Source organism: Pogona vitticeps, chromosome 5 (genome assembly GCF_051106095.1).
Source record: "Pogona vitticeps strain Pit_001003342236 chromosome 5, PviZW2.1, whole genome shotgun sequence".
NCBI classification, from domain to species: domain Eukaryota; kingdom Metazoa; phylum Chordata; class Lepidosauria; order Squamata; family Agamidae; genus Pogona; species Pogona vitticeps.
In genome coordinates, this window is record NC_135787.1 from 8,411,816 (window position 1) to 8,473,885 (window position 62,070).

Consider the following 62,070-nt stretch of genomic DNA (forward strand, 5'->3'; position numbering starts at 1 on the left):
GAAGAAAACTTTTGGTTTTTTAAAAAAATGTACACAGCAAAATAGCATAATTGAAAATTTATACCCTTGTCTAGAGAAGAAATTGTTGCAAAGTTTAAAATTTCTGAAAATTCCTCTCACTGTGCAGCAGAAGTTCAGGGATTCACAGAGCTGAACTAGCTTCAAGGTTCCCCAGAGTAGTCTTTTTCTTATCAGCTGGCACTTACAATCTGAATGACTCATTCTAAGGCATTGGTAAGAGAAAGAATAAAAGCATCATTACTTACAATTGAACAAATCAAACACCAAGGTAAAACATGACTGCTTTCCAGCAGCAGGCATCAACAGACTGCCTGCCATCAACAGACAAAAGAGACGGAATAAATGAAGAGCAGAGAAGTTTGGTTCTCTTTGAATCAGAGGCAAGGAAGGAACAATTGGTTAGTGCTGTTAATGATTGACAGTCACCCCAGCCAGCCCAGAAACGTCCCTCCCATCCACACCTACTAGAGGCAGCATGCGAAGTTGCAAAAACTCCAACAGAAATCACAGGATATTTTGAGGTGGAGTAGAGAACACATTAGCAAAGTTACAAGAAACCAAGAAACACTGAATAGCCAAAATGACTCAACCTCCTGTTTTGGTGAGGAACCTGAATATATTACAGCAGAGCCCCAAATAGTGAAAACATGTATTTTTGATTGTTTGAAAGGTGAAATACTGTCTTTACCATCCTTCTTTATAGTAGGTTGTGGTGGAAGCTGACACTCTCTTAACAGGGATATAAACAGATGTTCTACAGTGGCATTAGCCAAGTGCGGAGTGTTCTAAATTTCATTTCCAGTATTTGCCACAGAGACATCTCAATGATTATGATGAAATGATGTTTGAGAACCTGAGGTCTCTGAGTTATCTTTAGCACTGGCATTCAAGAGAAAGCAGGATTTTGTGGTATTTGTCTCAGGGATGAGGGGAAAAAATGTCATTTTCCGTGTTGTGTGAACTTCTTGAAAGATTGTCATGCAGAGGAAAGTCAGGATCATCCCAGAGTCTAGGACATGTACTAATGGGCTCCAGCTACTGGAAGCCAGATTTAGGCTGAATATCGGGGGAAACTTCCTAACTGTTAGAGCAGTACAGCAATGGAACCCACAGCCTTGGGAGGTGGTGAGTGCTCCAACATTGGAGGCATTCCAGAGATAATTGGACAGCTTTCAGATCCAGCATTGAGCAGGAGGTTGGACACGATGGCCTTACAGGCTCCTCCCAACTCCATTATTCTCTGATTCTATTTTGTTTTTCAGTACAAACCAGGAACCATCGATCAGATCTGAGTTTAAAAGAAGGGTTCAGAAGACAAGAAAATTGAATGAAAGATAACACCATAACATATACTGGGCCTTTAGTTTTGTTTTCAGTACCAAAACTACTCAGTGTCCTTCCACACCAAAAAAAAAAAACCAACAAAACCTTCCAAGCTATCATGCGGCTGTCTTTGTGGGAAACTCCTGCCTGAAGGTTATCGCTGCGATTATTTTAAGTGACCTGCATACACTCCTGGCAGGATACGGCAGCAGCCAGCAGGCGGAGTAACCCCTTCTTCTGCCCTTCCACTTAGAGCATAAGATCAAAGGGTTATTTTAGCCAATTATAGTGAATTTTTAGGTAACCTCTAACCTATCTGTTTTTCTCATAACATACTATGTATGAGTAATCACTCTAAGTCAGTAAAAAGAGCCCTCAGGGCGTTGCCATTAGGACCCGCTGGCTCCAACAACTGCTGTCAACTCCTTTGTTCTCTCTCTCCAAGGCAATTAGTCTTTCCTTTGTTCCGTGATAATCACAGTCTTCATTCTAGTAGTATAATCCATGACAAGAAGAAACGATTATTTTTGCTTGTCTTTCTTTGTTTTGTTGTTGATGTTACTTGGGGGGGTTCACGGGCATGAGTTCACACATCTGTATTTGCAAAATATAAAAATTAAGTCAAATTATTAAGTAACAACAACAAAATTACCCTGAGTTACTTCTATCAGTAATTTAATTCTGTGATAATCAACTGTGAAACTAATATGAGAAATGCATTACCCATGCATCAGCCCATAACAACAACCCTATCAATAAATATCTACAGAGGTGAGAGCATATCCACAGGACCTTTTTCAAATGGAAAGTAACTATCTGTTGAGTTTGGCCAATATTTGATGTTTAAGAAGGTTGATTTCGTTTTGATGAAAAGACAATGAGCCACATGGTGCAGTGGTTAAACTGCAGTGTTGCAGTCAAATCTCTGTTCATGACCTAAGTTGGATCCCAAATGGTTAGAGTAGATAGCTCAAGGTTGACTCAGCCCTCCATCCTTCCAAGGTCAGCTTGCCAAGGGAAAGGGGGGGGCAAAAGTGTTTTTTGCCTAATTATATTATAAACTTCCCAGAGAGTGTTCCAAGCACTATGGGACAATATATGTTAAAGCTATGAATGATAAAGCTATGCATTTATTTTTTTATTTATTTTATTTATTTCATTTCTATCCCGCCTATCTGGTCTTATTTGACCACTCTAGGAGCTTACAAACCGACAACAGTAAATTCTAAAAACATTACAAGTAAACAAAGATAAAGATCAAAAGAATATAGGAAGAAAAAAGATGAATGAATGAATGAATAGCTAAAAAGATAAATAGATAAATAAAGAAATAAATAAATAAAAGTTGCCAACATTCACAAATCCAATAGAAAGGACTTTATATGGGATAAGCAAGTTGAAATTCTGATCCCTAGATGATGGAAAGTTCAATAGATATATTACAGCTCTCTTGAATCTGAATGGACCTCTCTCTCTCTCTCTCTCTCTCTCTCTCTCTCTTTCTCTCTCTCGCTCTCTCTCCAAGTTTACTTTCATTGGTAATTTTCATATCTTTGTTCCATCACGATTGAACAGGTACTCAGGTAATACTGTGGAACAGATTATTTCTTTAAAGCTTGGTTTAGCACACTGTCAGAAAAGTCATTGCAAAATAACTTTCAAGCAGACGCAAACAGATGTGTCAGTTCTAGTGAATAGTTTTGCTGTCTGATGAGCTTCTCTCCCTGCTTCCTTTAGACAGCAAGACGGGTACGAATCTTCTAAGTCAATACCTGGAACTGTGATAGAATTCATGCAACAAAGCAGAATGAAATTCACCAGACAAAGACACAACTTTGAAAAATGTGCTTAGACACACTCTGGTCAATGAACGAATTCACAGACCAAATATGTACATATTTCCATACCAGGGAGAGGTGAGAGCATTAAGGTAAAGGTTGCCCTTGACATTTAGTCCAGTCATGTCTGACTCTAGGGCGTGCTGGTCATCCCCGTCTCCAAGCCGTAGAGCCAGCATTTGTCCATAGACAGTTTCCGTGGTCACATGGCCAGCACAACTAGACACAGAACACCATTAACTTCCCACTGAGGTGGTACCTATTTATCTACTCGCCTTTGCATGCTTTCAGACTGCTAGGTTGGCAGGAGCTGGGACAAGTGACAGGAGCTCCCTCCGTCGCATAGATTCGATCCTATGATGGTTGGTCTTCTGACCTTGCAGCACAGAGGATTCTGCAGTTTAACCCGCAGCGCCACCACATCTCTTGTGAGAGCATTTAACCTAAAACAAAACTCATGGAAGACAATCGACTCCATTTCCAGGCCTTGAGTCTTGTCAAAAATGCTTGATGGGGGCTATTTAGTAGTTGACATGTTTTTCCTTTTGGTTGGTCACTTGTCTTTGTTGATCATGTGGTTTTTATGTTAATAAAGTCACAATTGTCATAACGTAAGGCTGGAAGGTACCCCGAGAGTCAGCAAGTGCAACCCAGTGTAGAAGCATGAAATCTACAGCTAAGGCATTCCTCACAGATTGTCATCAAATAAGTCTTTAAAAGCCTCCCATGATGGAAATCCCACCACCTTCTCAAGTCATCCATCCCATTGTTAAGCAGCTCTAATTTTCAGGGCGTTCTTCCTGAAAAGGTTTGCAATGAAATGGAGAAGAAGGGTGTGTTCAAGGGTCTGCTTCCACATCACTCCTTGTGCAGTGAGAAACAGGACAATAAAGACTGCCTCTTTATTTTCATATACAGTAGCTCCAGGTGGTTCCCATTCTATGAGGGACAGAGGAAGAAAAGATACTGGGGGAAATGGTTCCAGAGGACTCAGAGTTTGGAAAGAACTGTTTGCAAGTTAAACAAAGTTACTGCAACAATGTGCAATATATTTAGCAGTGTCTGAATATTTATCTTTTCCCTGGTCTTTAGTTTGTTAATTATATGACTTGTTAATTATATGTTGTAAGCTGCCTAAAGGGAGGATATACATTCACATGTAGATATGCATCTCTTGTTAAGAAGAGTGCTACTAATGTACATGTCAAAAGTCATGTAGAGAGTAATTGAATGTTAGTTTTTGTGTGGTAAATGACTGGTTGAAGAATAACATTTCCACAGGGATCCAGGAGGGGAGGGGGAATTGTTCCAGTTAGACTTTAGATGTTGCTCAATTGTTACTTCATCATTGGTAGCTCAGTGGTTTAGGTCTCTGGCTGCAGAACAAGAGGCTGGGAATTTGATTCCCTGTTGTGCCTTCTTGACAAGGGGTGATCCACAGGGTCTCTTCCAGGTCTGCAGTTCTGAGGCTTAGGCATCCTTCCGTCTCGAGAGACTATGGTACTGTAACATGCTTTGAATAGAGGTCTAGGAACAGCGTCTACTGTGGCTGAGAAGGCCAATTTGAGAGTGATAGTCCTTTCCACACTGGAGACAAAAACAATCTCTCCCCTGTCCAGCTCCCTGATTTTGCTGGTTTCGGGTCTGCCTCTTTGCCTCGGCCTGCTGGACAAGGGTCTCTTCAAATTGGGAGAGGCCGTGATGCACCGCCTGCCTCCAGGCTGAACGTTCAGATGCCAAAGTTTCCCATCTGTCGAGGTCCATTCCTAAGGCCTTCAGATCCCGCTTGCAGATCTCCTTGTATCGCAGCTGTGGTCTCCCTCTGGGGTGCTTTCCCTGCACTCATTCTCCATACAGGATATCTTCTGGAATCCGACCCTCAGCCATTCTCACGACATGTCCGAGCCAACGTAGACGTCAATGTTTCAGTAATGTATACATGCTAAAAATTCCAGCTCGTTCTAGGACTCCTCTATTTGGAACTTTGTCCTGTCAGGTGATACCAAAAATGCATCAGAGACAACGCATATGGAAGGTGTTCAGCTTCCTCTCCTGCCGTGCACAGAGGGTCCAGGACTCACTGCAGTACAGGAGTGTGCTCAGGACACAGGCTCTATAGACCTAAATCTTGGTATGTTCCATCAGCTTCTTATTGAGCCATACTCTCTTTGAGAGTCTAGAGAACATGGTAGCTGCTTTGCCAATGCACTTATCCAGCTCGACATTTAGGGAGACAGTGTCAGAGATCGTTGAGCCAAGGTACACAAAGTGATGAACAACCTCCGATTCTTGTGTGGAGATATTAATAGAGGGAGGTGAGTCCACACCCTGGCCCATGACTCGTGTTTTCTTCAGGCTGATTGTTAAACCAAAGTCTTGGCAGGCCTTGCTAAAATGATTCATGTGTTGTTGGAGGTCTTCAGCAAAGTAGGCAACAATGGCTGCATCATCAGTGAAGAGGAAGTCCTGCCTGGATTTCAGCTGGACTTTGGTCTTCGCTCTCAATCTAGAGAGATTGTTCTAAAATAAAATATTGTATGTAGAATTGTTTGGTGAATTGGCCATTGTTATTAGTTCTCCTGGTGGTTTTACTGCTTACGTGATGAAGAAGTTTTCAACACATCGATGAGTGTCTTCGAATAGAAGAGCAGCATATAAATGAAAATCATGAATAATAAACAATCAGGATGCGTAGATGCCATTGCAAAACAGGTGGTCCTGTTTTGTTTCCAAACGAATGGGTACTCAACCACCTACATTTCGCCGTCAGAGAGAAATGACAGGCAAACATTGGTCTTGTTGAGATGTGCCTTCAGGAACACCTACTGAGGCACACAGATGGGAAGAAGCTATTTATAAGGATTTTCTCAGTTACTCTTAGAAATAGTGAGGAAGGAGAGGAGGAGAAGGACTCTGGGTTTGCAGTTGATGCCCATGCCAAGCCCCTCCACCTTGTGTATGCATGTGTGTGTTTGGCATGGGGCTGTTTTTCACCTCTTGGGTGGGTTTCTTGGAACTCTAGATTTTAATTGTATGCACCCACTTTGCAAGGTTACTAGTTCTCATGGCGTGAGTGCAAGCTTGAGGGTTTTAGCACTCTTCTTCCCTATGCTTCATCATAGAATCATAGATTCACAGAGTTGGAAGAGACCGTAGGGGCCATCGAGTACAACCCCCTGCCATGCAGGACCTCCATCAAAGCACTCCTGACAGAAGGCCATTCAGCCTCTGCTTAAAAACCTCCAAAGAAGGAGGGTCACCACACTCCGAGGCAGCCTGTTCCACTGCTGGACAGCTCTGACTGTCAGGAAGTTCTTCCTGAAATTCAGGTGGAATCTCTTTTCCTGTAGTTTGAAAGCATTGCTTCTTGTCCTAGTGTCTGGAGCCATGGAAAACAAACCTGTCCCTTCCTTGACATGACATCCCTTCAAATATTTAAACGTGGCTTTCATGTCTCCTCTTAACCTTTTTTTTGTAAGGCTAAACGTTCCCAGCTCCCTAAGCCACTCCTCATAGGTCATTGCTTCCAGACTTTTGCCCATTTTGGTCTCCCTCCTCCGGACACGTTTCAGGTTGTCAACATCCTTCTTGAACTGAGGTGCCCAGAATGGAACACAATACTCCAGGTGAGGTCTGACCAAAGCAGAATAGAGTGGTTAATCCGTGCAGCAAAAATTGCTGCAAAGCGATTTCGTCACTATGCGATTTTAAAAAGCCCATAGGAATGCATTGAAACCCTTTCAATGTGTTCCTATGGGCTTAAAACTCACCTTAAAGAGAAAATCCTCCATACGGCGGCCATTTTTGCTGCCCGGTAAGCGAAGAATCTGTCCCTAAACATAGCGGGCGGCCGTTTTTTTTACTCAGCGGCCATTTTGGAACCGCCGATCAGCTGTTGGAAAATCATCGTTATGCAATGATCGGTAAGCGAAACAGCGAACCGATCATTGCAAAGCGATTTTTCCCCATGGGGAACATCGCAATGCGATCGCTTTTGCGATCACAAAATCTTCATCGCTATGTGGTTTTGTCATTAAACGGGGCGTCCGTTAAGCAAGGCACCACTGTACTCCTATTGATGCAGCCAAGAATTGCACTGACTTTCTTGGCAGCCGCATCACACTGCTGACTCCAGTTTGTGGTCTACCAAGACTCCTAGATCCCTTTCACAGATGTTTAATAGCACAGGGCCCAGAACAGAACCCTGAGACACCCTACTAGTTACCTCTCTCCATGGGGTCACAAAGAGTTGGGCACAACTTAATGACTAAACAACAACAAGAGTAAAAGAAAAACTAAGCAGAAAGTTGTTCTTGTGTCTGGAGACAAGAATCGCCCAGACAGGGAAATATTTTGGCAAGACTTGTGAGCTTGGGAGTAGCCAAGACGAGCTGCTTGGGAAAGAGCAACCTAATTATAAGGAAAGTCACTTGAAAGAGAGGTCCGTTTGGCTCTTGTGAGGAAAAAAGCCAGTCTAGTTTAATAAAGAATTGTGTTGTTTATGCTGCCCAAACGAAGTAAAAAGTCAGTTATGGAGGCGGTTGAGCCCCAGGGTGCTGAGGGAAATGGGAACCCTCAAATCCAAAGTGAAGAAGAAACTGAGAGCTCAGTAATCATTGCCTCAGAGGGAGAAAATATCCAACGCTCCCAAGATTTTGAAAAATGGAAGCTAGAACAGGGATACAAACTGAGGGAGTTAAGTATGAAAAACCAGTTAGAACTGGAAAAAGAAACCAGACAAAGGGAATTTGAGCAAGAAAACAGACGAGGAGAAATGCAGTTCCAAATAGAGATGAAGAAATTGGAATTAGCTGCTCAGAATAATAAGATCCACTCTGGATCCACAGCCAGCGCCAGCTGCTCCAGATCCTGACCCGCCGTCTGTCAGGGCGCTAGCACCATGGCTTACAGCCGCCTCTTCGGGTTCAGCTGCAGGGAGGGCAGCGATCCGGTGACTTATGGCTCACCTGCCCACAGAGAGGGATCTGCGTGCCAGCTGTGGCACGCGTGCCATAGGTTTGCCATCCCTGGCCTAGGAGGACTTCATGGAGTGAGTAGATGACCTTGGGAAAAGATATTCTGACAGGTAAGATGTCCCTTTTTCTGCTCCATGCTTCACTGTCCTCGTTCCATGGGTTCTGGAAGGTGGAAGAGATTCCAGAGGACCTTCTGGAACTTTCAAGGTAGAATCAGACATGTTTTGTTTCTGAAAAATTGCCACAATTGAAGACATCATCTGGCCTTGTACGGCATAACTGACAGAACAGGATTTCAGACAGCATGTTCATGACAATGAATTAACTGTGCAGCTACAGCAACAACAATTGAATAGCTCAGTCATGGACACATCTGGCTACAGAGCCAGAGGTAGGGAGTTTGATTCCCCACTGGGCCTCCTTAACAGGGGCTGGACACAATGATCTATATGGTCCCTTCCAACTCTGCAGTTGGGGGAGGATGATGGAGGATGATGATAATTACAACAACGACACAAATAGCCAGTAGTAAGGAGAAACACAATGTGTCTGAGTGCCACTTTCTCCAGCAGCAGAAGATCTGGGAAGGCCACCTCCTTCTCCACCAGCCCCATCAACCCATCTCTGGATCTTCTGTAGTCTTTGCAGCTGGAGCTTGTAAAAAGCACCTTGAGGGCTCTCTAGTCTCTAGCAATTAACGGTTATTATGTACAATTAGCAAGGTGTTGATATCATTCCCTGCTTTTAATAAACAGAATCCCCACTGCCTTCTTTGTAATGACCTAGTTGCTATTGAACTAAACATTCTACAGTAAATGCTGGTGCTGGCTAATTAAAATGGAAGTGGATCTGTTTACACATAATATGCTTCATTTGTAAAAAGGAAGCATTTCTCTTCCAGTGAAATTGTTTCTAAATCATTCCTGAGAATTGTGTTTAATATACATAGGAAAGTCCCAATTAATAAAACGAGACTCCTGATAAGGATGTTTATCCTCCACATTTCAGGGTTCCACCTTATATGGATAAACAGCCGTAGCAGAAAACACAGGAGTCAAACTGAAGTCACTTGCATCAGCTTAGAAGAACTGTCTGTTTCTTCCCTCAATTTGATCTTGTTTTTGAACTGCATTTGGCTTGTTTGCTGTACATTAGGACCTCTGTATCCACAGGGCATCTGTTTCATGACCAACCGTGGATGTCTGAAACCGTGGATATGATGGAACCCTATATACAATACACATTGGGAGTGGGACAGAGGCCACAGGAGTGTGGCCTTGCATGTTGTGTATAGGGCTTCAGCAAACTATGAAGCTGCATATACTGATCTCACAGATACGGGGCTCCTAATGTATTATTATTTATTATTTATTTTATTTATATCCCGCCTATCTGGTCATGTCAATATGGCATGAGCAATAGATGTCCTGCCTATAAGTCAGTGAATGCACAGGTGATCTCCAGAATTGACTATTGTAACACTCTTTATGTGGAGCTTCCCTTGAGGTTGACCAGGTAACTTGCTATAGGTCCAGAATATAGCTGCCAGGCTGGTGGTGGGTGTGAGTAAATCTGATCACATCTTCCCAGTCCTGGCTCACCTGCATGGGTTGCTGTTTGCATCTTGGGTCCAGATGTTGAGGCTTACCTACAACGTCCTTTATGGTTTTGGAACCGTATTACCTGTCTCTCCCCAAGATCATATCTTCTTGCACATAGGTGTTCGACGTCTATGACGCTCACTGCATGCCTTACAACCTTCTTCCTCACCCTTGCAACACCCAGCTCTGCAATATACACTCCCCATCGAGCTACACGACCAGCATTTCCAGCTGTTGCCCAAACAGGCTTGTTAAAGCACCATGTCATGCTTTCAGCATCATTATTCCTGCTTGCAACAGGAACAGCATCCCGTAGAACAGACCTGGGCAAAGTGTGGCCCGAGGGCCACATACGGCCCACAAGCTGCTCCTGCCCAGCCTGCCAGTCGTCACTCTAGTCTGGTGTTCAAGCACTTGTTCAAGCCCAAGACAGACTGGATTTCTCTCACTGAACAAGTTGAACATCAAAACCATTTATAGCTTTTTGTCTAAAGTTGTTCAGTTGCTTATCATTTATTTTTAAGTAAAGTTGGTTCGGCCCCCCGAACACAGTTCAGATTTTTCATGTGGCCCCCCTATAGAAATTAACTGCCCACCCCTGCTGTAGAACCAGGAGGTGCCATGCCAGTCAGATCCACCAGTCTGCCTCCTACTTCCCCCAGCATAGCCAGTTACCTTGATTCTCAATTCCACATGCAGAAACGTGGAATCGGGCAACTCTTGGGTCACTCACCTGCAGGACTCAAAAGGCATATACAGTGATGCCTCGCATAGCGAGGTTAATCCGTTCCGGATTAACCTTCGCTATAGCGAAACATCGCTAAACGGAATTTAAAAAGCCATAGAAACGCATTGAACTTTGTTCAATGCGTTCCTATGGCTTTAAAACTCACCGTTAAGGGATGTTCCTCCATAGCGCCGCCATTTTCGCGCCCTCAGTAAGCGAGGGCAGGGCGCGAAAATGCGGCACGGACCTTCCAGCGGCCATTTTGGAACCGCCGATCAGCTGTTCTCCCCCGCTTCATTATGCGATATTCGCTAAGCGAATCGTTTAGCGAATATCGCAAAGCGAAAAATCGCCATAGGGGCCATCGCTGAGCGAATGCTCCAGCGATGGCCCAGAGCGCCTCGTTAAGCGATTTCATCGCTCAGCGAGGTGCTCGTTAAGCGAGGCACCACTTGTAAATGGTGAAGGTTTCCAGGCAGAGATAAGGAACTGAAGAAACTAGGAAGAAACCTTTGAGCTTGTGTATCGCTTGAGTTTGGCCCACAAGAGGACCTGGCTGGCTTTATTGAAATTGCTTGGGTGTCGTATTTTAAGTCACTCCCAGGGTTTCACCAAGCTATTTAATTCAGTTGCTGGGCTACGCTTGGCTTAGCAGAAAAGTTTCTCAAAGTGGATGCTGATAAATAACTTGGCTTCAATGAACAAAACACCAGAGGGATCTTCGCCGTTGCTATTTTGCTTGTGTTCGCTCATTCCTCTCTTGATTGCTTTTAGAAGAAGTTTCATTATAGCTTAGATTGTATAGAAAGGGTTAAATTGTGTCGTCCCCCGCCCCCCCGGCAATCCTCAAACATTCACATGATGATGCTTTCTGGCTATGTATGTAATCACCTGCTTTTCCTTTTGCTAAATAAGAAAGTTGTGGTGGAACCTCATGGAGATTAGAATTTTTAATATGGGTCGGTCTCAGGATGTGTCCACTTGCATGACCTATTGTTTGCTGAACTGCACAATTTCAGAGGGCCTAAAATGACAGGAACTACAGTCTTGTTATTGATTGGACTTCTAAAAAGTAGAAGCTTGAGATGGGTTGCTTGCAACTCCGTGACCCATCAGCAATATCTTTTGTACTTGCTCCATGTGTCTGTGCTTGCCTAGCTTGAGAAAGGCAAGATGTCAGAGACCTTTTGTACAAATTGTACACACTGCAATGGGGGGGAAAAAGACCTTGTCTCTTTCCTGTTCTAAAGGCAATAACTCTCATGGAGGCCTGGAGGTGCCTCAGTAGACTGCCACTCCATGCCAAGACGGCCTCTCTTGAGGAGAAACAGGACATTCATGAGAGTTCTTTACATCCCTACATTCCTTGGCGCTCACTGGGCACCTGTATTCAAAGAATTAGACAAAACCATCCCCATTCTGACTTTTTCAGTGGTTTCTGAATGGCCATTTCCAGAGGGCAGATTTCATTTGCCTGTTTATTAAAATATTTACACTTGACATATAGCTAACACTTCCATGGGTGGAGCACTGACGCTTAAAGTTATGGGATTTAAGTTCGGCTTTCTTTTTATACAAGAGGACGTTAAATGCAGCATTTTGGAAATTTTTTTAAAAAGACTACATCTCCCAGAATCATCTAGTTATCAGGGTCACCCACTGAGGATGCTGGGAGCTGTAGTCCAAAACAGTACTCCCTTTCCATTTATCAAGGCATCTGGAGGTTTTGTGAAGCCACCAGATCCTTTCAATGATGATAATGATGCTGCATCTAGATGCCTTCATGATATAAGCAACAGAAGGCTTTTAATTGAAATAATATTAGCTGTGGGTCCGATGGCAATTTTAATTGTATTTTAATTGTATGTTAATCATTTTATCTTTTACTGTATTGAATTTTAATTGTTGTAAGCCACCCAGAGACCTCTGGGTAGTGTGGGCGGCATATAAATTAAATAAATAATAATAAATAATAATAACATGGCGATAGTGGTGGTATTTCACTTTATTGACAGATGGACACTGTTCACTCTCAAGTAAGTTGCTGGCATCTTGTTAGAAGAAGGGTGTAGTCTAAGAGGTCACTGGCCGAGATGAATTTCAGTGTTGTAAAGCAGAGACTGAACAGGGCTATAGCTTTCGCCTTTGAAGTTTAATGTCTTCTTCTCCTTCTCCTTCCTCTGCGGCCTCTGCCTGGAAGTTTTAGAGAGTCAAAGAAGATTTTTTTTAACACAGCTGCTTCATTGCTACTTGGGGCAAATGTCCCAAGCCTAATCTAATTGTAAAAGAAATCTTAATTTTTATCCAGTTTCAAATATTAATTCTACTGCAACTAATGATATATGTTATATATATATGGAAAAAAAAACAAGCTAAACAAATGGGATAACAAATCAGCTCTCCTCTTGCAGCAAATAGCCTAGACTTGCTTATAAATTGTTCAGTGGGACCTTCATTGTGAGTGAGTCACTGAATTAATAAGCAATTTGAATGAAATAATATGCTCTAATACTACGATAGATCTTCTCAAGTATAACAATATAAAATATATTGTATATTGGTAGTGAAGAAATCATTAAATAAAGAGAAGATCAATAAAAGACATTGTGTTGTTGAGAAATACTCCAATTTGACTACATTCAGGAAGTACAAAATATTATGTAATGATAATTTTTTTTAAAAAAAAAAACTGCTTTGTTAATTTTATCCATTACGTTCTTTTAAAAAACCCAAAAAACAAGATATAGCTGGTTAGAGAGGTTCTTATCACTTAAGTATAAATCCTCCAGCTGGCCAAGATGAAGGATTAGCATCACTTGGAAAGAGGATAAATCTTATCCAGTATAGTCAGCTGTATCGGTTCTAAATCAATGGATAGTCCAGAAAGCTGCTCCCATGCCAAGTTTTCCCTTATTTCCCCAACATGGTCCAAAGGAGGGATCTCAGCCCTAAAACCCACCTTTCTTTCTGCCACTTTTTCCCCTCCTCTTCCCTCTTCGTCGCCGCCCCGAGCTACCCCCACGGCGTCCCCTTTTCCTCATCCAGCGGCACTGTCTGCTATTACTCTCGCTTCTACTGCGATGGAATCGCGCCATTTTGTTTTTGGCAGATCAGGCGTGCCAGTTATGGGAGAGTTGCTGGAGCACCATCTGTGGGCTGGGCCAGCCCCAAGTCCTTTGGGCCACGTGCCTGAGTGCCAGCCTCTTTATAGCTAAGCTGTCCATTGTGACTCAAGATGGAGCCACAAAGTGTTACCATGGGAACCCTGGTATGTTTATAGTGAGCTTCATCCCTGAAAGTACAAGGTGCTCAGTGGGCAAAAGGAACCTAGAGAGTGAGGAGGAATCATAAATACTGCCTATACATGTTTAGGATTTGGAGAGCAGGAATGGTTTAACCCTGAACTCAGAGTGTTGAGTACCACAGCTCTTGATGTGTTTAGTGTCTGCCTGACACAGGATAGGGCCTTCTCTGTGGTGGCTCTCTGGATGTGGAATGCTATCCCTCAGGAGGTTAGATTAGCCTTCTCCTTTTTTTTCCTTTCTGCCAATTGTTGAAGAGCCATCTTTTCTGGCAGAGTTTTAGTAACTTATAGAGAAGGAGATTCAGTCTTTCCTCTGGCCTTTGGGATACCATGGATGTGAAACATCCATGTCTTCTTTCACCCACGTAAATGAAACCAATCACACTCTAGATTTTGGGGAGCCACCATCAGAGATGATCAGTGATGGCCATCACCTTCACATCCTGACTGTGCATTTCAAGCATCACACTTCAACAACCTCTTGTACTCCAAGTCACTTGTGTATCACAAAAAAACCCCAAACTGTCATCACTTTTATATTCATTTTTTTCTCCCACAAAATTACAGGGACCTCAAAATTACATAAGGAGATCTATCATGGGATTATAATTATTTGAATCTATCCTAAAAAACCAGTTTTGTGGGGTGTGTATATAAGAAACGTGGTGGCACTGTAGGCTAAACCGCAGAAGCCTGTGCTGCAGGGTCAGAAGACCAGCAGTCGTAAGATCGAATCCACGCGATGGAGTCAGCTCCCATCGCTTGTCCCAGCTCCCGCCAACCTAGCGGTTCGAAAGCATGCAAATGCAAGTAGATCAATAGGGACCACCTCGGTGGGAAGGTAACAGCGTTTCGTGTCTAAGTCGCACTGGCCATGTGACCACGGAAGATTGTCTTCAGACAAAACGCTGGCTCTATGGCTTGGAAACGGGGATGAGCACCGCCCCTAGTCGAACACGACTGGACAAAAATTGTCAAGGGGAACCTTAACCTTTACCTATATAAGAAAATTCCAGCCTTCGATGCTTCTTCAATACCAAGTCAATGAGGAGATTTTTCCACACATCACAGTCTTTGAGCTTGCCCCTTCCTTCCTGTTGCTTCTTTGTTCACTATCTTTTATGTCTCCTCTATTTTCTGCTGTTCAACAATAGACATGTGGAGACATATCTCCGCAAGATACGGAAACAGAAAAAAGACAAGTTCTGTTAGCAAAAGATTTTTTGTTTCCTTCAACCCTGAAGCAGTCAGGCTGAATACACACACACACACACACACACACACACACACACACACACACACACACACACACACACACACACACACACACACACACACACACACACACACACACACACACACACACACACACACACACACACACACACACACACACACACACACACACACACACACACTGTTTTGAGAAAATGGCTGGGAGTATTTTTGCCCTCCCTTCCTCTCCCACCCAACAGCCAAAGCTGAAAGGTAATGAAGATGGAAAAGACCATGATGTTGGGAAACAGTGAAGGCAGGAGGAGAAGGGGACGACAGAGGATGAGATGGTTGGACAGGGTCACCGAAGTTACCAATATGAATTTGATCCAACTCCAGGAGGCAGTAGAAGACAGGAGGGCCTGGCATGCTCTGGTCCATGGGGTCACAAAGAGTCGGACATGACTTAATAACAAAATGAAGATGTTATGCAGACCAGTATGTTGTGATCAGGCATCCTATTGACAGAGGATGGCCCTCTGTTGGGAGAATTAATGAGAGAGAACTCATAATCAGGTTAAATAGTGTCTGTTTGAAGAGCCATTCAACTCAAATCTCGTTGAATGAGAAAGAACCTCAAGATGGAGAACAGAGGCCACGAAGCTGCTCGAAACTGGAGATGAGACACAGCTACTTTTTGGAATTCAGCAACTTCCAGAATACTCCAAGCTGGCTATTGTATTTTGGAAGCTGTAGTCAAAAACTGAAGATTTCCCCATTTCTCACTTGAAATTTAGGGTGCCAAGACAGGTTGTGTGGCATGCTCAAATCTCTCTCTTAGTGGGGGATTTATTAATGGGTAGGGAGTGTTTGGGGATTTTTTATGTGTGGGCATGTGGGTCTGGTCTCTGGGTGTCTGTGCGAATTTTGTTGTATGTGTATACTATGTATATACTTACAATGACAATAAATTTATTTGATTTGATTCGAAGAGAGAAGAACAGCCCTCTGTCCTTGTTATTGTTTAGTCATTAAGTCATGTCCGACTCTTCATGACCCCATGGACGAGAACAGAGCAAGCCCACCTGTCTTCCACTGCCTCCCGGAGTTGGGTCAAATTTATGTCGGTCACTTCGATTATACTGTCCAGCCGTCTCATCCTCTCTCATCCCTTTCTCCTCTTGCCGTCACACTTTCCCCACGTCAAGGTCTTTTCCAGGGATTCTTCTCTTCTCATGAGATGGCCAAAGTATTGGAGCCTCACTTCAGGATTAGTCCTTTCAGTGAGCACTCGGGGTTGATTTCCTTCAAAATGGATAGGTTTGATCTCCTTGCAATCCAGGGGACTCTCAAGAGTCTCCTCCAGCACCACAATTCAAAAGCATCAATTATTCGGCGGTCAGCCTTCTTTATGGTCTAGCTCTGTCCTTATCTCCCAGCATATTCTCCCTAAAGAAATAGCCTCACTCTGCCTAATGGTAGGGCTGGCCCTGTAAACTGGCCTTTCTCAATGATAGAGTCACACGTTTAAACAAAGATCTAGTTAAATGTCTGAGAAGACAGCATAAACCTGGAATAAATCGCTTAGTCTTCAAGGTACCACAATAGTTTTTCTGCTGCTTTTGTTTTGAGATTATTTGAGATTATAGGCCCTGAATCTTCTAGACCAGTGGTTCTAACTTCGGGTCCTCAGTCGCTCTTGGATTACAGCTCCTGGCCCCCGCAGCTAATGGTGAAGGCTTCTGGGAGTTGCAATCCAAGAACATCTGGGGACCCAAGGTTGTGAACCGCTGGAATAGAAGGAAGAATGTTTCTAGCTCAGGAACAACAGTTTGGCTCAAGTGTGACACTCTGTGTTCTCATGGACCCCCCCTTCTCTTCTTTGGCAATCATTAAATTTTTATTAGGAATGTGGGTTGTAGCCAACAAAACAAGACACCCACCTCGCGTAGCTAGAGCTAGATTCCCCAGGGTATTTTGCTGTTCCAAGCTACTTGCCACTCAATTTCTTTTCTGTGCCTCCCTTTGAAGAGACTCCTTCCATTGTCTGCAAAGGAAAGAGAAACTGTTGAGGACCAGCTCATAGCATCCGTCTGTGTTTCTGTACCTCTTTCACTATTTTTTTAATATATGGAGATTATAAATGCCCTGCAGTGACATTTTGAACACTTTAATTGCACAACTCTGCAAATTGAAGGTTTTACCATTTCTATCCAATAATAGTGTTACATTTAATATCAGAGGATATTAATCGTTCAAGAGAAAAATCCCACAGCCTTTTATTATGCATGCCACCCCTGAGATATATTCCACTGTGCTTACAGAATGATACCCTTTCATTCCATCTTTATGACAACATGATAGAACTAAAATTAGTTTGTGTCTTCAAATTATTGCAGACCTTTAATAGCAAATGTCTGTTTCTAGTTTGAAAATTATTTTCAATATGGGTGTTAGTTTTGTAATACTAGGTAGCCTCCAGTCAACATAACACAATACAGGACAAATAATCTTGAACTGCAGAGCTGGGGGAGACCCTATGGATCATTGAGTCCAGATCCTATTGAGGAGGAAAAGTGGTAGTTGAACCTCTACTGTCTAGCTCGGCAGCCAGATGCCTACACCACTAAGTTGATCTGCATTCTCAGGCATCCTTCAGTCTCGAAAGACCATGGTAACGTGCTCTGTATGAGTGTCCTCTCCAGAGCACGAAGCCTGGGTAGAATAATATGGAGGATAGGCTGTTACCCAAGCAGCAAATCCCCCCCCTCCATGTTGCTAAAATAGTCCAATGGAAAGGCAAAAGCCAATGCAACTGGTTCCAGCAATGTCGCAGGAGTTGGCAGAACAAAACGAACTGCCTTCGGGACTCCAGCTCCGGATTTTGCCTCTAGGTTAACTCCTGAAGCCTTTTCCATGAATGGATATAGCCACAAGGCAGTGGAGGTTTGAAATCGGAGTTTTCCTTCTCCTAGATGGGTTGCCTTCCAGGGCTGATGAGCCCCACCTACCTGGTGCAGGTGGATTGTGTTTAGTCAGAACTCTCCACTATTACCTCTCTGTCTTGGGTGTCCCTGCACAGCATAGCCCATAGCTTCTATGAATTACTCAAGCCCCTTTGCTAAGACAAGGCAGCAATCTGTATGAATAGTTCATTATCTCTCACATCTGGTATATAACATTTAGTACTGCCTGTGTCTAAGCGTAATATTCGACATTGTTAATATAAGAGCAAACCTCAGCCGTGCTGTCAGCCTAGAGCTGTAGAGCAGAAAGAACAGAAAGGCCCTTGAGAGGTGGAATATCACATTGTGAAGTGAGGCACTACATTAAAACAGTTGTGGATAAGCTCTGGATATCTAGGGGCCAATTTTCAATGGCCAGACTCCACTGGGGATTACACCATCCCTGAAAAAAACTAAACAAGAAGTGGTTGGAATTCCAGTTCCAATTTTGTAAAGTCTTGGTTTAGGTCTTCGCTTGAGTGAAAGAAGGTGCACAAGTGGCCTACACCTTGTTTTAAGGCAACATGGCTGTTCCTGGAGGCTTCCATGAGCATGAATCTGTTTAAAAAGGGGGGGGGGAGATGCATGAGTAAAGGAGGGGCTTGGAAAAAAGCCCCTGGAGGCTACGTGGAATCCACAGAACTTTGGATTCCTATCCCACATTAAAGATTCCTTCAGCAAGACCATTAATTTCAGTGTCTAAAACTGCAGAACGTCTTGTTGTTCCTCTCCCAGTGAAGGTTGAACATCCTCATTCACACACACCCGGCTTCGAATGTAGCAACTCTGAACATTGGTGTTGTGTTGCATTCAAATCAATCCCCAAAGTTTGTTGGCCAATAAATTATTCTCTCCGCTGCACTTCTTTTTTCTGTTTATGTTGCTTTGAATATTCAGCATCTGTATGTTCCTTTTCTCATTCCATGACTAAAATATTCTAGTTTTCTTCTTTTTAGGTGTTTTCTGGTGTCTTGGTCTTGATTTATTCTTCCCTTTATTTATTTTTTTATCATATCCATTGCAAATAACTTGGTCTTGGATGGCGCTCACGAATCCCTCAGTTGAAGTCTCAAGACAGCCTAGTTGAAGTCACAGGTTTGATTATTGCTTATTCACATTATCAACAGTGACATGATGCTATTCATGTCACTGTTTCTCATGCCAAGCATTTCTGCTCTGTGGGACTTCCATTAACATGGACTGGTTCTTGCTTCCAAGATATAATAATGTTATGTTACTGTTTATCACTTTTTACTATTCCCAGTGTGGCACAGCAGGTAGAGTGATGGACTAGGACTCTGGAGAACAGGATTCAAAGCCCCACTCAGCCATAGAAGTTCACTGAGGGAGAGGAGCTAATAAAACCTTAAATGTCTCACTTGCCTTGAAAGTTTTATTACAGTTGCTACAAATTGGTTCTGACCTGATGACGCAAAACACAGCACTATAATCTGCAACTGTGCTTCCATTGTTGTTGTTGTTATAAAACACTATGCACAGTCAAAATTATAAAAACATTGACTGGTTTTACATAGCAGATATAAGTTTTAACCAAAAACGAAGTATCTGTTAAATGTCAGCACAGTTTGTATGCTGTTCCTTATATCGCTGTTTTTGTAATTCTGATGGTGTTATTTTTTTAGATTTGCAACTGCTTACAACACTGTGTGAAATTTCTTAATATTGTTCCCAAAGCCCCAATGACTATGGGGACCACTGAAATGTGTTTCTTCCGGAGGCGAGATGTTTCAGTGGCCAGGTCACTGTACTTTGCTAGATTTTCCAGTTCTTTATTTTCAACTTTGGCATCCCCTGGAATTGCAATGTCAATGATCCAGACATTTCTTCCTTCTATTACTACTATGTCTGGTATGTTATGTTCAAGGTGTTTATCAGTTTGGATCTGAAAACCCCACAAAATGTTGACTTGATCATTTTCTGACACCTTCTCTACCTGACGTTCCCGTGGGTTTTTGGAGGCTATCAAGTTTTTAAAAATTTGCATAATGACCAGTGAATAATGACCAGTAACTTTGCCACTCTATCACATCTAATTTTGTAATCTTTTGTGCAATCTTTGGACATTCACAGATGAGGTGTGACACAGTTTCATCTTGTTCTCGACAGAGTCGACATTTGCTGTTAGCACAAAGTCCTTGGATCTTAGCTTTCATCATGTTGGTTTGGAGTGCTTGTTCTTGTGCAGAAAAAATCAAGCCTTCAGTTTCTTTCTTAAGGGTCCCCAGTTTTAGCCATACCCATGTTGAATTATGGTCATGCTTTCCATCAATATTCCCATGTGTTGTCCATGTACTGGTTTATTTTTCCAGTTGTTTAATTTTACAATTATTGTTGTTGTTGTTAAATACAAGACACAAACTTTGACTGATACTACTACCATTATCATCATTAAACCTCTTTCTAAGTTGTTGTTGTTGTTGTTGTTGTTGTCATTGTCATCATCATCATCATCCATTCTTGCTTTCAGAAAACATAAGGCACAACAACAAGTGATTGAGACTTTATATCTTGTTTTCATTTTCTTATGACTTTTTTGCTTAGAGACCAGGCCCTCTGGATGAAAGGGTTTGACAAATAAGAATTGAACAAAAGCTGACTAGTGTTCATATACCACTAGTTCTGAAGCTGAGATGTGCAATTGGTGTTTTTCCTAGTAGTGAAGAATCAGGAATAATTCTGTCTTGTTTTGTTTTTAGTTGTTAATGGGTTTTTTTTTTTAAAGGAATCAAACAGCCTCTACACTTATTAAATCTGGTTGGACAACCATCAAAAGATTCTTGCAAACTTCAGTTGAAGCGAGGGGAGCTCATGGACTGGGATAGAGAGAATAATTTAGTCCAAAATGTGGAGCAGAGGATGGATGGATGGATGGATGGATGGATGGATGGATGGATGGATGGATGGATGGATGGATGGATGGATGGATGGATGGATGGATCCACCCACCCATCCATCCATCCCCTGGACCCTACTGCCTTGATACAGTTCATCCTGGCTTTGACCTGTGGACTGTCTGACCATGATTTGCATTATCCTTCTACTCAGCTGCTGTGTGGACTCTAAAAACCTAGCTTGTTGGTCTTGGCTTGGGCTGTGGGTTTGGCTCTACCTTGTTCCTGTGGTCTTCCTCTGGACTGAGTCTTGGTGCCTCTTCTACTGAATCCTGACACTTCTGAGTATAGTTAGAAAGGTCATGAGTTAAAAGCAAATGGACACTACATTGTAGTAGTAGTAGTAGTATACAAAAATGCCAGGCACAGTCCATCAAAATTGTAAACACATTGACTGGTATTATACAATGGATACAAGTTTGTACCAAAAACCTAAGAATTTGTTAAATATTGGTGCAGTCTGTGTGTATGTATTATTCATTATGTTACTATGTCTGCTGTGTGTCTGTCAGTTTAGATCTGGAAATCCCACAAGAATTTGACTTCATCATTTTCTGACATCTTCTCTACCTGATGTTCCCACAGGTTTCTGGAAGCTGGCAAGTTATGTTTTTTGCATCATTACCAGGGCACTTATTTTGTCACTCAATTATGTCTGATTTTGTAATCTGTTTGTGCAATCTTTGGACATTTGCAGATGAGGTGTGACAGTTTCATCCTTTTCTTGGCAGAGTTGACAGCAGATTCTTTGGAGCTTAGCTTTCGTGCAGCAAAAATTAAGCTGTTGTTGTTGTTAAAACACATTTTGTTTCTTAGCATTGCTAATGCGGGAGTAAACCCTGAACATTAGGAATCAAGAATCTAAAATCTATGGGTGAGAATGTCATGTTTGTAAAACCACTGGTTTATGAATTTCAGGAAGCAAATAAGCAGCAGTTGACAACTGATTTTAATTGGTGACCAAAGATTTTGAAATAATTTGTATTCTCAAAGGCTTTCACGGCCAGGATTGGATGGTTTTTGTAGTTGGGGGGGGGCTGTTTGGCCATGTTCTGGAGGTTTTTCTTCCTAACTTTTTCAATCTCCTGAAAAGCGCAAAAAGCTGATCCCACAGCTACAAATACTCAACTATCCCACACATTACACCAGAACACAGAGTTCTGACTCCTGTCTTCTGAAGATGCCGGACACAGAGACTGGTGAAATGTTAGGAAGAAAACCTCCAGAACGCGGCCAAACAGCCCAAAAAAACCTACAACAACCATTGGAATAATGTACTTGTTGAGTTTAGCATGGGGAGAAAGATGATCTCATTTTACTTCTATATCCTTTTCATTTTACAACCATCATCATCATCTTAAAACTGCTGAGGCTGGAAGGCACCACGTGTCAAGGAGGCACAGTGAGGAATTGAACTCCTAACCTTTGATTCCATAGCCAGAGACCCTTAAATCACAGAGCTTTCCAGCAATCGCTGTTGCTGCTGGGTGGCTTTCGGCCTGTTCTATATATACATATACATACCAACATCCAATTTATTTATAGCCAAGACTGAAAGAACATGCAGTTTTCATTTTTTTAAAATCCACATGCCTGTAAAAGCAAAATTCAAATGCAAGTAAAAGATGTTCCCATGTCTAATTGCATTACCACATACTATACATTTATAAATCAGATTCTTTGTCTAAGGTGCAACTGGTAAAAACTAATTCCAGAGAAGTCTAAATACCCTTTATTGTCTCATTTCTACTTGGCTGCAGTGGGATCTCTTGACCAAGCTGCACTAATGTTTTATTATTCTCTGTTTAATGGCTAGTGGTGGTGGCGGCGGCAGTTAATAATGTTCATTTTGTGTGAAACTGGGCACACTTAGAAAATTCGGGGCTTCTTGGTACAGAGAGAGGAAAGGACTTTGGCTCTTAGGGTAGATTACAATTTAGTAGCCTTAGGGTAGATTACAATTTAGTAGGAGAGATGGGACAGACATTTGTGACAGAAGATTCAAAGAACCAACATTTCCAAGATTTGAAATTTGTGGTGCTTTGAAATTGGGCTTTGGAACATCTTTCAAGATCAGGGGCAATCTAGTGTATAGTGGCTGAAATCCTGTTGCATAAGTTACACTACGTAAGGATGATGATGTCATGAACCATTTTTCAGAAATAAAACATTTCCGCTTTCTCCTCTGACAGCTTCCCAATGATGAAGGGTTTACTGTAGTAGTATCAGAATCTTTGCAAGAGAAATTGGACACGTTTTACATCTGAAAAAGTGCCATGGCTGATGACATCACTGGCCTTACACAGTATAACATACAGCAACAGGATCGCAGCCATCATCTGGAAGCAATGTTTGTTATTCTTTTGCTGGGATAAGGTCTGTGAAGTCTCATGTAAAACTTTACCAGAATGTGAAAAATTTGGACATTCTGACTGGAAGGTTCCAAGAGTTATAATCGGAAAAAGCAACTCTCCCCACAAACTCTTACTTCCTAAGAGACTTCCACTGTTGTTGCCTACAGCTGAATCTTGGAAGCGATGTGTGTAAAATATACTGTTTAGCATCACAGTGTCAAATGTACCCCAGTTTAAATAGCTGGAAGAAACTAATAAGAAAAAAAGATGGAATAAAGCTGCAAGTCTTGCTAAGATGCCTAGCCCATGACATGGGTAATTCAGTATGCAGAATATTCTCATATTTCATTTTCCTTTCTGTCCTCTTTGGGAGAAGGCTGAGCTTTTAAAAAAAATTTAGGTGGATAAACGGATCAGTATGCCACAATCCCTAAAGAAAAATGAAGCCAAAGTTAATAAGCAGGATTATTACTTCCTGCAATTTTATATTAGAAGTCCCATCAGGCTGACATACAGAGCCTTACTTACTATGGATATTTCCTTATTTGGTAGAATAGTCATTCCACCACATTATAATTATATCGTTAGCACATCTCATTAATGCTGTTTCGCAGCCTGAGAGATGTCACAGATTTTTTCTGACCTTAGAAATCACATGAGGAACATTTTGGAACTCACATTCCGTGTCTCTTCAAAAGTTTGAATCAATCACATGTAGGTTTCAGAAGTAGCAAAGTGAAGACCACTAGCTAAAGAGATGGCCAAAATATTGGAGCCTCAGCTTCAGGATCTGTCCTTCCAGGGAGCACTCAGGGTTTATTTCCTTCAGAATGGATAGGTTTGATCTCCTTGCAGTCCAGGGGACTCTCAAGAGTCTCCTCCAGCACCACATTTCAAAAGCATCAATTATTCAGCAGTCAGTCTTCTTTATGGTCCAGCTCCCACTTCCATAAGCACTATACGGTGGTATATAATCTGCACGCTTTGTTTTATTGTCTTTGTTCTCATTTGATTTAGGCTCTCGGTGAGGAATTTTCAAGCCCTACAGGATTCCTCACTCTCAGACAAAGGTAAGATAAAAAGTGCTGATTTTCTTATCAGGGTGTTCATAACTTGCACAAACTTTCTGCACAAAACCAATGTATTTTTATGTGTAATATGTAAAATATGGACTGCAGGAACAAATTAGTCCTGATTTTGAAAAATGCAGAGTTGATTACAGCGATGCAAGATACATTGTTCCTATTCTAATGGCAGAAGTAATTCATTAAGGAATTAATCTCTAGCTTTCATATAATGAATGCTGAGATCAGTTTAGAAGGTTCTGTTAAAGACAATTCAGCAACCTCCCTCATAGACAGAGGGAATGCTATAGACATAGTATATCTTGACTTCAGCAAAACTTTTGGCAAAATGCCCCATGATATCCTGATTAGCAGGCTAACTAGGCATGGGCTGGATAAAACAACTGTCAGGTGGATACACAATTGGCTACAGAATTTTATTTGGAGGTTGATGATTAAATTGGAAGGAGGTAACAAGTGGGGTACCCCAGGGCTCAATCCCGGCCCCAATGCTCTTCAACATTTTTATTAATGACCTGGATGAGGGGGTGGGGGATGCTAATCAAATTTGTGGATGACACAAAATTGGGTGGAATATCTGATACCCTGGAAGACAGAAACAAAATTCAAAATGATTTAGATAGGCTTGAGCCTACTGGCTGAAAACAACAGAATGAAATTGAACAGGCATGAGTACAAGGCACTACACCTGGGGGGGGGGCTCAGTTACAAAATGGCAGAATACCTGGGTCAGCAATAATATGAGCAAGAAGGATCTTGGAATCGTTATAGATCACAAATATGAGAGCCAACAGTGTGATGGGGCTACAAGAAAGACAAATGCTATTTGAGGTTGCATTAACAGTCTCAAATTTTGTGGAGGTACTAGTTCCCCTCTATTCAACACTGGTTAGGCCACACCTTGGGTACTGTGTCCCGATCTAGACACCACACTTTAAGAAGGATGCTGACAAACTGGAACAAGTTCAAAGGAGGGCAACAAGGATGATCTGGGGGCTGGAAACCAAGCCATAGGTGGAAAGACTGAAAAAAACTGGGCCTATTTTGCCTTGACAAACGGAGAGCAGATTTGATAGCACTTTTCAAATACTTGAAAGGCTGTCATACATAGGGTTTCCAGATACATGGGTACCAAAAGGAGGACATAGAAAGCCAAAAAAGCAGGACAGAGGTGGATATATTGGTTTCGGGGCTCCATGATCAGGGTGAGTTGGGGGGCGTGTCACTTTTGGAATTAGGTTTTGGGGAGAATAGCTCTTTGATCATGGAGCAATAGCATGACCATTCAACCTACTCAGTCTTGAAAGGTCAAGACTGGGAAAGTTACATTAAAAAACAAAATACAGTGGTGCCTCACTTAACGGACGTCCCGTTTAACAACGAAACCGCATAGCAATGAAGATTTTGCGATCGCAAAAGTGATCGCATTGCAATGTTCCCTATGGGGGAAAATCGCTTTCCAATGATCGGTTCGCTGTTTCGCTTATCGATCATCGCATAGCGATGATTTTCCAACAGCTGATCGGCGGTTCCAAAATGGCCACGGGTTAAAAAAATGGCCACCCGCTGTGTTTAGGGACGGATTCCTCACTTACCAGGCAGCAAAAATGGCCACCGTATGGAGGATTTTCGCTTTAAGGTGAGTTTTAAGCCCATAGGAATGCATTGAAGGGTTTTCAGTGCATTCCTATGGGCTTTTTAAAATCGCATAGCGACGAAATCACTTTGCAGCGATTTTTGCTGCACGGATTAACGTCGCTATGTGAGGCACCACTGTAATAATCAATGATCAAACAAAATATAAGAACTACTAAAACAAAGTACACTAAGAAATCACATTAATAAAAGCATAATAAAGTGAAATAAAAAGTTTTTAAAAGTTGTGTAACAGATTTAAAATACTTTTTATAAAAACTAGAAGAAGAAAAAACAGGGTATGGATTTCTCTCTGCTTGAGAAATGCAAAGGGTGGAGAAAATCCCTCCCTCCCTAAATTTTCTACAACCTTACCTTTAAGCAAGCTTGATGAAGCCACCCATCCTCTTCGTTTTCACATAACATTTCCATAACATGCCACAGCTCCTTGCAACTAATGGATGAATCACCAGAATCTTGGCTGCACAATCCAGCACATGACCGGATATGTGACAAAGGCACACAAAGCTTAGCAGTTTGTGCAGTTAGTTCCAGCAAATGATGCAACCCCGATTCCAACACCAACAGGATTCTGGCCACTGAATGATTAGAAGGAAGACCAGGAATTTGAGTGTTGGCAAAAGAAGGGTAGGCAGGCAATATATTGTGGTATTTCAAAGACATTTTTATTTGATCCATGAATGTTCATGGATCAAAATCCACTTCCTCACATTGAATTCAAATGGTTAGTCTTTTTTTTTGCCTACCTACCACACTTTTTATCAAGAAACTGAGATAGAACCAAGACAGTTTTCTTTGGAATGAGGACTCGGAAGTTCCCCCTTCCCAGGAAGCACCTGGAAAACAGACTCAGCAGGAACTTCTGAATAGCTCAGTGGTTTAGGTATCTGGCCTCTAATCATTCAATGGTCAGAATCTTGTTGGCTAGAGGTTCAGAGTTCAATTGCCCACTGTGCATCCTTGACATCAGCTGGACTTGATTATCCATTTGGCCCATTCTAGCTCTGCAGTTCTGAGATTATTATTATATACCTTTGACTTCCTTTCATGCTGGAGACACGCAGTTGATGACCTACAGGCCATGTGCATTTTTCCTGATGCGTCTCCAAATCTAGTTTACCAATGCACCCTTTTTCTGTCATGCTGCAAACTGCCATTGCTACAGTCTTCAGCTTCCCAAAGGGACCCTTTTAGCTCTAAGATTAAGGATACATGTAACTCGGTTGCTCCCCCACCACCACCCAGGCAAAATGCAGGATAATTCTGTTCAAGCTATAAACTCACATTTTTATCTTCTAAACTAGCATGGGCAATTTAAAGCAAGGTGTTTGTCCTTCCATTTGATGACATTTAAGGGGTGAGGGGGGCGCGCATAACACAATTGCCCCTTTAGAAAGCTGCTTAAATGGTTCCAGGAAAGGAGATGGGAAACATTTGAAAAGTTCTTTTAAAAGATCATATTAAATATATGTGTTTCCTCGTTCGTATATACAAGACGCCTCACTGCTTTCCATGCTGAGCTGCCTAATGACAAGTTCTGTTTCACTTTTATCCAGGCTGTTGCAGTTATCGAAAGTAGCTCTCTATAAATAGAGAGTCATTTTGCATTTCAGAGCCAATATTAAAGAGCAGGCAGGCTAAGAAAATAGGGGAGATTTGGGGGCATTTTCTTGAATGTCCAATTATGGGTCAAGTTCACTGTGTCGCTTACCAATATTCCTTCCTTGTTTTGCTGATGTTTTCCCTTTCCTTCCAAGGGGATAATCTAGCCTTCTAAGTCTTCTCCTCCCTGTATTTGAGAAGGCTTTCACGGCTGGGATCTAATGGTTGTTGTGGGTTTTTCAGGCTCTTTCGCCGTGTTCTGAAGGTTGTTCTTCCTAACGTTTTGCCAGTCTCTGTGGCCGTCCTCTGAAAAACCCACAACAACCATCTTCTCCTCCACCTCCTTTACTAAAGGGTGCTTTTTAAAAAATGAATCAAGAGAATGGCCAAGGAGGAAAAATTAAAGAGAACCAAGAATGAACAAGAAGCACAGAGCACTTAAAATGCAGAGCACTGAAATAGATTGATCACCTAATGAGAAATCAAGAGTACAGATTGCTAGGGCAGCTCATTCAAGGTAAAGTTCATGGGAACAGAAGCGCAAGAAGAAAAAATAATGTATTGGTTGACCATCTCAAGAGACTGGTTTGGAGGCCACACAACACTTCTGTTTAGGGCTGGTGTATCTGAAGTCAAAATAACCATGGTGATATTTAATGTCCAGCAGGAGGAGGAGAGGAGGGGAGGGGATAAGCTGTGTGTATATGCGGGCATATACAAGTACAGGCACGCCTCCCAGCCCATCAGCCAATACCAGAGGTAGCCACTGGAGCAAAAAAGGTTGCACATATCTCTTTTAACTGAAAGTGTTGTGTATAGAACCTAGCAATTTTTGCAAATAAAGCATGTGCTTCACCACTGACCTCTAGACTTAGGTGGGTTGGTGTTCAGATCTAATCACATTCTCCAGCACTGACGCACACCTGCATGAACATCCATGCTCCTTCCCTAACTAAACACCCAATACCTGGGTATTGAGGGGGGAAACACCTGGACTTATGGAACTCAAATTCCTATGTTTATCTTTTGAATACTAACCTTTAGTGCAACCATGTGGAAAGCTGAATACATTGTCCCCTCACCGGAACAATGCCTCCATCTTTTCTTCCAATACTTACCTATCTTTCCACATGTTATTTTTAAAATAAGCATTTTCAAACATCTGGCTACTCCTTTTTAGGTTCTTTCTTCAACTTGGTTGATTCAAAACCATGTCTCCGGTCATTTGGCTCCATTGGTAACACAAGCACTTTGCCCAGTGACCTTTCCCCATTTTATCTCAGAAAATACGATGGCTTAAAATAGTCTGGGGCTGCATCACCCACCTGCAGAAGAAACCTCTGAAGCTGTTCTGTTTCTGTGCCATGAAAAAAAAGGGGGGGCATGATAATGGACATTAAAACAAACTGAAACAGGAGGGACAAAACAGAAGATTTGAACATCTTCAGAAATAAAATTTTAAAAGCTCATGCTAGGGTTAAAGAAAATTTTCCAGCCGATCATATTATTTTGTTTTGTTCAAGGTTGTCACTTCCGTTTATTAGAAATGTTCATACCTGTTCAGTTTAATAGAGAATTTATCCTAGACGTGATGGTTCCAGATTAGAAATGGGCACAAATGGATTTCTGCTCGGTCATCCCAGGTTGTTGGTGTGGCTCCCCAACTAGCTTCCCCACTCACAACTGGAGCACGCTGCTCAATCCCTCCTCATTGTGCAATCTTTCATTCCTGGCAGGAGCACAGCTTTCACTTCTACACCTCCCCCAGCAGTTGCCCACTCAGATGAGAAGGCAGGGCAAGGATTCCTGCAGCACTGCCTTTAAGAGGTCAGCTGCTGGAGGAGGCAGAGAAGGGAAATCTGTGCTCCTGCTAGGGCTGGAAGATCGCACGATAAGGAGGTAATGAGCAGTGCACATTGGCTTCTAAGGGGGGGAGCCGGCCAAGGAGGCAGGAAACATGAGACACCTGGGGTGTCATGCCAATGACTCAGGATGACCTGGCAAGAAGTGATTCATGCCCATCTCTGTTCCAAAAGTTTTAGCAATACAGGCAACCTGATATGTGAAAGACCTCTCGAATTCTGAAACCCTTATACACTACCACTGATTTCCGCTTTGTTTCACCAGCCTGTTACTCTTAACTATATCTCTGCTGATCAGGGTTGGGGACTCATTATCAAGTTGGACTTGAGTCACACTGGCAACTTGACTCAGACGTGACTTGGTTGTTGTTGTTTTTTCAATAACTCATACTCGACTCACAACTTGGAACCCACCCACCACCCATCTTTTTTTCTGGGGAAAAGAGCCTGACTTAATAGGGACTCAGATTTGGGACTCAGGACTTGGTATCAAAGATGCAGACTTGGGACTTGGGCCCTCATACTTGGGACTCAAAAACTTGCAGCAACATCCCAGGTGTTCATATGCATGCACAAAGATACAGAAACCTGTTAAAATTTTGCTTTAATTCAAAATTAAGCCTGAAACCCAATGCACATTCATCTCAGGAAACAAGTCCCACTAATAATAATAATAATAATAATAATAATAATAATAATAATAATAATAATAATAATAATAATAATAATAATAATAATAATAATAATAATAATAATAATAATAATAATAATAATAATAATAATAATAATAATAATAATGTGCAGTCAAGGCAATTCTGACTTATGGTGACCCTTTTCAGGGTTTTCCAGGTAGAGAATATTCAAAAGTGGTTTGGCCTTCTCAGCAGTAGTTCCTCGTCTCTGGAATAACTTACCTCCGGAGATTCGCGCTGCACCCTCGCTGGATACTTTTAAGAACCAACTAAAAACATGGATGTTTAGGCAGGCCTTCACTTCCAGTTAATTCCTGTCCTCTTTCCTTTTTTTCTCTCTCTCTCTTTATTTGATTTATTTTAATTTTTCCCATCTTATAGAATCATCTAATTAGTTAATTGTTATAATTTTTTTAGAACTTGTTATCATTTGTTGTAAGCCGCCTAGAGTGGTCAAAATGACTAGATCGGCAGGGTATGAATACAATAAATAAATAAATAAATAAAATAAAAAATAAAAAAATCCCCTTCTTCTGGGTGAGCCCTGGACCTCTGCAGTTTGCCTAAGGCCACACAAGCTGTGCATAATCCTAGGGGCACAGTGGGCAGTTGAACTCCCAACCTTTGGGTCTACAGCCAGATACCTAAACCACTCAGCTATCCAGCCCACAGTTAGGTGCAACAAAGCGAAAGAGAGAGAAAGATGCACTAAATTCCCTATACAGCTAATACAGTCTGCCTCTTAATAATGTTTGGTTGTGGACTGCATAATTTTATTTAGTTCAGCCCTAATTCAGGGCCATCTTAAGGTACTCGGATCGCTGTGGTGTATTGTGTCTCATGGACCATTGGTTCCACCTCACATTTTATAACAGAGACACATGCGCACACATATCATGTACCATACATGCAGAGAGATAGTGAGTTAGTTTTATGACAGTAATGTAAAGCTGGACTTCACTTGAACATTAAGAAGACAAAAATTATAACTGCAGAAAATCTACACAACTTAAATGTTGACAATGAAGACACTGAAAGGTTTTGTATGCCTTGGTTCAATAGCAATCCAAATGGAGAGCACAGCCAAGAAATCATAAGGAGACTTTGAAGGGCAGCAATGAAGGGATCAGAAATGATCATCAAGTGTAAGGATATGTCCCTAGAGACTAAGACCAAGATCATCCACACTATTGTATTTCCGATCACCATGTATGAGCGTGAAAGCTGGACAGGAAAGAAAGATAGCAGGGGGGGAAATTTGATTTGTTTGAAATATGGTGCTGGAGAAGAGACTTGCAGATATTGGAAAAGTGAACAAGTGGGTCCTAGAGCAAATCAAGTCCAAACTATCTCTCAAAACAAAAAAATAATAATAATGAGACCAAGGCTGACCTATTTGGGGCAAGATTCTCTAGAAAAGACAATAATACTGGGAAAGGTTGAAGGCAGCAGGAAAAGAGGAAGACCAAATATGAATGCAAAGCTTATATTTAGAGAGCTTTGTTTTCTGATTGGTGATTGGGAGGCAACCATGGACTTAATTTGCAAGTCTGCTTGGCAAGGCATGTGTCTCTGAGGGAACCTCTTTGCAGGAAGGAAAACAGGTTTATCAGACAGAGAGAGAAAGAAAGACATCTCCCCTTAGCTTGAGGATGAGCAACTGTGCCCTTCAGATATTGTTGGGCTGTACTTGCCAGTAGCCCTACACAGCCCAGCTAATGATGAGGAATGCTATCCATTCCAGTTCAAATACATCTCAAAGGTTACAGCTGCCTACATCTGCTGGAGCTGCCGTGACTGATCATAACAAGATGTATATTTAAAGAAAGTGGACCTTTAAAATGCAGAGAGGTTTATGTTACTATTTGAGAAAGGCACTCATTATACTTTGGCGAAAAGCAACTGAATTTTAAAATAATTTGTATTAATCCAGATTAACACTTCCGATGCTAGCAAGTCATAAATGTTAAAAATACACATAGATGCTTGGGTTTAATGAGAGGGGTAGAAAGATTCCATCTGGAGATTGCTGATTGTTCCTGCTATCTCTGATGCAGGCTATGACAAAGGAGTAGAAAAATATTTAAAAGTTTTGAAGAAGTATAGGAATGTAGTTTTTTTTAAAAAAAATGCTGCCTTGGGAATTCTGGCAAGTTATAATCTTAAAAACATTAATTTGCACATCCCGAAAACAAATAAGCTAAAATGTTGTTGCACCGTTAAGTGAAAAGTATAAGTTTTAACAGTGAATTGCTATAAATTAAGAAATCATATGACTCGGCATGCAACAGGTAATGCCTATGGAGATTTCTTACCTTAGAATAATTCACCCCCAAAAGTTACACTTTTTGCATAAATGCTCAACAGGATTTTAGGAATTATATTCAAATACGACTCCACCCATTTCCATTTCTAAAAAATCAGAGTAAGTATTAATGGATTAATGCATATGGTAGGGACATGGTGGTGGTGTGGGTTAAACCACAGAAGCTTCTGTGCTGCAAGGTCAGAAGACCTGCAGTGATAAGATCGAATCCACGCGGCAGAGTGAGCTCCCATTGCTTGTCCCAGCTCCTGCCAACCTAGCTGTTTAAAAGCATGTAAAAAGGCAAGTACTGTAGATAAATAGGTACCACCTCGGTGGGAAGGTCACGGCGTTCCATGTCTAGTCGCGCTGGCCATGTGACCACGGAAACTGTCCTTGGACAAATGCTGGCTCTACGGCATGAAGATAGGGATGAGCACTGTGCCCTAGAGTCGGACACGGCTGGACAAAATGTCAAGGGGAACCTTTACCTTTATTTAATGCATATAAGGCAAATGGGATGTGATGGTCCTTCTCTTCATGATTTGGTGAATTTTTATCCAATGGAAGGGAGCTCCACGGCTGTGATGCAGCCAAGGACAGTTCTCCTGTCAGCCTCCATCCTTTGGGACTTCTAGTGTGAACACTAGATGTGCATTTCCCACCCGTATGTCTGTGACAAAAAAGGGAGGATCTGTTGAATATCTTCCATTCATCCGTGTATCTAGATAGTATCAGTTCCCAGACTTGATGATATTAGGCATTCAAGAGAAAATTGGACCACCATCTGTCTCATCTGCTTTTATTTGGATTCCTGGCCTGAGCAGGGGGTTGGACTTGATGGCCTTAGAGGCCCCTTCCAACTCCATCATTCTATGAGTCTATGTTTCTATGCAGAAGGAGGGCATTTAGACTGTTATGTAAATTACTCCCATGGTCACTGGTTATGCTGGCTTGAGTGTTCTGTTGTTGTAATCCAAAAAATAAGAAACGCTCCTTATCTCTTTTAAACAGACATTTTCATTCTTTGCCATTTCATCCCCACACCACACTTAACAACCGTAGAGCCTTCCAGCTGCTTTTACTTTCCTGGTATGTTACAGTGAAAAATAAGCAAACACATCTAGTAATCCTCATTGATTTTAAGGTATATAAATAGATATATTTTTCTGAATATGTGAGTTATGGCTCTGTCAGTACAACAATAAATCAGAGCTTGCTTCTACTGTGTGGATGAGGAAGCATTGTTTTCTATAGCAGATAATATTTTTAAAGTGTTTTTTTTAATGAAGGTGTGTAGGTGTGTATTTGTCCTTGTCCATAATTCAAAAGAAAAAAATAAGAAAAAAGAAAGGATGTTCTAGCGCACAGCTTTAGCTTCACTGGAAGCAGACCTTGAAAGTAACTGGGTAGAAGTAACATACCAAAGTCTGTTACTTTGAGGTAAGAAATAATATAACTTACAACATTGTGTTTTACTTCTTAATAATAGGTACTATTACTTAAGTCTAGTGAGAAACACCTGCTTACTCTCAAAAGTTACTGTTTACAGGCATTTTGAGGGACCTTTTGATATGAATTTTTCAGGTTTCAGATCGTTCTTCAATCAGCCCTGGGTGACAAGGGAAGGACCTGCTGGATAGCTCAGTGGTTTAATTGAGGGTTTGATACTTCACTGTGCCTCCTTGACAGAGGCTGGGCTTGACAATCCACTTGATCCCTTCCAGGTCTTCAGTTCTATTTTCTGGTCTTGTCTCTTTTATCGTCATTTAAAAAAAAATTAAGGTGCAATATCAGAAATGGTCATTAGAGGGGAACAGGGAGTATTTCCCTATACAGTGGTGCCTCGCTTAGCGATATTAATTCATTCTGAAAAAATCGCTGCTAAGCGATAACATCGCTAAGCAAAAATAAAAAGCCCATAGAAACGCATTAAAACACGATTAATGCATTCCTATGGGCTCAAAACTCACCTTTAGCGAAGATCCTCCATAGTGCCGCCATTTTCGGTGCCTCTAAAGCGAGGAATCCATGCCTGAAAACAGTGGGTGACCATTTTGTTTACCCGGCAGCCATTTTGAAACCACCGATCAGCTGGCCGAAAATGGGGGCTTTGCAATGATCACTTCGCTGCGATCATCGCAAAGCGAAAATACTCCATAGGGAACATCGCAAAGTGATCGCTTTTGCGATCGCAAAAACAGCGTCGCTAAGCAATTTCGTCACTATACGGAGCGATCGCTATACAAGGCACCACTGTATTTTGCTAGCCTGTTGCTAAAAACAGCACAACCTGCAAAACAGCTTCATAACAATAATCTGCAACACAGCAAATTGCTTTTGAAATGGGAGCAAGAATAATGGAAGCAGCAAGAAATAATGACCAATGCTTTGAGCTGCTGTTAAGAGATAATATTCTGAGTTCTCACAAGGACCAGCAGAAGTGTTTGCCAGTGTCTCTTGCCTGCTCTTCTCTGACCCCCGCCTCCTGGACCTGTAGAGCCATGGATTTTGCCTGCCCATGCCAATTGTAGCTACGCCACTCTAATCATTAACACAGAGGCAAATGGGGTGATCTCATCCTGTCTCTAATCTAGCCCATAAATTCTGGGTCAAAGAAACTCCACAGACAGAAAACGTTTAGGTCCGTCTTAAGCGCTGGCACTATTTAAACCCCGTATTGTACTGATTGTTTTCAGTGACATTTTTAATTAACTGCTTTGATAAAGGGCTTGAGCCAAATGGGAAGGCGATCTCCTGTCATTCTCATGGACCATCCTAATCTTCTACCACTAATTGGAAAGTGGTCAATACAGAACTCATTTTCCAGTCCCTGTCAAATTTCATTAATCCCTTGGAGTTTTAGTGAGGGGAATCTCTAATTTTTCTGAGAGAACAGGAAAGTGGGGTTGTTAGACATTTTTTTCCACATTAATATGTCTGATGTCAAGTCAAGGATCAGCACAGCAGCCAGAAATGTGGATTGGAAACCTTGCGAACCACTCACTAATGAGTGCAGAAATAATGAGAAATGAACAGACGTGCAAAAACGCAAACAGGCATGAATGTGTCAAGCCAAGACACGTGCAGTGAGGGCCAAAAATGAAAGTCAAAATGAAATACTGAGCAACGCCAGTAAAAGCTGCCTCTGTTTTCGACAACTTCCAAAGAATGCAGCAAAATGAATGGCCCTTGGATTGGGAACACCACTGAAAACAGTTTCAGTATGTCCATTGCCCTCCCAACCCCAGAATAAAGACGTGAGACAAGAATTATGGATTAAAACACGGGCCACACTTTATTAAGCATAATCAATGTTGCCATCCTTTGGCAAAGGGGGGGTCCTGCCCTAGTGCAGAATCAGGTTAAAGCACAGAGGTCTCAAAGGACCCCTTAAGCAACAAATGGGCGAGTCCCTGGCCCCAAGTTTTCGTGGTCTTAAAGACAGCAGGAGACTGGCCAGCCACAATTTGACCACCCCTGGACCTTAAGCCAGTTTCTCCTTGTTGACTGTTGATCCGGTTGTGGCCCCAACATATCTTTCCCCCCCAAGCACTGTAATCACATGATCTGCAGCTGATCGTCGGGTTTTCAAAATGGCTCCCCGCTGTGCAAAATGGCTCCCTGCTGTGTTCAGGATGGATTCTTCACAAGACAGGCAACAGAAAATGGCTGCCCTATGGAGGATCTTCACTGGACGGTGAGGTATTTCACCTATTGGAACACATTAACCAGTGTTTAATGCATTTCAATGGGTTTTTTACTTTCACCTTCTGTCCTATCTAGGCCCTCTTTCTCTTCTTTCTTTTCTTATTTATTTATTTATTTGGAGCTAAGCTAATAAATTCCCCACGCTTTGATTGCACCACAGCGTGACCCACGCGGTCACGACCCCCCTTTTCTCGAAACTACCTACTCCCCACAATAATGTTGTTAGCCACCTAGAGTGGTCCTGACACAACCAGATAGGCGGGATATAAATAAAATAAATAAATAAATCATCATCATCATCATCATCATCATCTATAAAATTAAAATAAATTAATTAATATTAATCAAATCTACAAGAGGGGTTAGAGGAATATTATAAATAATAGCACGGATTAATTAAAGTTCAGCAATCAGACCATAGGAGGTAGCTGATGTCTGGCTCAGGAGTCAAAACAGCACAGAGCAGCAGAGCTCTATCCTTCACTGATGCCAAGAAAGACGAGGGCAGGGAGAGGGGGGAACGTCCCTTAAATAACCTAACACTCCCCCCTCTCGCCCAACTGATCTCGCGAGACAGAGGGTCTTGAGTTATCCAGGGAGGGAGGCAAAGGCGAGCCGCGCTGTTGTAGCTTTGGCTCAGCAGCGGCTTGATCATTGCAGTCTTCCGACCCAACCTTGGGTCCCCAGATGTTCTTGGACTGCAACTCCCAGAAATCTTAACCAGCACAGCTAGTGGTGAAGGCTTCTGGCAGTTTTCATCCAAGAACATCTGGGCATCCAAGGTTGGGAACCACTGCTCTCGATGTTAAGATCACCATGTCACAGTGAACAAATTTTCTAGGGACATGAAAATTTCACAGTAACTCAAATTCATCTCGTTTTTTTCTTGTATTCCTCCAACTTTTGCCTGCAGCTTGTGTTGTATCAGGAAGCAAGGCTTCACTTTTTCTTTACACTTTGAAATGTATTGCCATTTGTTTGCCTCCCCTGTTGATTAAAATGTTGTGCATAGTTTCTTCCAACTCTATGCCTTTTTTGCACTTGGTATTTTAAAACGAATGTATTGCTCCACGCACCCTTCCTTTCTTCAAAACACCCTGTTCTTTTCCATTCCTCATCGTCCAACACACCTCATGATTGTCTCCATATGCAATTCATTAATTCATCTGATACAGGTAAGGTAAAGGTAAAGATTCCCCTTGACATTTAGTCCAGTTGTGTCTGACTCTAGGGGGCGGTGCTCATTCCTATCTCCAAGCCGCAGAGCCAGCGCTTGTCCGAAGACAGTTTCCGTGGTCACGTTCTCAGCGCAACTAGACACGGGACGCCGTGACCTTCCCACCGAGGTAGTACCTATTTATCTACTCGCATTTACATGCTTTCAAACTCCTAGGTTGGCAGGAGCTGGGACAAGCGATGGGGGCTCACTCCGTCACATGGATTCGATCTTACGACTGCTGGTCTCCTGACCTTGCAGCACAGAGGCTTCTGCGGTTTAACCCAGAGCACCACCACATCCCCTCCTGATAGAGGTACTTGATTGTACTTCACCCCTATATTTCAGGGACAGGCAGACAGAGATCTATCTGTTTCTGGAAGGTTCATGGTAGATCAGAAGCTGCAATCATTTGACAACAGAGACAAGAACAAGGAAGAAGTTTTTTTCTGCCTAAATTTTTGGGTGCTGTCAAGTAAATCCTTTTTCAAGATTTTCTTAGGTAGATAATACGCAGAGGTGCTTTCCAATCCCCTTCTTTGGGGGGGGGGTGTCCTGTGATTGTGCAGCTTGCCCAGGGCCACGCAGGCCGGAGCCACCCAATTTACTTCTTCTTTAAGCCGGTTACTTGACGTCATGTACACACTTTGCCTAATAATAGGGCCAGTTTTCGAGAACATTGAAGCGATGCACTTGAGAACCTATGAGCCCACCAGAGTCAAACTAAAGTTGATTTAATCCTGCTTCATTGTTTCTGCCATCCTCTGGACCTCGAAGAACAAACCTCACTTATTATTGCTCTCAGCTAGCATGTAAAGGAGGTAGACAAGGTGCATCCCCTGACCCAGATGTTTGGCCCAAACACATTTTCCTTCTAGATGAGTAGTTAGAACATTCTGTTGATTTACACAGGTGAATCTGGTCTAATTGACCTTTCCAGCTAAGGTCATTTATTTTGAAAGAACTAAGGGGTTATTCACCCATTTTTTCCCCATCTGCAACTCCACTCCGGCAATTTTCCTTGAACACTCCAACTATTCGCTTTTCATTAAGGCCCTTATATGTTTCACGGGTGTTTATGGCAGGTATGGCAAAATTTCAGGTGGCTGCTTCTAGCTGTGTATTTTTAAATGCAAAAATTAATAATAATTAAACGGCACGTTATGCTTTGCTCGCCTCCTTTGTAACATCTAGAAGGTCATGAAGATGTGACAAAATGTTGTTAGTCTTCCTTTCAAGTTGTAGTGGTACCACAGTTTGAATCTGTGAGAAGGGAGCTTATAAAGGCATACAAAAAGTTGCTTTCATCAAGCTGCTGGCTAGCAAAGTCCACATTGCAGCAGCTACACTATAATCTGGGACTGGCCATTTACAGTGACACAAAATGGGAATATTGGGGGGGGGGGAGAGAGGTTGGAAAATGCACCTTCTTTCCTTTCAAAAGGAGCAATATCCAGTGATAAACACCGGCAGCTTCAGGCTTCCTGTATTGATCCACTCCGACATAACACCCACGAGATTGCCAGGGACTGTCGTTTTTTTGTGCTCTTGTAAATCTTGTTTTTTCTTTTTGTTTGAAGGGCACGTAGCATTTAGCACTCCGTTTGGTTTAGAACAACCCCTTTTGTTCCCTTGCCTTGGGTGGAAAACAGGTGCAAGAGTGCAAGAAATTGCAGGCATTTGTTTGCTATGGGAACTCTGTGCTAAGCCTGAATGTGAAAAATCCCCATTTCCTGCTAGTCTGTGTTCTATATTGGACAAAACACTAAAAGGAAAACAAAAAAAAAGGTATGAAATAGTTTCCACGGGGTTCTTTGATAACCCTTCCCTCTCCAACTGCTTCAACCGCCAGTAGTCATCCTGCGCTCAGTGTGCTGCCATACACGGAGACATTCAGGGGTCATTTCTGCAGTCATAAGCAGCCGTTCGTCCACTCATCGAGGCCTATAAGGAGTTGTTTGAGTTTTATCCACGGACAGTCCAGGAGGGCTCGGGTTTTTCTATGTGAATATGTAGCACTTGTAAGTTCTATGGGGCTATTTGCAGACTGTTGATGAATCTTGCGAACACAATTTCACAAAACAAATCTCTTCTTATTTGCATTCATAGAACAGACAACGTGAACAGTTATAACAACAACAAAATGCTACGATTTGTATGCCCAAGTCCTTGGTAATAACACCACTAGAGAAGCTGCTTATAGAATTTGAAAAGTTAACATCTCCTTTTGATTTCAAATTCAGACAAAAGATCCGGACTGGTTCGGCAAGCCATAAAACAGAAGAATCTTCAAAACCCTAAGATAAAATATCAATACAACTGTATACAATTCATGAATACAACTGTATTCAATTCATGAATTTTTGCCTCCAGCACAAGCATATGAAAATTATATCTAAACCAAATTGGCAAGAGCCTTAATAATCCAACTGGCAACAGCAACTCCAATCTCTTCAGCTCTCCCACTCTTTATGAGATTCAAACCTCTTACTCACAGCCCTTCTCATTCTTAGTTCCATCCCTTTGGGCTGAACCAATATTTCACCGGGATTATAAATGGATGCAAGGCTGTAACTGCAGATGAGTCAAGAGCAGGCTGCTCATATGCAAAGGATGCAGATTATGTGGCCAAATCCTAGCTGTGCATCTCATGATTTTTCAAAGTAGCAGCTTATATTTCACACATAAAAATTCAGTGTCATTATAGAAGCAAATGTATTTACTAGCGAAATAAATAACACTCACTAAATTGTTCGGACGCATTCATTTGGACTATTTCGGCCTCAATAAGGTAACTTCAGACTCCATGATATTCCTTGATTCCAGCTGAGAGTGGATCAAGGGACCCTTTTTTAAATCAAATGCTCTGTAATCTGCGCAGATTATCTGGGCACAAAGTTAGAATCCTGTTTCTTTGAGAACCAACCCACATACTCAGCAAGAACAGAACAACCACTGATTGATGAAAAAGGAGGCAAAGAAACCTTTCAGTGTTTCTAATCCTTTAAAATCCATGAGACGAAGCCATCTGCAACATTTAGTGCAATTTCCATTATTCGTGCTTTGCATAATCGGCACAATTTTGTTTCATTTGTACGGGGAAATGAATTACTGCATTCTTTTGTTGTGAGTGTTAGGAAATACAACCAGTCTCTCTTTAATGCTAGGCCTCATTGGGGGAGCATGCTCTGAACCTGCTAGTAACTTTCACAAGAAATTCAGTTTGGAGGAAGAAATGATGAGACGGAACTGTATGACACACCAGTATATTAGATTACAGTGTTAGTTGTTCCATTCAGTGCATCAATACAATTGCTGTATGCTTTGATGTGTGTTGATAAAAGTTTGTCCAAAAAGAGGAGTAATGATATATTTGCAGTTTATTGCCCTCAAGTGAGGCAAGCACATATAGACGTCTCGAATATTTAAATTCTCTTTTACTGCCCAGTGTTATTATTGGCTATCAAATCACTTCTGGCTCTGAAGAGTTTTTACGGTACTTGCGATGTTCAAGGAGCGGTTTATCATTGTCTCCACAACCACCCTGATAAATTTCTGTGCTCCAACAGAGATTTGATTCCAGGCCTGACATTCTATCTGCCACATCATATCAGCTCTCATCGTCATTGATAACATCCACTAAATGTTGTCCCTTTCAGAATTTTCTTTTAAGTGACAACAGCTGTCTCCAGAATGAAGAGGGAGCTTCCCAAACAGTTATGCTTTTTATTGATGTGCATATTAAAGCAAATGGACGTTGTTTTGCCCTAAATGGATTATTTTAGAATACTCCCATTTTAGCCTCTATTTTTTCCTCAGGTTCCTTGCAAAGGCACTTTGCAAACCAGCCACTTATAATTTTTTTTAGCCTATTTTTTTAGCCTATTCTCTTCGCAATTTACATCTTAAGTGCTTCCAATAGCAAAATAATCAGATTTTTCTGAGGAAAGGTCTCTAATGCAGGCTGGAGAAAATGGGATACAACACTACAGGTAGATGGGAAATCCATCAGCTTTTGGCTTGTAATTTACCCAGTGTGTGCCTCCTGGCTCCAAATAGAAATGCAAAGACGATTGGAAATCTGAAATCTGGATTTCTGATGCACTCACAAAAGGAGAAACTACCTAAGGAAAATATCAGATTTGAAAGTGCATGGAAAAATGTAGAAATAAAAAGCACGCTTAAACATGGTTTGTTCAATAAAAATGTACACAGAAGTACAGTGGTGCCCCTCAAGACGATGATATCCATTCCATTGAAATCGCTGTTTAGCGAAAACATCGTCTTGCAAAAAGTGTTTCCCCACTGGAATGCATTGAAATCCGTTTAATGTGTTCCAATGGGGAAAATAGTCATTGTTTTGCGAAAATCACCCATACGGAAGCCATTTTGCAAGGTGCCAATCAGCTGTAAAAATTGCTGTCTTGCGAAGCATCGGTCCCGAAAACACCCGTTTTGCGAAGATTGCCCGTAGGGAAGCCATTTTGCAGAGCCGCCAATCAGCTGTAAAAATCATCTTGCGAAGCATTGGTCCCGGGGGAAAAAACGTCTTGCGAAACACAGACCGAAACATTGTCCAGCAGAAAACACCCATAGGAAACACTGTTTTGCGAAGCGCAATGGCGATTGCAAAACCTCATCGTCATGCGGATTCATCGTTTTGGGGTGTAATTGTCTTGCGAGGTACCACTGTATTGATGCTTGGAAGTAACCCTTTATGAGTAATTTTAGTTTCAAGTAACTAGTTACTTTTTGAGTCATAAGTAGTGCAACTAATAGTCAAACTGTTACTCTTCTGGAATAACCTTTCAGTTAAGTGTAAAAAGTAACAGCTAGTTACTTTCAAAAGAGGGCATTTTGTGGAATTCTTTGGATGTTTTGCTTTGAACAATTCCTGTTTTTACAGTTCTCTTATTAATCCTAAATGACAAGCAAAATAACCTTTGTTTCAGTCTTTTATAAATATCTCCATGGTCCAAATATCAGAACTGGCCACAAGAGGGAACGCGACAGTGTTTCTCTGTAGTCTCCTACCCCACATGCTGGAAATGACAAACGCAATCTGCACAAATGTTGCCCGGAGCAATAATCATGATAACAGGGACCTGGAGGCCAAGGAACAAGGAAAAAATGCAGCAAGCGGCTTTTAAAATGAGAAGAACGTGCTAAAGGGGGCAGATCTGATGGGGCCTGAGTTGGAATGAGCTTGGTGGTGTGAAAAAGAGAACTCCAACAAGGTCCAGAGGCGTGATCATGCAACACTAATTCAGTGGTTGCCTTTCTCAAACTCAATACCCTTTTATAATAGCCAAGTAATGTGAGACTCCCCTGCCACATTTGCAGGAAAAAGCCATTGTCACCATTCTCAACACGGCAGCGCCATTGATGATTCTGTGCTCGCCCTCCTACTTCTCCTGCTGCCAATTCCACCATCACCATCATTTCATAATTGGGAAGGGGGAAGTGACAGGTTAGAGAGAAGAGAAGGCAAAGAACTTCAAAGATGGGCCCTCTCATCTATCGGGTAAAGAGGGGCTCCATTCATCATGAATGTGTCGATCGTCAAGCTAAGGCTGAAGGGGAAAGAGCTGGTAGCTGCTACTAATTTAAGTCAATACACCAAGAACTTTCCCCTTCAGCTATTCATAGGGGCTGGGTAGGAAATGAGCTTCACCGTGGCAGCAAATAGGATGTGCTGAAGAGAAGGAGGTGGGAAAAATTCAGTTAAAGCTTAAAAATTGATTAAAACTGAGGGCTGAGCTAAAACCAATCAGTCGGGCTGTGTTTGTGTGTCAATGTGGGTGTGTGAGTTCCCATACATGTCTTCCCCATTATCCTCCTGCTATTATTTTCCTTAAACTAAATCATTCGGATAATTGCAGCAAAAGGTGCCTGCATTAACTATAAAATGTTTCTCTCGCAGCCACTAGGAAAGAAACAACCACATTCTCTCAGGAGACAACACGCTTTATCATGAGCTGAGCAAAAATTGCAAGTAGAATCAACCAGTTGCTGCTGTCGGCCGATTTGGCACTCCTCCTCAAGAAAGTGAAAGAGAAGCGGAAGGAAGGAAGCAAGGAAGGAAGGAGCCAATAACAGCCCTTTTGCAGTAATCTTTGTTTCAGTTAGCACAATTTTACCAGAGAGAGCTATTATGTTCCTTTGCCTCAGCCCAAACGACAGCCATGCCCCAATATCTTCTGCATTCTGTGAGAATTTCACCCTAATGTTCCCCTTGTGGTAATTTGAGCTTGCTTACGGCTCACCACTGTTGCCATAGACTGCAACTCATTGTGGGTGACCACTTTCAAGAAATCTTCATGGAGCTGAAATCCTATGAGGAAAAAAAAGAGATTGTACCACATGCATGGCAAACACACACGAGATGTGCTTCGACACCCAAAGGTTTGTGAAAAATTAAAAAAAAACTAGTTCGTCTTGTGGGTGCTACATGACTATTTCTGCTACAATTTGCTGCATGTATGGTGGTTTTAAAGATGTACCATTCTTCATCAGTTTCCAAATGGCATTAGAGTTTGCGTATCCAGGATGAAAGCGTTTCTATATCTCTGCTTCATAGTCTATATGATGCAGAGCCTTTGACCATGTGGCTCATGAGAAGTTATGGGTTGGTTGAATACAAATGAGTGTGGGTCAGCCTTTGATTGCCCTGACATGTAACCTGTATTGTAGGCAAGAAGCTACAGTTCGGATAGATTATGGAGAGACAGAATTGTTTCTTATAGGCAAAGGAGTCAGATAATGGTGCATTTTATCTTCCTAATTGTTAGATGTGAATGCAGAACATATACAGAAAGCTGGACTAGATTCAGAAAGCGGAGGCATGAAAATTGGTCAAAGAAACATCAGAAATTTAAGATATGCAGATGACACTATCTTTCTAGCAGAAACCTGCAATGACTTGAAATGACTGTTAGGGAAAAAGAAAGAAGGACGTTTTTTAAAATACTCCCCCAAAATAACCCCACAGTGTTTTCAGGTGTCTGTAATCACTTTCAGCTGAGAACGAATGGCTTCTATTGAACATGATGAAAATGAAAGAAATGGCTAGCCAATGCTCAATATTTTGGACATTCCAAGGCATTATGAGTCTTCTAGTTTTGTGAACCTGGTAGATTCCCTATATGGAGCATAAAAGGCAGGGAGACTACCAGACCCATAATGCCTTTAAATTCATATAGAACCTGGCTTCACCAAGCCACTTCCTCCATCTACTTCATGTCTGAGAGAAGCCATTACTTCTCAACTGAAAGTGATTACAGACCTCTGAAAGGACTAGGGAGGTGGCTAAAGCCCCCCACAAGTCTGACTGGGAAAATTTCTGCAAATGCCTGTGAGTTGTAGTCCAGGACTTCTGAAAATCCTATGCCGAATTTTGGGCATCTCAACAGGCCAGGCAAAATGGCTTCTGCCCTTCCTGGAGGAAAGAGAAGGCCAAGGAGAGAGTTCTAGAATTGTATTGGCAGGTGGGAGTAGCAGAGGATGCAAAAATCACCAGAATCTATTATATCTGTTGTCCACCCCTGAAGTCCAAATCTTGAGTGGAAAAGAAAAATGCCCATCCATTTCTATTCTTTGCTTCATTCCTCAAGGATGATTTCCAGCACCAGTTCTTACCACATCTTAGAAGTAACTAGTTAGAAACGATATAGTTTCTTGTATCTAGTTACTTTAGATAATGTGTGATGTAACACATAATTACTAAGTTACCTTTTAGATGTAATGAATAACACCTACGTTACTTAAATGTAAGAGTAACAGCCCTTTAAGAAAAGGCATTGCAAAGTCTTTTAGTGGCATTTTGCCAGGAAGTTTCCAGATTTGTCATTCTCTTATCAGGGACGTGGTGGCACTGCGGGCTAAACCGCAGAAGCCTGTGCTGCAGGGTCAGAAGACCAGCAGTCGTAAGATCGAATCCACATGACGCAATGAGCTCCCGTCGCTTGTCCCAGCTCCTGCCAACCTAGCGGTTTGAAAGCATGCAAATGCAAGTAGATAAATAGGTACCATCTTGGTGGGAAGGTAACAGCGTTCCGTGTCTAAATCACACTGGCCATGTGACCAGGGATGATTGTCTTCGGACAAAACGCTGGCTCTATGGCTTGGAAATGGGGATGAGCACCACCCCCTAGAGTCGAACGCGACTGGACAAAAATTGTCAAGGGGAACCTTTACCTTTACCTATCAGTCCTAAGTGGCAAGGGAAAATTTATTTGGTTTTTCTTTTGTTTATAAATATTTCCAAGTTGCAATATCAGAGTCAGCCACTTGATGGCAGGTACTGTATTTTTCTGATCCGCCAGTGATAGCAATGCACCACATTGAAAATGTGCAATGCAATAAATTGTTCAGTGGTTGGAGCAATGATAACCACGGTGACAACTGGGCTGTCAAAAAAGTAAAGGATAATACAACGCCGTACAATGCTTATCACAATATGTTTCTTTCAAAACTTAATACTCCAAGGGATGGCTCTTCCCTGACCTTGTTGCATGTCTTCTTCCAGCTTTTACCATTTCTTGCTTCTATTTCTATGAGTTGTCATGAGGATCTGTTACTCAGAACAAACTCTCATTTCTATTGCTTTCTCCCACTTCTGAGAAAGCACTTGTGAGCTCAAGAAGGATATACATTTTGCGTTCTCACCACTCAAGAGTCTCAGAGACTCACTGCTCCTGCTGAAAGGAACAAAGGCCATGAAACCAGCTTACGTAGAGACAATCTCCCAAGCTTGAAGGACTGCAACTAGATATTATTCATGTGGCCTACTAGAGCCTCTTCCATAAACCTTTAGTTGGGGCTTAAGGTATCTGCCCTCTCCAGTTCTCCTCTCCCGGAAGATAATATTTAACAACAGAGCTTGGAAAAGTAACTTTTCCAGCAGCATGCAGCATAAAGAAGTCAAGGATTGCTAGTGCAATGAAGAAGCTCATTCAAGCACTGCTTATCAACTCCTTGTCTATGACACCAGGGCATCTTGTTGAGCCACTGGGGTTACTAGCTGTTCATAGAATTGTCTTCCAATGTTCTCCTCCTTGGCAAGCAGACTATTGACTAAATGTGATTTGTTGTGTTAGGCTATAAACTCAAAACCTACAAGAAGCTACGACAGCAGCCCTTGACCTGGCATTTGCTCCCACAAAATGCCTGAGCAAGAGGTACAGGTATGTCTATTTTTAATCTATCACCTTGTAGTATAGGTTCCCAGTATCTTGTACTGGATTATTGTCAGTTCCCAGTGTGTTGTGCTGTGTATAGTGATGGACTAGGACTCTTGAGAACTGGGTTTGAATCCCTGCTCAGCCATGGAAACTCACTGGGGGAGTGGAACTGGTAAAGGTAAAGGTTCCCCTTGACAATTTTTGTCCAGTCGTGTCCGACTTGAGGGCGCGGTGCTCATCCCCATTTCCAAGCCGTAGAGCCAGCGTTTGTCCATAGACAGTTTCTGTGGTCACGTGGCCAGCGCGACTAGACACGGAACGCCATTACCTTCCCACCGAGGTGGTCCCTATTTATCTACTCACATTTTACATGCTTTTGAACTGCTAAGTTGGCAGGAGCTGGGACAAGCGACGGGAGCTCACTCCGTTGCATGGATTTGAAATGCTGATCTTACGACCTTTGCGGTTTAACCCGCAGCGCCACCACGTCCCACAGAACTGGTAAAACCACTCCTCAAAAATCTCACTTACCTTGGAAGCCCTATTAGGGTCACTATAAGTCAGTTCCGACTTGATGGCATATGGCATTTATAAACATCTGCATCGGTGCTGAAGGAAGGATCCAAATTACACAAAGATCTTTTGAATGCACCCATTATTTTAGAGCATAGGTGGTTTGCGACTGGGTTGGAGGCAGCTCTGTGAGATTTGGTTTTAAAGGAAAATCTAAACAAAATATCAGGTAAGTTTCCATCCATTCCAAGCAGAAAGAAACATGCTAAATCACCGTAATAACAATCTTTGGTATCTGAGCCATATTTATCAGGGTGGGGGGCAGGAAAATGTGTCTCAGTAGCCCATGACTGAAGAATAGCTAACTCCATACAATAAATTCAACCATGCTTTATCCTATTCAGCTTTTCAGCTTCACAATAGCTGGAACAGCAGAGTAAACTTATTTCCTAGGTTTGCTGTCTATTTCCATGTTGTGATGATATATTTTCCCCTCTCTATGATTAAGAAAAAAGGATATAGCCATCAGAATATGTGCAAAAATGGTAATCTAAAAATGTAACAAAGAAAAAGTAGTTTATCACTTTGCTATCAAAACCAAAAGAGCATTTTCACCCTTTCGCCTTGCATCTCGGATAAAGCTTCTCCGGTAATAACCGCAGAGCTGTAACGACCTAAAAACAAAATTGCTTTTACTAGGGGAAATAGCTGGAATCCAAGAAGACTAGGGATGATTATTATTCTTAGGGTGCAAAATTATGTTCTTTTCTGGAACTGATCCCAGGCCGGAGTATGCCTAATGGCGAGAAGGCAATTAGTGCCTGAAAGGTTTTGTAGCATGACATCACAGGAAACACAGAGAGAACGGCATTCTAAACAACAGTGTTACATTACCAAGAAAGGCAGTCCTGTGAAACTGGTGCACAAAGACTTCCATTTAGGGGTTGGGGTTAAAGCATTCTGGGCTTACATTACTATCTGGCATGCTTCAGCCATATACCCAAGGCCTGGCTTTAGCCACCTTTTTTGAGCATTTTGTTAATGTATTCTCAGGACATAAGCAGAGTTACGAGATATCAGGTTGCAAAGACACTATAATAGTGAGAGAGTAAAATTCAACTTAGTCTATTTACAAATATATAGAGAGAGCATAGACTTTCAACTGGCAGCATAACATGACATGATACAATACATAGCATAGAAATAAGTGATCTGACTTACAACCGATACGATGTCCCCTTTACACATGCCTTTTATACCTTCTTGGGACCAATCACAAAATACATTACTTCATTTCACATTTACATAAGGTTCCATCGTTTTCTCCAGCTGTACATCAAGTCTTAAACTTTGGTACCCACCTGAATCCACTTAGTACATGACTCAGGTTAAAATCAGCCATTTTACTTTTTACTATACAAAGAAAGCTGACCGCTGAAGAATTGATGCTTTTGAATTGTGGTGCTGGAGGAGGCTGTTGAGAGTCCCCTGGATTGTAAGGAGAAAAAAACCTATCCGTTCTAAAGGAAATCAACCCTGAGTGCTCATTGGAAGGACAGATCCTGAAGCTGAGGCTCCAATACTTTGGCCATCTCCTGAGAAGAGAAATCTTCATGGAAAAGACCCTGATGTTGGGAAAGAGTGAAGGCAAGAGGAGAAGGGGACGACAGCGGATGAGATGGTTGGACAGTGTCATTGAAGCTACCAACATGAATTTCACCCAACTCCAGGAGGCAGTGGAAGACAGGAGGGCCTGGCGTGCTCTGGTCCATGGGGTCCCGAAGAGTTGGACATGACTAAACGACTAAACAACAACAATACAACAGTTATATTTAATACATATTCAGATCAAAATCTCAACAACCTCTTCATTTCCCTTGACTTAGCATGGGCCCTGGGTATTACCACATGCTGTACACACATGTCTTAAGATCTATAAGAGTCCCATTTCATTACAGCAGGAATTCATGCACCTGTGACCATAAACAAGAGCTCACGGTCCTCATATACATTGTTTGTTACAGACATATTATTTATTTATTTCTATCTATCTGTTTTGTTGATTCTATATTGCCCAGTTAGTGACAAACAGAGACGGGCAAGAACCAGCCATTCGGCACAGTTCATTTATCAGCCACACAGCTGATATGCGGTTCAGCACTCCTCCCCCTCCATCGGGCCTCCACTCATGAGGCAGCATTCTGGTGTCCCTGATGGAGAGATGGATTGGCCATTTCCTGGCTGAAGCCATTACCCTCAAGGCTCACTGGAATGGCTTTGATGGTCCTCCTGCTACATTTCAGCATTCCTCATATTTTCTACCCATCCTGTTGATGCTGTGTGCTGAGTCAAGTTCCCAAGATCTTGGCCTCTGCGGCTGAAAACAGGTCTGCAATAGGAATCTAGATCTCCTTTACAATTGTTCATTTGCCATGCATTCCGCCCCCCCCCCCAATTTAAAAGCTGGTTGTTTACCAGTTTGCTCTCTATTGGTGCTCTTCGGGTTCCCTGGAGCATCATTTCATGACAATCGCTGTATAAAGCCAGATATGACGTCAGTGGGTACAAGGAGATTCAGGGAGTGCTCAGATATTTAAGAAGGAAGTTAATTAATGATCTGATATTGGGGATATGGTGGGGGCGAGGGCAGGTGTCCCCACTCTGTGCAAATAACCCAAAGGAGACAAATTCAAGTGAAAGGGCAGAGACAAAAGTACATTGACCTTTTTGTGTTTGCAGAAGGCTCCCCTTCTGAGATTTGAGAAAAGCATCAAAGAAATGAGAAAATGTTTAACTAGCTCAGCCAAAGCACCACTGAAAGTAAATGTTAACTCCCCAGAGTTGTTAAGCACACAAAGTGATGAAATTCACCCAAGCTGGTAAGAGGCTTGAAAGGAAAGGCATTCTTTCAACAATCTGTCATGCCCGGTAATCGCTTTCAACACGCTCATTTTTACAATATAATTAACTTTAGGACAGCTTCTTTAAGTAGTTCAAATACAGGACCTGGAAACATACAGTACAAATGTCATAATCCCAACCAATGTAACCATGCCCTTATACCAGTGGTTCCCAACCTTGAGTCCTCAGATGTTCTTGGACTACAAAATTCTGGGCAGCACAGCTAGTGGTGAAGGCTTCTGGAAGTTGCAGTCCAAGACTATCTGAGGACCCAAGGTTGGGAACCACTGGCCTATGCTAGCTGAGGAATTCTTGGAGTTTAGACCAAGGAAGTCACTGTTCAGGATTCTGGCCAAGACTGGCTAAATCTGAAAAGAATTCTGAACCTGGTTTTCTGCAGGCAGGCTTGACTCTTGAGCAGCTTTTCATCCTTGCTACAGTTCTCCTAAAAAGAACGGAAACCTGATCCCACAGCTACAAATATTCAACTATCCCACACGCTACACAGAGCACAGACAGGGTTCTGACTCCTGTCCTCTGAAGATTCTGGCCACAGAGACTGGCGAAACGTTAGGAAGAAAACCCTCCAGAACACGGTCAAACAGCCCAAAAAACCTTCAGCAACCATCGGATCCTGGCCATGAAAGCCTTCGAGAACGCACAATGAATCCATTTTTAAAAAGATGGTTACCAAAGAGGTCTTTGTCCTCTCCAGGTTGCTCGTTCTGCACCAACAGAGGTGGCCATTTCTGTCCGCACCTTCAAAGAGAGCAACTACTTTCACTGCACACCAATATCCACAATGCATCGGGTCTCTTCCCAGAAGGTCCCCGGGCAAATGGGGAAATAAACCAGGAGGGTTCAAAGGCTAGGATGGAAAACTGTTCCAGTTGGCAAAGGATCCTGGCAACAACAAGCTCTTCACCATCTGGTTCATCATCCTTTCCTTTCCCCTAAAAGACAGAAGTGGCTAGAATTACAATTTTTTGTTTGTAGAAACTCAGAGAACGGGACAGAAAAATGGTGGAAGAGCGTGCCTTTTTAAAAGACTGAATTATTGCTACTAGAAGTTTCCAGGAGAGCAAAATTATTTGTGTGTGTGTGTGTGTGTGTGTGTGTGTGTGTGTGTGTGTGTGTTTTTCCATCGGAGAAGGGCTTGCAGGTCTAGGAGGAACCAGAGTTGAAATACAGCAAGTGGCTTCACAGGCACAACTGCACCCTAGTTGTGCAATCACACAAGCAGACTGCCTGCTGTCACTCTCCATGGGCATCATCTGACATAACACTATGCCGTGGGCAATACGATTCCAGCCAGAGAATTGTATATCCGCAAAAGTGTACACAGAAATAGATTTGCTGGTCAGAAAGGTGTAGTGAGGCGCTTAATTTTTTGTTGTTCTTGTCGCTGAAACAGAACAACCCGGCTATCTTGATAATTCCCACATGCATTATTTGAAAGTAAGGAAAGGTAGTAACTTCTGAGTGGTGGGAAGTGGGTGATCCCAAATGGCATCATTGACTTGTGAGTCGTGATGTATTCTGCAAAAATACTGTTCAAACTGTGCTGTACTCTGAGACTATGAAGGCTATTTTTTCTATTGAAAAGTTTTCCAAAGCTTTAAAAGAGGAAGCAGCAACTTCACAGAAAATCTTACTCACAGGCCTTTGCTTTTTCATTTCCCTCTCTCCCCCCCCCCACGCCCAATTACCCAAGTGGAAAGCTATTTTTTAAAAAAGAAAAGAAATGACTTGGGAGAGGAGAGGTTTCGTGGAGAAAGATGAATGCTGATCTAGACATGTTCCCCCCCTCCCCAATCTTAACAATAATGTCTGCAGAGGTAAAAAAAGCCTTTCTCCCATAATGAGAAATGTTCTAGCCTCCGGAGGCAGAGGACAAAAAGCTGGACCAATTTGAATCAATCTTGTGCATCACAGAATCATAGAATAATGAGGTTGGAAGGGGTCTAGAAAGCCATCAAGTCCAACCTCTCCTCAATGCAGGAATATAAATCAAAGGATATCTGCCAAGTGGTTGTCTAAATCATGGTTTTCTAAATCTCTTGAATACAGTGGTGCCTTGCAAGGCAATGTTAATTTGTTCCGCGAAAATCGCTGTCTTGCGAAAACATCATCTTGAGAAACACTGTTCCCCATTGGAATGCACCGAAATCTATTTAATGCATTCCAATGGGGGGGGAAACATCGTCTTGCGAAAATCGTCCATAGAAAACATCGTCTTTCGAAATGCGGTTCCCCATTGGAATGCAATGAAATCTATTTAATGCATTCCAATGGGGGGGAAAACTGTCTTGCAAAGCACAGATCCAAACATCGTCTAGCGAAAATCGCCCATAGGAAATACTGTTTTGTGAAGCGCAACAGCGATTGCAAAAAAACATCGTCTTGCGGATTAATCGTCCCATGAGGCAGTCGTCTTGCGAGGCACCACTGTACCTCCGGTGTTGGAGTGCTCACCACCTACTGAGGTCCTTGGTTCCCTTGTCGTACTGCTCTAACAGTTAGGAAGTTTTCCCTGATATTCATGCAGACTCTAAAGGAGAAAAAAAATGGTTTCACCCGTTTTATAAGCAGAGCAAATCTCATGGTAATTGACCAGGTAGTCACTCTCCAAGTGAAGACCCCAAGAATAACACAGTCAGAACCAAGCAGCCACAGAACACTGAAGTTTATGGTGGGGAAACATTTTCGCATGTGGCCATTCTCAGCATGCCTGATTGGCTCTAGTCTATTTTTAATGAGCCATTTTATGTTTTTTTCCTCTGAAGCTGGAGCTACCTGATGCAGGATTGCAAATGAGGTGAGAGAGAAATTTGAATAAATCAGTTGGAAACAGACTGTTCGTATCCATGCCACAATTATAACTGTGTAAAAAACCATATGTTGTGGAAGAAGCCAAGATTCACTGGAAAAGAGCAGAGTTCAATGAAGGATGTGATTACATGAGAGGGGAACTGGAGCACAATGAAACATTGCCAGTTCCCAGGAAATTTGTGACATTACACAAATACATCATATCCTTGGGCAAATATTCCTCTATCAGTTTGGGGCAGATGGCTGGATCAGCATAACAGCACAGGTGCTCTGAGCTGGCTCGATATGACTGGGGAGGGTCAGAATAGAACAAGCGTAGAGTTAAATGTTATGCTCTAAAGACATCCGTTCAACTAGAAAGCATCAATATTATACATTCAAAGGAGCCCAGCTTGAGATGTCAGCAAATATCATATGACTAAGGATGGGACGTGGTAGCGCTGTGAGTTAAACTGCTAAAGCCTCGGTGCTGCAAGGTCAGAAGACCAGCAGTCGTAAGATCCAATCCACGCAACGGCGTGAGCTCCTGTCGCTTGTCCCAGCTCCTGCTAACCTAGCCATTCAAAAGCATGTAAATGCAAGTAGATAAATAGGTACCACCTCGGTGGGAAGGTAACGGTGTTCCGTGTCTAGTTACGCTGGCCATGTGACCACGGAGGATTGTCTGCGGACAAACGCTAGCTCTATGAGTTGGAAATGGAGATGAGCACTGCCACCTAGAGTCGGACACGACTGGACTAAATGTCAAGGGGAACCTTTACCTAAGGATGTAACTCTTAGAGTGTCCTGGAGCAGAAGATGAAACATCTCCCCCTGCCAAAATGTCATTGTCACTATGAAATAGCAGGGCTTATGTTATGGGGTGGTGGTGCTTTGGAAGAGAATATGCAAATTTTAAAATTTTAGACATTCCTTCCTTCCTTCCTTCCTTCCTTCCTTCCTTCCTTCCTTCCTTCCTTCCTTCCTTCCTTCCTTCCTTCCTTCCTTCCTTCCTTCCTTCCTTCCTTCCTTCCTTCCTTCCTTCCTTCATTCATTCATTCCTTCCTTCCTTCATTCATTCATTCATTCATTCATTCATTCTGGTATATTTCTGTAAAATGCAGCATGATGGAAAAATCCTACTGGCATTGCCTTGTTGCATGAACTAGTTAAAGTAGTCCTGCTGTGTGTTTGTGATCCATCAGCTCTCTTTCTCCTGTGGGTGTACATGCATGCTTAGCTTTAAGGAAAAAAGGCACCACCACAAAAATGACAGAAAACTGGATAGTGTGTTCTGTTGGTGCTGGAGGTGAAATCTCCCACAAGGGTTGGCATTCTCTCAAAGCCTGCATCAGGCAAAATCCTGGCAACGAGGAAGCCATTTCACAATCCTTCCAGGGGTGTGGCAAATTCTCAGAAGTTTTCTAGCAAATGTTGAAGTCTTGACTTACGAAGATTCCTTCCTAAGACCTTCATCCATGCCAGTGGGGATTCACCATTTCCCATGAAAATGGGATTCTGATTCCATTTTTCTCATACTTTTGTGTGTGTTGTTGTTGTTGTTGTTGTTGTTGTTGTTGTTGTTGTTGTTGTTGTTGTTGTTGTTGTTGTTGTTGTTTTTCACATATTTCTTTGTGCAAAAGTTGGCAAATTCTGCAGAACTCAATGCAGTTTTGCAATGGTCATGCTACATAGGTTGAAGTGGGCAATTCAGAATAATTTTGAATGTAGAATTATTACAGGAATTGTAATAATTCCTTACAGATTGGCAAATTTACGGATTTACAACCATCCTGAAAAGGGATGGTTGCAAAATTCCCTTAAAATCCTGCAAAATTCTTTGCAGACTTTCTCAGAGAGAGAAAAATCCCTCACAGATCCATCTTTTAGAGAAAAGAAAGAGGAAATGTATCAGTTTCTCTCTGGAATATTCTAAGAATCATCTCCCGAATTCCTATAAAAGTCCTTGGCTGAGGATAAGCCACCTAGAGTGGACTGGTAGCCCAGATAGGCGGGGTATAAATCAAATAAATAAATAAATAAATAAATAAATAAATAAATAAATAAATGAATGAATGAATGAATGAATGAATGAATGAATGAATGAATGAATGAATAATAACAGTCCTGAGTATTGCCACTTTAGTAGTACATCAATATTGTGCTGTCAATAGCCAAGGTCAGAGACATTGTTGATTAGAGCTTTGGACTACAAGTGCCCTGAATCCTGAAGCCACCATGATCAGTGACTTTGTTGGCTAGGGGGAATCTGAGAGTTGTAATCCAGAAAACTAACTTTGGCAAGTTCTGTCACTGGCTCACTCAACGGTTCAAGGGTTCAGTCATGTTCTGCCAGTTATCAAGGAGCTAATATAAACCTCTGTGCGTACTCTTAAGAAGCAAATCCAGTGGTACACCTTCATAACCAATGCCAATAGGCTTGGGATTCCCTCGCCCTCCCCATCCCACTGAATCTCTCTGCGGCTTCCTGCACCCTCCAGTGTCAGGAAAAGGCTTCCCATCTCTTCTGTGGGACATTGAGAGATGGCCGTCCCTTGAAGATGGCAGGCTAAAAATTGCAGTCTTGTAAGACACGCCCTTCATGGGGGTCCAAGGAGGATGAAACAATTCATCACACCCCGTTGACTGTGGAGATTTCTGGAGGACTACGTCAAGGTATTCAAACCAGCTAAGAAATTTCATTCTGGAACTTGCTTGAAACAAGGAAACCTGGCTCGTACATCTGGCCATGGATTTTTGGAATTTTGAACCCTTTCTCCAGTTCTGTAATTTCCCATCCAGAAGTTTGGAAGGGAGCCTATTCAGTCTAGTTAAGGTAAAAGCTCATATTATCTTTGTGGACCTTGAGCCAGAAAAATATAAAGACATTGTGAAAGCACTATATGTAACTAAATTGTTAGTACCCATCTGGATCACATGATCCTGAAATTATCTATCCCAAATCCTACATTTGACTGCTGCTTTGGCATTGGTGTAGCCCATCACTATAAGGGAGGCAGAGTGGAATTTGTTTGTTCCTTTTTCATATTTGTGTACTTATTGTCTTTGCTTTAATATTGTCTTTAAATGATGTGACTTGCCTCTTTATATTCATTGTTCTTAGCTTTAAATATTGTCTTTTAATGATGTAAACTACCATTTTACACTCATTGTTTTCAGCTTTAAATACTACATTTCAATAATATAAGCCACCTTACATTATTGAGTAGCTTACATTGGCTTACATGTAAGCCATTGTAAGCTACTCAGCCGCCCTGAGTAGACTTTAGTCTAGAAGGGCAAAATATAAATCCATTAAGTAATTAATTAATTAATTAACTAACTAACTAACTAACTAACTAACAAACTAACAAAAAAACCTTGGGTTCTTTTAAAGGAGAAAAGTGGGGTAAAATATTTGAAATAAATACCTGTAAATAATAAATACAAGGTCTATGAGACTGTCTTTCTTTCTTTCTCTTTTTCTTTCTTTCTTTATTTCTTTCTTTCTTTCTCTCTTTCTCTCTTTCTCTCTTTCTCTCTTTCTCTCTCTCTCTCTCTCTTTCTTTCTTTCTTTCTCTCTTTCTCTTTCTCTTTCTTTCTCTCGCTCTTTCTTTCTTTCTTTGTCCTGCCTTTTCTTTTCCCCCTATTTTTTCCTGATATATTTATTCTTTCTTATCTTGTCCTCTGAGAGTCTTCAAATATGAAAACATTGCCAGCCATCCCTCTAGCCAAAACAAAAAATCTTTACTGCTTGTCCTTTTCAGGAAACCCCATGACCAGCTCAAGCTGGTAGATTTAGTCCCTTTCTTGTCCAAATATTGACTGATTTATTGATTTACTCTCACTCCATTCCTTGGTCATCCAGTAAGAGAATTGTCTGGTCGTATACAGGTTACATCACATTAAAATCAACCTGCTACAGGCTCCCTTATATCTCTCGACTCTGTAAAGCTTTGCCCAAACGTAAACATATTCTTTCACACTGTATATCAAGTGCTTTGGGACCACATGAAGAGGGGTTTATGAACTTAGGCTATTCTGCCAGAAAATGTGCTGATATTGCTGCATAATATTGTGTCCACATTGCCAGCAGGAAAAAAGGATGCCTAACTTTACATAGCAAAGGGCAGCCTTAAGATTGACAACAGTAATATTAGCAGTCAAGATGATCTACAGGATACCCTTTTGTGCTCACTACCATTCTCTCTCTCTCTCTCTCTCTCTCTCTCTCTCTCTCTCTCTCTCTCTCACACACACACACACACACACACACACACACACACACACACACAACCGCCAAGCAGGGGGGAAATCCAGAAATGGGCTTCTTTTTTTATCAGTTAACCACTTCTCACCCAAACACAAAGCAAGTATAAGGGCTGTTTTCCAACAACTATCTACAGTGGGGTCTTGACTTGAGAACTTAATCCGTATTGGAAGGCGGTTCTCAAGTCAAAAAGTCTGCAAGTCAAGTCTCCATTGACCTACAGTGCATTGAAAACCGATTAATCCCGTAACAGGCCGTTTTTGTTCCATTTTGGTTTTTTTCTGGTCTGTAAGTCAAATGTCAGTCTGCAAGTCAAACCTAAATTTTGCGGCCAGAGAAGTCTGTAACTCAAAAAGTCTGTAAGTCAAGCCGTCTGTAAGTCAAGGGTCCACTGTAGGTACCTATTGCTTGGAAAATATGGATGATCATCAAGTCTTTTCTCTTCCTTCTCATCTGTATCAGGAACCTTCCTTTTCTTTGCTGAAGATGCTACCAGCTGAACGTGATCTTTGCTGCTGCTCTCAGTTTGGAATCTAGATGCTGCCAATGTTTCAAACACTCAGTAATGATTTGTAAATTCTGGTATTAAAGTGGAGGCTGAAAGATTAACTGACCATATTTGCTGCTCTATTCATCTTGATGTAGAGCAGCAACTCAGCAAATACAGAAAGGACGGGGCTGTTCAACTTGATTTAACATACAGTACAAAAGGCACAGTCAATGAGATGCCCTAATTTAAGCCATTCCCCTTCCTTTCAGAACGTTCAGTTAAATCCCCAATAAGCACAATTTTGCAAAGAAGAACCCACACTGTATACAGGTGAGAGTGATTTCAACAAGTCTGCAGAAGTTTCCTTTAGCCTCCTCTCAAATCGACCCTGAAAGAACATGACAGAGATGTCTTTCCCAATAAAGATGTCAGTGTGTTGTGTACCAGGTTGCATGGGGCAGAAGAACTCCAGTTTCATGTAAATTCCTTGGGGATTAACAATCAAACAACTTCCAGACATATACCTGAGCATACATTTGTTGTTGTTGTTTAGTTGTTAAGTCGTGTCCGACTCTTCATGATCCCATGGACAAGAGCACACAGGCCCTCTTGTCTTCCACTGCCTCCCAGAGTTGGGTCAAATTCGTGTTGATAGCTTCGATGACACTGTCCAACCATCTTGTCCTCTCTCGTCCCCTTCTCCTCTTGCCTTCACACTTTCCCAACATCAAGTCTTCTCCAGGAAGTCTTCTCTTCTCATGAGATGGTCAAAGTATTGGAGCCTCTGCTTCAGGATTTCTCCTTCCAGTGAGCACTCAGGGTTGATTTCCTTCAGAATGGATAGGTTTGATTTCTTTGCAGTCCAGGGGACTCTCAAGAGTCTCCTCCAGCACCACAATTCAAAAGCATCAATTCTTCGGTGGTCAGCCTTCTTTATGGTCCAGCTCTCACTTCCGTACATCACTACAGGAAAAACCATAGCTTTGACTATGTTTGACTATGACTTGCATACATAGTTCATCTCAAAAGTGCATTTCTTCCACTGTTTTTGATTACTTTGTGGTTCCAAGCAGTAGACACCTAGAAAGAACTAACATTTGGATCTCTACTATACTAGTCTTCGGCATGAGCCACTCAAGGTTTTTCCTGATGATTTCAAAATGCAGAAGTCCCTTCACAGATGTGGACAAACCAGCAACTCCAAATTGGCAGAGGCTGTCTTAGGCACTAATTTATGTGTCCTTATGCCATAGACAAACGTGTCATACGAGGGTGCATTTTATCCCATATCTGTTCAATCTGTGCACAGAACATCTCATATGGTGAGCTGGACTAGATTCAGAGGGAGGAGGAGTGAAAATTGGTGGAACAAACATCAATAATTCAAGATACACAGATGACAACGTCTTACTGGCAGAAAGTAGCAATGACTTGAAACAACTTTTGGTAAAACTGAAAAAAGAAAATGCCAAAGCAGGACTGCAGTTGAACATGTAGAAGACAAAAATCATGACTACAGAAGAACTATACAACTTTAACATTGTCAATGAAGAAACTGAAATAGTTAGAGATTTTGTATACCTTAGTTTAGTCAACAATCCTAATGAAGACTGGAGCCAAGAAATCAGAAAAGACTAGGAATGGTAGCAATGAAAGAACTAGTTAAAATTCTCATGTCTAAGGAGGTTTCACTGGAGACCAAGGCCAAGATCATCCATGCTCTTGTATTTCTGATCGCTATGTATTGACCTGAAAGCTGGACAGTAAAGAAAGCTGACAGGGGGGAAAACTTAGTCATTTGAAATGTAGTGCTGAACTTTGCAACTACCCTGGACTGCCAGAAAGACAAACAAGAGAGTCCTAGATTAAATCAAGCCTGAACTATCTCTGGAGGCAAAGATTATGAAACGGAGGCTGTCCTACTTTCAGCACATCATGAGAAGGCAGGATTCTCTGGAAAAGACAATAATGTTGTGAAAGGTGGGAGGCATCAGGAAAAGAAGAACACTACATACTAGACGGATTGTCTCCCTAAAGGTTTTCAAGAAACGATTGGATAGCCATCTGTCCAGGATGGTATGAGGTCCAGGATGGTATGAGTTCTCCTGCCTTGGGCAGGGGGTTGGACTAGAAGACCTCCAAGGTCCCTTTCCAACCCTATGACTATTCTATGATGATTCTATGATAAGGCTTGATTCTGCAAGAGCTGAGCAGGCCGTTGCGAGCAGGGCATTTTGGAGATTGCACATTCATAAGGTTGCCATGATTCAGAGGCAACTTGACAAGACATAATATCAATAACAGCATCTCATGGGACAGCAATTATCTCTAGCCGCCACCAAAAAAGACCATACTTTCCAAGTTCAGGATCTCATACAGCAGGAATCGGAGTCATCGGAGACAGTACTCGTTAATCCAGCATGCACATCTTGTCTTCAACAGCCTTCCTTGTCCAGAACTGAGGCTTCTACGCTTAAGCTCCCAAAATTCCAACTTCTCTTCAGATACAGACATTTAAGCCCAAGGCTTCTTCACAAAAAAGGGGATTGTTCTTTACAAGAACTTCATCACAAGTCTTTTCCTCACAGGCTGCAATTCTTCAAAACACAGCCACCTTTGTCCTCTTTTCAAGCACCAGCAGGTCTCTCAGGCTAGGAAGGGATCGTACCTCATCCTTTGATTTTGGGACATAACAGCCAAGAGCTCCGAGTCGTCTGGAATGGTTGGTTCTTGGGTGCCATTCACCTGTGAACTACCATTTTTTTAAACTACCACTCCCAGAATTCCCATACAGTCGTGCCCCACTGAACGATTACTCTGCTGCTTAACGTTGAAGTTTTTGAGATCGCAAAAGCAATCGCAAAACGATGTTCAGATTGGATTTTTTCGCTTCACATTGATCGGTTCCCTGTTTCAGGAACCAATTTTTTGCTTTATGACGATCAGCAAACAGCTGATCGTCGGGTTTCAAAATGGCCGCTGGCTTTCAAAATGGCCCCCCGCTGTTTTCTAGGATGGATCCACCATATAGAGGATCTTCGCTGGACGAGCAGGTATTCAGCTCATTAGAACGCATTGAACGATTTTCAATGGTTTTTTTTTTAAATTTCGTTTGACGTTTAATGTCGTCAAGCGAGGCACCACTGTAGCTGCTTTAACAATGGCCTTTGAACTAGGAATTAGAGAACTGTGCATATTGCCCTTTTAAATTCCTTCCCTCACTCCCTTCCCTGTGACAGTCTAAGGAGGTTGCTCTGCTCACTGGTGAGATTGCCATTGTCTACTGCTGATGGGAATTAAAGAAAGGGAAATAAAACAGGACTCCCAAGTTCTTCAGGCTGCAGTTTCTCCAGACACAAGGCATTCCTCTTTAATTCTTGCTTCAAAAGCAATGGGGCCAAGCAGTCTGCTCTTATTGTACACCACCCAGAGTTTCTCCACATCCTGTTCCCTTTTTCGGTCCTTTCTTCTTGTAACAGTCAGCATGGCAGATAGGCTTATTTTAGAAAATGATAGAATTCTGGGAAGCGCAGTCCAAAAAACCCCCCAAACAACTATGTTTTCCCATCTCTGCCTCAGAATAAGTAGGGCAAGCTGTACAATTAAGGAGAATGTGCAACTATTTGCAACTGAAGGTGGTGGCGGGTTGTAGCACCATCTCTCTGGCCATTTCCTCTTGAGCTCCTAGTCTCTACCCTCTGCTGTAAAACAGATTTGGGTGTGTCATATGATCTGTCCTTCACCTTCTAAACTCACTTTCCTGCTACCCAATTCCATGTGGAGGACACAGTCCCATTGCCTATGCTGAGGTGAGATGCCCTCTCAAGCTCCTATGGAATTGGGTGGTGGTTGCCATTGTGTCCTTTGTGAGAGGAATCCAAATATTTTGAATTTGCCCAGTGGGGGGAAAAAAGTATGGCTTCTCATGTTTCTGCTGAGCCACTCGTATGGGCCTGGAAATCCACACAAAGAAAAATACCATGATGCAAAAACTCACAAAATGGAAGGCCACCATGGACGATCTGATTCGATTTTGCTTTTCTTCATAATGCCCCACCCTCTTGTGATCGCTCCATCCTTTGTGAGATGCATCACTGCAGCTCCACAAATCAGCAAATGATGGCATCTTATCACTATCAAAAAAAAAAAGTTGGGCCATAATCAGTTTTTCTCCTTCTTTTTCATTTTTAAAATGCAATCCTGTTTCCCAAGCTCACTGAACTGATGAACAGGTCCCAAGGCTAGAATGATTTTATAAAAGGTAACTGACATTTTGCTTTTCTAAATGCCCATAAAACTTATTTCCCAGATCCGTACATGTGCACACACACTGAATGGTAGAGAGCTATTAATTTGAGGCACCTGAATATAAATTCTGGATCCAGGCATTTTATTAAATTATCCATATAATTTTCTTCTTATCAAAATGGGCGCTTATTTTGATTTCTGACAGTTCCTTGATGCCAGGGTTTCATCTTACTTTGTTGCAAAACATGCC

The 62,070-nt window shown here is 42.0% G+C and overlaps 1 long non-coding RNA gene across 3 annotated transcripts; it reads right to left on the reverse strand.

The window, feature by feature from the left end:
• Nucleotides 1–12,346: 12,346 nt before the first annotated feature.
• LOC144589574 (uncharacterized) lies at nt 12,347–49,647 on the reverse strand. Of its 3 annotated transcripts, none has more exons than XR_013545753.1 (4): nt 49,576–49,647; nt 16,949–17,052; nt 14,788–14,927; nt 12,347–12,679 (listed from the first exon to the last, which is right to left on the reverse strand). It is a non-coding gene; the product is annotated as an uncharacterized LOC144589574 (long non-coding RNA). The 3 variants fall into 3 exon arrangements; XR_013545752.1 differs by having other exon boundaries at nt 14,788–14,930; XR_013545754.1 differs by having other exon boundaries at nt 14,788–14,960.
• Nucleotides 49,648–62,070: the final 12,423 nt, after the last annotated feature.